We start from the raw sequence: 72,089 nt of genomic DNA on the forward strand, positions 1-72,089 counted from the left end.
ATGGAAAGCTGAGGAAGACGAAGTGCTTCTTTGATTCAGATTATTATTTTCTTCTTTGAATCATTTATATAGTTCATTCAACCCTGAACCTAAATGCCCTTTCACCTCCATTTTTCACACGGCTCATCTCATTCCTACTCATATTAAGCAATGAGTCACTTCATCTCATCTCAGATTAAACAAATAAGAAAATTAAAACATGCTGAGAGCATATAATTTTTCTTTCCAGCCGCCCAAAAAGTTCAAAAAAGAAAATACTATGTTGATGACTTTGATCAAATTAATTTTTAATACAATTGTGACTTTAATTAGATTAACCTCATATATTGTCCATCATGGAGTCTCATGTTGTCCTTAAATCTTAACATGTGGTGGCCTCTGTCTATTATTAGACCTGTGTAACCAAATACTTCACTAAAATGAAAAAGTTGTTAAATAATCATCTAAATTTTTAGTTGAAAATGAAAAAAAAATTATTCAAATTTATCTCTGATCGTGCCAAATAACTTGTGTTTTAATTAATTTTTGGTTAATATGCTGCAACCTTGCTATTTTCTTCTAACAAAAGGATCTGCCTTTCCAACTTTTTCTTAATTTCCTATGAATTTGAATAGATTTTTAAGTTTTCATCCTCATTTCGTTCTCTTCCATAAATTTCGGCAGGTCAGAGCTTCATGATTTTGAATCTCAGATGACTCCACCGGAATCAGTTAGCGGCGCAGAATGCTAAGTCGTCGGCAACAATCAAAACCAAAGAAGAAGCGGACGTGAAGAACCAAACAACAAAAGACAAGCAAATCTGTAGTGGAGATGGGCAAGCAAATAAGGAAGACGGATGAGCGGTGGTTGCGAGAGAACCTTCGAACATGGATGAAGAAGATGAAGGGGCTATTTGGGAATTTCTCACCTTGAAAAATTGTAAAATTGTTTTCCACCAAAAACGGGGCGAAGAAGGCTTCCCATGGATGAGGGAAATTTTCACCGCCGCCGGAAAATACTCTTCTAAAAAAATAGTGCACCAAACATACTCAGGAAAGGAAAATGAGCCATTTTCCATTTCCCAAGCCACATTTTCTGGCCACCAAATGGGCCCTAATTTCTTAAAGAACCACAGAAAATCTGAGATTCTGGATTCATAGCACTGTGCAATGTTCTAAAGCCTAGAATGATTAAGTTTAAGGAAAAGTCTTGTGTTGGAGTTGATCTATGTTTTACTACCTCTGGTCCTTAATATAAGAGTTTGTTTGATTTTTATGTTGGTCCTAAATATAAGATCCTAATATACTTTGTCTCTCATATTTATACAATCTTTTTCCAAGATGGTCCTTCTAACAATGGTAATTCTACACAACACACTTAATTAATAAGGATATTTTAGAAAAGGTAACATATTTATTACAAATAACTAACCTAATTTCTTTTCCTAATCTCCCCAAATTAGTTAACTAGCTCTTATAATCAGGATCAGAGTTAGTATTAAAGAATATGTCTGTTATTGGAAGCTTTGTAAGGACAGTGCAAATGATGTGGATGGGACCTCAAAACGGTGTCTAGGATTCATATATTCAATATATCTGTATTCCTTTGCTCTATATATTTCTTATTAGATTATTGAATTAAAAATAATAATTGACTTTTGATGATAAGAGTGTAATTCAAATTTAAAAAAATATTTATTATATTATTATTAAAAACTATTTCCAAAAACTTGAATCGGAATATGATTCATTCGAGGTTTGTCCGTTCTTAAGTTCCAAAGGATAAGGAGGAGCTCACGGCTTTCCGAGCAAGCTTCAGAAAGCAGATTCTAATTTTTTGATCCATTTAAAAAAAAACATAACTATATATAGCTGATTCTTAAACTGTATGATGAGAGCCTTTGTCGTTTGCCTTGGGGTTCCCAATCAAAAATAAATCCAAGTAATGCAATATAGTACAAAACTCGAGTCGTTTCACTTTGAGGAGCCTTTATTTGAAATCCTAAGCAACTAAGTATCAAAAATAAAGAATTGACTTGGAAAGGGATTTATTTTCTTTTTAATTAACTAATTGGCAAAATTTAAAAGGATGCAAAATGAGTAAATAATTTTTGGATTTTTAGTTTATAAAATGGATATGAATTAAATAAATAAAGAGAATTAACAAGTGACAGCAAATGGAAGAGCAATCCTCTAGCACAATGATTAAGGCTATCATTACTTCAATTAATTTGGGAGTTAGCTGAATTCAAAAGACTCTAAGGGCCACCCCCTAGACTCGGTTTAATTAGAATAATCAACACCAAGCCACCTTGCATATTAATTATTCACAATTAAACTGTTTCAGCACAATTAGCCAAAAAGAAAATCAAAGAAAAGCAATTAACATTTTTAGTCCAATAACCAAGCCACCTTGAATTACCACTAAATGTTCACAATAATTTCAAAACATAGTCTGACCCAGTAAAATGTAAAGAAATTAAAGCTAATCACAGCATAATGTTAAATGCTAATCAAAGATTCCAACAACTACAACCAATCTCAATACAAATATAAATCATCACAGCCCATTCAAACATTATAAAATTCATTCTAAGACCTAGAAATCACAATTATAATGAAAGAAGTAAAGATTAGAAGAGTTGAAACTCCCCTTTGAAGCTCTAAGTTCAAGCCATAAACATTGTTCTAGAGAATTGGAGGATTTAGCTACTCTTAACCATCACAACCACAGCTCCAACAAACCAATTCGGTTCAGCCATGAAGAACAATGAAGATGGAATCTGCCGGAGTGATTTCGCTGTGGAAGCTCACGCTGAATCCTCTCCTTCACGCCGCTGGTTCGCTGCCTCTGTTTTTTTTCCTTCCGTCCGTGCTTCCCTCCTCCAACTCGTTTTGTGTGCCTCGCGTGTGTGTGTGTTTCTATTTCAGCGCCGCCACCCGCTTCTCCGTCTCGTGTGCGTGAGTGATTATTATTATTAGGTTGGGGAGGGCAAAACGTTCCGTTTTGCGCTCCCCTTTTATTATTGCTATATATATATTATTTTTCTTTTCTTTTTCTTTTTTTTTTATTTTTAATTCTTCCAAAAACCTGCAAACAAAATTCAAAGTAAGGTAGCATTAATTGTCCTCAAAAATCAATTAGTCACAATTAAACCAAAATATGACAATTTTGCCCCTATAAAATAATAATTCAAAATAAAATAAATTAAATCAATTAAGGCAAAAAGAGACCAATTAAGCTGACAAAACTCATATAAAAGATATCAAAATATATAAAAATAATTGAGTTTGTCAACTCCCCCACACTTAGCCTTTTGCACTCCTGGGCAAAACATCATTAAAGAAGAATCCAATAGAGACACTCAATGCAAGCAACATAAAACTAACTAAGCATGAATGTGCAATTAACTCAAGCAACCTTTATTCTTAATTAATCAACAATTATAGAATACTTCAGTGCAAAGAAATTAACACAAGAAACATAGCAGGATAAAAGAAGAGAAACATAATAGAGCTCACATATGGTACAAGTGTTTCACTCATCTCTCAAATGGGAAAAATTTCACTCAATCCACCTAGATTAGCACCTACCATAAGCTTGTAGAAATTCTAATATCTCCACCACTAACATACCTTAGACTCATGATCAAGGGGACTTGAAGGGTTGTAATGTTGGAAACAAGGCCAAATGAATGAATGGACTAACAAGTGAAATGCATGAGTAATAAATATCAACTCAAAGTGAGCTTAAGTACAATCATAAAAAACACCAAAGTGCAGATTTTAACCTTTTGAGACAGAAATCCTTGCTCTTCAAACCACCATGGAATGCCTTATTTCAAATTTATTCTTTTGTTGCAACTTATTTTCTCTCTTTTTTTTTTTATAACTTTCTTTCTTTGGCTTTTTCTAAACATTTTCTTCTCTTTCTTGCCTTTTTCTATCTCTTTTTTTTTTTTTGCTTCTTTTTTTTTTTTGGCATCCAAACCCAAGAAGGCAAAGATATAGATATAATGATGTACTTTTCAAAATGAAAACCAAATGTAACTCATGCAAAACACTTGCTAAAAAAAATGAATGGAATGAAAGTGAAGGCTCAAAGGGGTGAACAAAGGTTAAATGAAGTGGTTTGTGTTTGGGTAAAGGTTTAGAAATGAATGCCCCTATCATCTTCACAAATCTAGGTATTAATGCAGCTTTGAAAAAGAATCTAGACAAGTTCTAGAGGTTAACCAAAACTAGGTGAAAATCACACAAGATGAGAAAAATATATGGCTCAACAATCCTTCCATCAAGGCTTTCTCCAAGATGTTTCCTCCTTAAGGATCAAGCTATGAAACAAGGTTAATAACACTGCACCAAAGGCATTCTACTATGCTAATCAACTAAGAACAGAAATCACTCAATCAAATGCAATCAAACTCAGCCGTGCAATATTCACAAGCATTGTGCAAAAAGATTTTAAAAGAGATGCCCAAGGATTACAAAAGTCAAGTCAGCAACAGAGAGAACATCAAATACCCCATACAGCAGTGCAAAACACTGAGGCGAATGAAAATAGGAGGACACACAAACTAGCAGCAAAATTCCCAAGCAAGAATCACTCTCAAATCATGCGATGCAATTCAGAAATCAACCAATAAGGCAAAGAAGAGAGCAATTATAGCAGCAATACTTAGGAAACAGGTGCAAATCCAAAGGCAAATTTTTTTTTTTTCAAGAGAAAGCTCAACAACTCAACAACAATCCCTCCCCCACACTTAAATTTTGCATTGTCCTCAATGCAAAATCCAAGGACAAGGTAATGACAAGAGAAAAAGAGGATCAATAAGGGAGTAAACAAAAACAAAGTTACTTTTCTACTAGACTAACTCCCCCACACTTATCCTCTTCAATAATTCAGTTAAGCACAGTTAATCGATGCAAAGTTAAGAGAGAATAAGTGAGGAAAGAGACAACCTTGTGCTTAAAGCGCCTTAGACTCTTAAAAGAGAAATTCTCATCAATAATGAGAAACATGAAGCTTAGCAAAAAGGATTGCTCTTGATGATTGCACTTTCTTGGTGGTGGCTCAGGGTCAATTGAAAGAGGTCCAAGAGCATATGGTGGAGTTTGGTGTTGAGGAGATCCCTTCCAATTATGTGCCTGCACAGAAAACAACTAGCAGCAGTACCAAATCTAACAATATAGACTTCGAGAGATTTCAAATAAAGTAAAGACATTTTATGATTTAGACTCTTCAAATAGCTACAGCATCCAAGAAAGTCAATGATACTCCCATCAGTAGGAGTCAAACAATCATTTAAAGTTTCGAAACACTTAGGTTCATGTGACGTGGAAACTGAAGAATCCAACTGACAGTTATTGGAGTACAGCACATCACTATCACATTCACAAGAGGTGGGAGGTAAAATGAAAGCAGAAGAAGATTCATGCAGAATACTACTATTGACACAGCTAACTAAATCAGGAGGCAAATCACAAGACAAAACTTGTTGAAAAGACTCATCTACATGCATAATTTTGTCAATCAAAATTTCAGAGTCTTTCTCAACAACACTAGAAGCTACTAACTCAAAGGAATTATCATGCAATTGGTTCTCAAGGCAATGATCATTCTCACATTTGTCATCAATAATTGCACTCAAACAAGATTTAGCAACCTTAATGTTCTCATACTTATCAATAACAGCACTTTCAACACTAGGAAGAGAAACATGGTTGGCATGTGAATCATCACACAAAACAGCATCTTCATCCAAATCACTACCACTAAGAGCAACAAGATGAGTATTAGCATGTTCAAAAACATGAGGGGATTCACAGACAATTTCTTCATCCACCTCAATATCACTCATATTATCAAAAGCTTCAACAGGAATAGTAGTTATAGCACAAGGGTCAATCTCCTCAAGAAGAGGAGCAATATTACCTGATGTAAGGCACAAGTCCTTGTGAGTTTGTGGATGTTCTTGCTTCATCTCAGTCTCTTGCATGAGTGAATTTGGATATTTTGATTCATCCTTCCCCATCCCAGATTCAATTTGCGCTATATCACTCAAGAATTTTCCCAATGCACTTTGACATTCTTCTAACTCTTCCTCTGATTCCTTAGAAATTCCAGATATTTCTACCTCTTCAAGTAATCCATGGTAGTATGAATTTAAGCGGTCGTAAGCTTCTCTTAAAAATTGTATCTGGTCCTTCTTAGGAATAGTAAGAAATGGGTCAGGTTCATTGAATTGATGTTCATGAGATTGGGGGAGAGAATGGTACTTGGATTGGGACGAGGGTTGGTGGTAGTATTCATATGGAAAAGGAGGTGGTTCTTGGTGGTGTGCATATGGTAGAGATATATGATTAAAGTATGGTTGGTGAGGTGGAGTGATGGGTTAGGTGATTGATGTGGAGGATGGTTCATCCAAGAGGGATCATGGGTATAGATGTGGTTAGGCATTTGAGACTCTAGCTGAGCTTGGAAGGAGTCCAACTGTTGTAACAACTCTTCAATCTCTTGAGAACATGTTGAATTAGAAGGTGCTTCATTCCATGTACTATTTCCTGCAAAAAAGTGAGAGTGCGAGGGTAGATCATGATTGCTATTAAACCAAGCCATGAGTCACACAATCAATTCCTAACAAGAGCCAATCTAAAGAAACTCAAAACAATCCTAAAAAGCTAGAAAAATCAGAAAAATAACACAAAAACACACAAACAGAAAAATATGGAAAAATTCCAGAAAAGAAAGAAAATTAGAAAAAGTAGGGAAAACGTTTGAATTTGGCCAAAATTTGCTAGGGCTAATAGCATAGCTATTAGTCTTGCTTAAAATGCCCAAAATCTTTAGAATACCAATTTTCAGAATTTTCTGGGCGAAAAATTTTTTAGTTCCAGCAAACTAAATTTTTTGAAAACTCAGATTTTTGCCAAATTTTGGATGTAGATCCAACATTATGATGCAAAGGCATGCAAGTGTCTATATCTATATGCAAAAAAAAAAAAATCAAGATATTTGGTTGTATTTTTAAAAATTTTGATGCAAATGAAAGCAATGCAATGAAAAACTACCTAAGGATGCTAAAACTAACTACATGCAAAAACTAAAAAGCTCAAGGACCAAGTCAACCAAAGATTGACACTTAGTTACTTGGGAATCAATTTTTTTTTGGCTCCCCGGCAACGGCGCCATTTGATGAGAGCCTTTGTCGTTTGCCTTGGGGTTCCCAATCAAAAATAAATCCAAGTAATGCAATATAGTACAAAACTCGGGTCGTTTCACTTTGAGGAGCCTTTATTTGAAATCCTAAGCAACTAAGTATCAAAAATAAAGAATTGACTTGGAAAGGGATTGATTTTCTTTTTAATTAACTAATTGGCAAAATTTAAAAGGATGCAAAATGAGTAAATAATTTTTGGATTTTTAGTTTATAAAATGGATATGAATGAAATAAATAAAGAGAATTAACAAGTGACAGCAAATGGAAGAGCAATCCTCTAGCACAATGATTAAGGCTATCATTACTTCAATTAATTTGGGAGTTAGCTAAATTCAAAAGACTCTAAGGGCCACCCCCTAGACTCGGTTTAATTAGAATAATCAACACCAAGCCACCTTGCATATTAATTATTCACAATTAAACTGTTTCAGCACAATTAGCCAAAAAGAAAATCAAAGAAAAGCAATTAACATTTTTAGTCCAATAACCAAGCCACCTTGAATTACCACTAAATGTTCACAATAATTTCAAAACATAGTCTGACCCAGTAAAATGTAAAGAAATTAAAGCTAATCACAGCATAATGTTAAATGCTAATCAAAGATTCCAACAACTACAACCAATCTCAATACAAATATAAATCATCACAGCCCATTCAAACATTATAAAATTCATTCTAAGACCTAGAAATCACAATTATAATGAAAGAAGTAAAGATTAGAAGAGTTGAGACTCCCCTTTGAAGCTCTAAGTTCAAGCCATAAACACTGTTCTAGAGAATTGGAGGATTTAGCTACTCTTAACCATCACAACCACAGCTCCAACAAACCAATTCGGTTCAGCCATGAAGAACAATGAAGATGGAATCTGCCGGAGTGATTTCGCTGTGGAAGCTCACGCTGAATCCTCTCCTTCACGCCGCTGGTTCGCTGCCTCTGTTTTTTTTCCTTCCGTCCGTGCTTCCCTCCTCCAACTCGTTTTGTGTGCCTCGCGTGTGTGTGTGTTTTCTATTTCAGCGCCGCCACCCGCTTCTCCGTCTCGTGTGCGTGAGTGATTATTATTATTAGGTTGGGGGAGGGCAAAACGTTCCGTTTTGCTCTCCCCTTTTATTATTGCTATATATATATATATTTATTTTTCTTTTCTTCTTCTTTTTTTTTTATTTTTAATTCTTCCAAAAATCTGCAAACAAAATTCAAAAGTAAGGTAGCATTAATTGTCCTCAAAAAAACAATTACTCACAATTAAACCAAAATATGACAATTTTGCCCCTATAAAATAATAATTCAAAATAAAATAAATTAAATCAATTAAGGCAAAGAGACCAATTAAGCTGACAAAACTCATATAAAAGATACCAAATATATAAAAATAATTGAGTTTGTCACTGTACATGAAGCCTTCTTATGTGCTCCATCCAAAGCTTCAGAGCAATTTTAGTTTACTTACTAGAACTGTAATTCAGAAGCGTCAGTCATAATCAGAATTGAAACATAAAATAGATCAACATATAAAACTAGTACATTAATCCAAATAGATGTTACTTGAAGTAATTGGTTGGATTCATTCTAATAGGATACTATCTCTGGTCCTTAATATTATATCGTACCAGAAGATATATTAATCCTCTGATATCTCAGCTGGCATGTATCTGCCTCCTTTGTATGAGTGAAGATGACAATATCTCCTAATTTTTTTGTGAGTATCTGCCTCCTTTGCATGAGTGAAGATGCTTATATCTACTAATTTTTGTGCAATTGGACAATCTTGTTTGTGAAGAAAGATCACTTTCTTGAATTGTGATTCAGGCGTATGCACCTAAGTGATCTTATATTTCTGGTCTGTTACAAAGTTTGTAAATTAGTTGGTCACCCGATTGTGTTATGACTATCTACTTTGCAATTCAAGCTGTGTTGTCAAACTTGATCACTTGGTTTTGGTCTCATAGAATCCACATTAGTGTTTGTAGCCTAACAGATTTGTGTTGGGCATTGAATGGTTCTTTGACAGAGAGACAACCCCAATACTCTACTAAAGTAATAATTTTTCTTTTAATTGAAAAGAGTTGAATTGTTATGAATTACGATCTATGATGTCTCCTTTAGTGTCCCTACAAGAAGTTTTCAGCCATTGTGTTGGATCTTATTCCATTGACATCAATATCCTCAGTCCTCATTGATACAGAGGATTCAGTGGAAGTTCCAAGCAGTTCTCATAAGAGAATGGCAAGTCGCTAAGCAGAAATAAAGGGCATCTACCTTCAGAAATTACCTAAGCCACATTCCAAAACCTTCATATATAGACTTTTTAGGCTACCAACTAATTAGGTTACTAACACTTACAACTAATTAATCACCTTACTAATTCTACTGCTAATATTCTGTCATGGCAATTCAAAAGCATCAGTCACAATCAGAATTACAACAAAAAGGGATTAATTGGCATATAAAACTAGAAAATTAAAACTAGATGTTATTACTTAAACCTCTCCTCTTGTGAGAGCGAATTCTCACCTCCCGTGAGAGCACAAACCGCCCCTTGGTGAGCAAATTCCATCGGCGTCACCGCCGGGGAGAGGGAACCTAGTGTGTGCGCGTTGGTGTGTGTGTGTGTGTTGGAGATTTTGCTAGATCTGAAGATGAGGGCAAGTTCTGAGGCTTTTTTGGTTAGGGATTGGAAGGAGGAAGATCAGTGGGCAGCACGACTAAGAGCCTCAACAAGAAGGGCGAAGACAAAAACAGAGCGGCCGAGCGCAAATTGGGAATCAATGGGAATAGCACCAGCGATGGTGAAATCTAAAAGCTATTTTGGTCAGAGGAGTATGGGTGAAGGAGAGTTCTATGTGTTGGAAGAAAATGAGTTGTTTCTTCAAAATAGATCTATGAGCCATGGATCAATGATTCTCAAATTAAAGCTAATCTCCCAGTGCCTTCTTGATGTAAGTCTGTTATGTGGGATTCTTTTGCCTTGGCCTTGTGAGGTAACAAGATCTGATACTCTTTCTTTGAATAGTTTCTTTGTGAACTCCTTTTGGCCATATGGTTTGATTGCTTGTTATGAAGTGTGTGTTGTGCTGGTTGGTCTGATTTATGCTTCTTGGTGCTTTTGGAATACGAGGAAAACCTTGGTTTCTGTTCAAAATGATTGTTGCTGCTAGTTTGTACTGTTGGTTTTATTTGAGATAGTGCTTGCCATAGTTTCTCAAAGGTGATAGGGCTTTAGTTTGTTTTCCTTTCAAGACAAGGATATCTCGGGATTTATTGGTAACTCATTTGTTTGCTTTGCTTCAATCTTTACCGAAGGGAAGGTCCAGAAGTTTAGTTTCTTAGTGGCAATCAAAATGGCTCCTCTAAAAATTAAGGATGATTTAAGATGGGTGCCGCCTGGATGTCATTGGTCTGTATTTGATTTTAAGAATTTAGTGTTAGTAGTTGCTGGGATTGATTGTTCTGTTTAAGAGAGGTTTGCTTCTGCTTTGGCTTTGGAGATTGGTCATTGGTTGACTGGAAATCTAGAGGATAAAAACCTTCTAGCTCTCCGTGTTGATTTTTGCTCAGCTTGGGTTTTATGCCCCCCAATCCCAATAATTTCTTCTTTTGTTTGTTCGTTTCTCCTCTAGAAGGATGGTTAACTTGTGCTCATCTTTGCTTGCCTGGTTTTGTGGTTGTTTTGGTGTGCAGCTTCAAGTGCATTAAGGGAGTGTGTTCTTGGATAGATTTTTCATCTTCTCCCCTTCTTTCTCACGGTTTATTCTAAGGTGCTGCTATAGGAGTGAACCAGATCTTTTGTTCTCAGCTGCTGCTATAGGAGTGATCCAGTTCACAGTGTTGTCTTTGGTGTTTCTCCCTTCCTGTTTCTGCTCTTTTTTAGTTTTTGGGTTTCTGTTGTTTTCTTTGCTTTTAAACTTTGAGTCGTTCTGTTTGTTTTAAATGATATTATACCTTTTCTGATAAAAGAAAGAGATGTTTATTACTTGAAGTTGGAATCATCACAATCGCCTTTTAAATGTCTGGCGAATATTTAATTTGCACCTCTAACAGAAGTACTTTTGATCCCCCCCCCCCCCAAAATATTTTCAGTGTAATGATATATGAAAAAGTAGTTCTAATATATAAATAATAATAGTTTATAGGTTTTAGTTGTTAATTTGTTCTTTCCAATATTAGATTTATATTAATTGATGCTGTCCTGTGAATAAATGCAGGAAATGTATAACGACACATCCTTATGCTATTTTTTAGGATAAGGATGATGCACGCCTGAAGTTGAACTTCCCTTAATTGTCGCTTTGGGGTTACTCCAAAAATTAACCGAATTAATGCAATATAGTGCACAACTCGGGTCGTTTCACTTTGAGGAGCCGAAAACGAAATTAAACCCTAGTAAATAAATGCAAGTAACCTAAACTATAAAAAGAGATTTTGATTTTGAAAAGCTGTTAATTAAATACTGCGAATCAAATTGAAATTAAAATACCTTTTTTTTTGGTTTTTTATATAAAAGTGATTAAAATGAATGGAGATTAAATAAATGAAAATGAGACACACAAATAACACTGATAAAAATCAATCCTCCAATTCAACAACGTAGGCAATCATCACTCTAAAAGATGTGGGAGTTAAAAACAATGAATTAAGAATTATAATTAAGCTTTTAATCCAACAACCGAGCCACCTCGAGTTGCCACAAAATATTTTCCTAAAATTCAAATTACTAACTGCAACCAGAATAGCAAAATGAAATTAAGGATATTAAAAACCAATGCTCAATTAAATTCTTAAATTCACAATAATAGACTTAAAGCTAGCAAGAGACAATATGATCCAAGATTCTAAGCCACCTTAGAAAATCACAATATATTAACTCCAAAATCAATACAAATGTCATAACCACAACATCACAATTGAAATCAAAGCTATAAACAGCCCAATGTCAAGTGCTAAACAATAATCCAGTCACAATAATCCCAAAATATAATCAGATTAAGCAATACAATTATCCCAACAATTAGAAAAACTATTCTAAGACCTAGGAATTGTTAAACAATTATTGAGTAGGAAATTAAAGCAACTAAAACTCCTCTTTGATGATCCAAGCTCCTGCCATTATTGTTGAATTAGAGAATTAGGAATTAGCCACGGTTTGCCATCAAATTCGCTGCAATCAGTATTTTGCTACAGGATCCCATGGAAGAACACTGTTCACGCTGAATGGTTCACGTCTCTGTTTCGCTGGTCTGCGTCTGCGTGTTCTCTGGTCCTTTCTCCAGCCGCGCCCAGCTCGCCTTCAGCGTCCGTGCATTCAGCTCCGTTCGGCGTGCTCTGCTCTTGCCTTCCGTGTATTCCCTCCAGCCGCCTCGCGTGTGTGTGTTTCTTTGTGCGCCGCTTGCTCTGTTTTTGTATCTTGTCTTCGGCGTCTTCTCTTGCTTTTCTGCCGCCCCCAGCGTGTGTGTGAGTGATTATTATTATTAGGTTGGGGGAGGGCAAAACGTTCCGTTTTGCTCTCCCCTTTTATTATTGTTATATATATATATATATATATATATATTTTATTTTTCTTTTCTTCTTTTTTTTTTTTTTAATTCTTCCAAAAACCTGCAAACAAAATTTAAAAGTAAGGTAGCATTAACTGTCCTAAAAAAAACAATTACTCACAATTAACCCAAAATATGACAATTTTGCCCCTATAAAATAATAATTCAAAATAAAATAAATTAAATCAATTAAGGCAAAAAGAGACTAATTAAGCTGACAAAACTCATATAAAAGATACCAAAATATATAAAAATAATTGAGTTTGTCAACGCCATGAACTATTTGCAATGGAGCTTTATTTTTTGAGGAAAATTTTAACGGTTGCATTCACATTTTCCCATCTTTTTTGATGATATGAGCTTAACAAGTTAGTTGTTATCTGATATGATGACAAAGCTGAAAGCAGAGTAGGCAGATGGTTTTTTTACACAAGCTAAACTAAAGTTCTGTTTGTTTCTGCTAGAAAGTTTGGAGCTGTTTTTGCATCTATATTGGTCTCAATATAATATTCACTGCATTGTACTGCATTCTCTTTGGATAATAGATATTTTCTATTAATTTAGAGCATTTAATTTCAAGCCCTTTGATGGGATAAGTTGAAAGTTGTCTTAAAAGGCTTAGATTATTGATTAAGATAGAAGTAAACCATCCCTGCATTGTTGCTGAAATTTTTGAACATCAAGAGCTCATTTTTATGTGTGACAATGTGTCATCTTTGTAGTTCAACACACTCATAAACACCATATTCTCATTGCCGGCCACAGTGGCTTTGATCGTGGTGGTGTTCCTTGACAAAACGCTCAAGGTTGAAAAGTCAAAGAAAGATAGAGGGATGACATGGTAGGCAAAGTTCAGAAAGTTTAAAGGAAATAGCAGAAATGAAGAGTTCTATACTTTGCCATTCAATCGCAATAGGTTTTTTCCACCTACTTGATATTCCACCTACTTGATATTCATGAGCATGAGAAACACAGATATATAAATCATTAAGTCATGGCAAATATGATGAGTAATATTGTTTCTTCACAGCCATCCCTCGATTTTTTTTAACTTGGTCCCACTTAGGATTATAAAGCAATTGGATTCATGCTCCGTAGATTCAATAAAGAGGACATTTATGTTTCTAGCTTTATTACCTTTTTAAAAGCTCTCAAAACTATTTCTAATTTGTAGTTACGTTCTTTTATGGAACTTTCTTGAATGTATCAATCCATGAATGCAAAGAATCCTAATTTCTTATATACATTTGCTAAAGTATACCTTATTAGATGAATGAGAAGGGGGAAAACAGAGACCTATCAGCAGGACTTTGGTTTATAGTAAGTGGACTATGAATGATATTTTTATTGTTAAATTAAACACTAGGAAGCTTTTTCACATTCTTGTTATAGTTATTACTTATCACGGTTCATTGTAGAGGCCAGATATAATTTAATTATTTTTTTTATAACATAATCCAATTCCATTTGATGATGGATTAATATTATTATCCCTTAATGACGTTTTCTCTTAAAATTGTTCTAATTTTTATACAAAATGTAGGCAACTCTTGAAAAATTTATAATTATTTACAGTTGTTAAATTGATGGATTGTATTATAAAGTTTCACTTAAAATGCTTTATAAACATGAACATTACTTTATCCATCGGAAAGATGAAGAAGTGTAGAGAGATTATGGGTGGGACCTTCAAAACTTATTTGTCTACAATTTAAAGGTATCTTATCCTTTTTTTCACTAGAAAAACCTTTGTTTTGATGATTTCTTTTACATATAAATCAATATAGAATTGTGATTGTATTTTTTTAAACAATAACAACTATATTGCGATATTGAAATAAAGGATAACATAAGAAATCATTGATTGATACAATATTTGAAATAAAATAAGCTGTGCACACAAGGGCCACACCGTTATTGTATTTTGCGTACAATCTTGAGTATAGTTGCATAGTTCCAACAGACTCAAATAAAACACAACTTCAAAGGGGTATGTCTAAAATTTTAAGTTTTTTTTTTTAATCTTTTTGTGTAATTTTCAATACATTGATACAAATCCAATATATTTTCACACACAACATAGTAAGACACAAATGCAGATAAAGAAACCATTGGAAGATCCAAAGCTCATCATCAGCCGTTCATTGTCTAACTTTCCAATTTGATCTCCAAGACTGACAAAAAAACAATTAATTAGCAGCTTAATCAAAATGGAACATATAGACAAAATAAAAATTAATAACCTTGTTTATTCTTCACAGTCTTCGAGACTGTCCTTAGATAATGTGTATTAAATTAGAGCTAACTATTTATAATAATGAGAAATAATGTGCTAAAAATGCGTAAATGGTGGAAATTAATTATTTTTGAGTTCTATATAATTATTCGACTTCTAATATTACCATAACATGTGACTTATTTAATATGAGTACATTATTATGATTTTGATATGACGACCATTATATAGACACGGAAAATTTTTTGGGAGTGATTGCAATTTCTTATTAAAAAATTAGAGGGATGTGCGTGTGGGTATTAAGATAGAATTTTTTTCCTTCTAATAAAAGACCGTTTTTTTTTTTTCATATAACGATAGAAGTTGTAAAGCACAAAATTATTTCATTGATTAAATATGATAATAGTTTGAAAGAAAGAGTGTAGCTACGAACCTGATGACGAGGGCTTGTCTTCTAATGGGATTTTTGAGATTTTTGATATGTTTGGACAATCTTCTATTCTTATAGTAGCAGAAAGGTGGCTAAATTCATAACCTTCATAAATCTCTCTCAACTTTGGCAAATTCCAGAGACTCAAATAATTCAGTTTAGGAAACAGCCTTTGATGATGAGCAGCTACTTCACCTTCATAAGCTTCAACAACCCTCTCCAGTTGAGAGCAATTCCTTATAGTTATTTTCTCCAATGAAGGACAATGAGATGCCAGAGAATATGAGAACACCCTTCTCACTTTGTGGCAATCAATTATACGAATGCTCTCAAGTTTGGGGAAGCAAACAGTGGAAGTAGTAGATAGATTCTTAAGTGACTCTTCACAAAATCTTCCCTCCCATTCATTGCATCGTATTACATCAAGATACCTCAACTCTGGAAGGCTTGTAACAATAGCAAGAATGAACATATTTCTTAGTCTTGGGCATCCCCACAGTTTAATGCTTTCAAGTCTATGGAGGCTCAAAATTTGTATGGGATCTTTCCAAATATATTCTAATTCCGGTAGGTAAGCTAACCACATGAAACATAATTCTGACTTTACCACACTCACTGTGTCATTTTCATGTTCCTGTGAAGTAAACATATTCAACGATTAGATGAAAGTTCAACATATGGACTATATATGCACATGAACCGCATAAATTTAATGGCAATGTAACATTAAAAATTAAACCCTCACGTGAGAGAAAATGTCTCTCAATTTTAGCGCTGACCACAAGGTTAAGTACTTTAGTTTGAGAAGTAGTGAGAGAAAATACTAACGTGTTGTGAACTTTTTTGTTTGTCATGGAAGGACTCAAATTCCCCTCTGAAAATCTCTCTCAATCTGGGCAACTTAATCAAAGTTAATTCCTTTAGTTTGAGAAGTGATAGCAGATCGTCATATGATGCTTCTTCAACAAGCCTCTCAAGTTCAGAGCAATTTCGGATCGATATAGTCTCAAGTGAAGGACAGGAAAGAGATGCCACAGAACAGGATAGCAGCCATCTCACTTTGTTGGAATATGATATCTCAATCTTTTTAAGTTTGGGGAAAAGAATCAAAGGTTGCTGTGAGATTAAAACATGCTAGTTAGTTTCACAAAAAAGCTGAATGGAAAACATACAACTTTTGATAGCAATAAAAGATGCACACTGAGAAGTACCTTTTTAATGTCCACAGAAAATTTAACAAATATTGTATATATGTACATAACTTGTAGATATTATATCAGCTCCAACTTATTCTAAACAAAATACAATTCCATATAATTATTTGCTTGACGAAATAAAAAATAAAAATCAGAAAGTGTTGTTTGGAAAAATAAAATTAATTATTTGACAAAAAAATTAAAATGAACTAAAGAGATTAAAATTTTTATCAAATTCATATGTGGAAAGATAAATAAATAAAATGCAGCTTGTAAATAATGTTTTGTAGTACTGGAAAAAGAAAAAGAAAAGGAAAAACTCGAGCAGTTTAATTTTTAGCAGTATAGTGTAAATGCTAAATAGAAATTCTATGAAAAAGAGGTAGGTGAACGAAATAAAAACTTTATCAAAATGTTTGAAATCTTTAGCAAGACCTTCTATCAACACTAATTTTCTGAATTGATCATTTCATGGCAAAATAAAAATAACGTACTTTTAATCAATCAATCTTTATAATAACATGGGAAAATATGTGACTAGCAAATGTCGTATGATTATATTAATTCTCTATTATAACAACTATATGACATTGAATTAATAATATATATCTTGTTTTTTAGCAAGAAGTACACATATTATATATTTCTTGACCAACAAGAATTATTTGAACAAAAATTGAAATGTTAACCTAATTTTCAACAAAAAAAGGTATTTTTTTTCACATCAAAAAGAAAAGAAAGCATAGCGAAAAAATTTGAAAGGGAAGAATATTTCTCTTAAAGCATGTTTAGTTTTTAGATAATGCATCAACACTAATTTATTTTAGAATAAAAATAACTTTGAATAAGCACTTCCCACAATAAATACCTAATGGCAAAAGCAATATGAAAAAGTCATTTCCTTGATCAAAATGCAGAATAAGAAATGTAAAATGTTACTGCATCTGACAAATAAAAGTTGTTATTTAAAAAAATAATAATAAGAAAAAGGAAAAACTTATAAAGGCAATAATATCTTATTATCATGAAAATAAGGAAAACTCAGAAAATAGTTTCATCGTGTAGCCTAAATATATAGCTAAGAAAATTTAATAATAAAAAGAGGTTTATACAGGTATAATAAATTTCAGTCAAAAATAAAATAATTATGGTAGAATTTATCTTTAATGATCATATAAATATATATTATACGATAGCAAACAAAAAAATTTCAAATAAAAGGGAAATGTAAATTAAACATGGCTACTTTAGCAAATGCATCAACATACATAAATTATTGTTATTTCTAACATGCAATTATTCAAGAGAGCTGTTGCGGATGAGACTTACCTGTTGATAGTCTTGCATATCATGAAGTAATGGATCCCCATGTGCAACTTCTTCATCAATGAGCCTCTCAAATTCAAAGCAATTGTGTATGCGTATAGTCTCCAGTGAAGGACAAGGAGATGCTAGAGAATAAGATAACAACCATCTCATTTTGTTGCAATCAGATATGTCAATCTTCTTGACTTTGGGGAAGCAAATATTAGAAGAAGAGAGGTTTTTGAGTGGTTCTTCACAAAATATTCCCTCGCATTCCCCGCAATAATATACTTCAAGTGTTCTCAACTCTGGAAGGCTTGCAACAATAGCGAGAGTGAAGATACTTTTTAATTTTGGACAGTACCGCAATGAAACATTTTCAAGTCTATGGAGGCTCATAATTTGGGTGGGGCCCTTCCAAATATATTCCAAATATGATAGACCAACTAATTTTAATTCACTCAACTCTGAATTCAGCTTTAGAGGTTCTTGTACTTTAATAGATTCTTTGTCATCTTCTACTCTTCCTTTCACTTGAATTTCAAATATAACTTTCTTTCTTCCACTCCTTTCAATTTGTAGACTTTTCAACCTTAGAAAAAGGCTCAAGGATTGCTGATTTTGCAACTGATTGAAGTTTTTCACAGTAACGCCCACATAAGCACTGTCCGTTTCCTTTCCCTATAAATGTCTTAAAATTAAAATTATGAAATGGACTGATTGTAACAACTTGCTTTTTACTCTAATTAGATTGGAGAATGAACCCATTAAATTTCTTATATTATATATATAAATTGTTGCCAACTATTGCTGGCAAATAATCCTTTTTAACAAGTAGGCAAATATAGATAGTAACAAGCACGACTTTTTTATTACCAAAATTTGAAATGAAAGTATAAAAATTTTAATAGCAATAAAAGAGGCACGGTAAGAAAGATCTTTTTAAATGCCACAAGAAAATTTAAGAAAAACATTTATCTTAAAATGTGGTACCCTAAATAATCATTTTATAGACAAAAATATAAAACAAAAAATTTAAAGTGCTGTTGGGAAGAATGAGATTGATTTTTTGATAATAAATTAAAATGAACAAAAGATATTAAAGTTTTTATCAAATTCGCGTGTGGAAAGAAATAACAAAGACAATTTGTAAATAATTTTTTTATACTCCAAAAAGAAAAAGAAAAATATAAGTAGTAGTACTACAAAGATAGTAGTAGTACAAAGATACACAATTGGAGTGCACTGCAAACTATATTTTATACTGAGGACCAGCAGTAGTGCAAAGATATAGAATTTCATGATACAAACATTGTTACATAGTTAAAAGTCTTTAAATAAAGAAAGAAACGACACTAATTTATAATATATTAGCTTCTTTAATTACTTTCCACAATTAATATGTACATGGTGAGAGAAATTGTGATTTACAAAACTATTTTATGTTAACAAACAACACTTGGCCCTCATTTTGAAATTGATTTCACGTATTTTTTAAACGGTGATAACATAATCTCAACATGTATCCAAGAAACGAATATTCTATATATTTTTTGCTGCATGATTACATTCAACCTCCATTATGACATTTAATTAATGATATGTATATATATCTCTATAACCAGACATATTATATATTTCTTGACCAACACGAATAATTATTTGACCAAAAATTGAAATATAAACACACAATTTAAAAGTGTTTTTTCACATCCACGAAAAAACATGGCAGGAAAATCCAAACGAAGAAAGAAAGAACATTTAAAATATGGATAGTGCATTAATGCTAATTTATTAATATCTGATGCCAAAAAAATTAATATAAAAAATAAAAAGCTTGAAAAGCAATAGTATTTTGTTATCCTGAAAATAAATAAAAGCCCAAAAAGTAGTTTTATCGTGTAGCCTAGATGCAGAGCTCGGAAAACTTGATAATAAAAAGAGGCTCATATAGGTACAATGAACTCAGGTCAAAAATAAAATGACTATTATCTCTTACTAAGAATATTTTTTAAAACATAAATATATATTATACGATTGTAAACATGGCTATCTTTAAATTAAAAAGAAAGTAGAGGTAGAATAAACAAAAAGAAAAGTAACACGACTATTGTTGGTTAATGAGAATGTATGTCTTTTATACTTATATCTATATATATATATATATATATATATATTGTTCGATCATGAGCACAGATTTTTCAAATTAAACGAAAAAAAGTAATATGTTCAATTTGTTCTTGGAAAAAAAAAAGGCAGAGTGAGCAAATGAAAAAATCACCTACAATGTGTGAAATTATTAGCAGTTGCATGATTTTAGTTTTTTTTTAAGCACAGAAGTTAAAATAAAAAGGCATTGATTTCACATAAATTGAGAAAAGGACATCAAATTTATATGTATCAAAAGAGAAAAGCAAAGAAAAATCAGTTTGAAAATTAAATGAAAAGATACAAAGTGATTCAAGAGGAATTTTGCGAATAATACTTACATATGGATAATATTGCTTATCACGAAGTAGTAGATCTCCATGTGTAGCTTCTGCATCAATGAGCCTCTCAAATTCAGAGCAATTACTTATAATTATTTCCTTCAGTAAAGGACAATAAGAAGCTAGGGAACAAGACAATAGCCATTTCACTTTGTCACAATGATCAATATGAAGTTTTCTCTCAACTTTGGCAGGCTCGTAATGGTGGCATGCGAGAAGATACAAATTCTCAACTCAGGACAACTCCATATCCACAGCTCTTGTAACATAGGAAGAGAGCATCTAAGAGATGAATCTTGGAACACTTGTTCAAGACTACTCATTTCAAACAATCTTAAGGTGATCAAGTGTGAGAACACTTGTTGTGTTTGAAGAATGTTCATATCAGGGTTCTCAATGATGAATCTTTTCTTTTGACAGCATGATACCCCTAAGTGCTTTATCTGAAAATTTATATCTTCATAATCCCACTCACAATTATCTAGCCAAAGGTGGTTTGCTCTAAGAATGAGATCTTTCATTGATGAATTCAAAGTAGAGACTCTAAAGCCTTGTATAGATAAAGCTCTTAATTCTTCACCACAACTATCCAAAGATTCTGGAAAAGGGTCATTTCCATATGCACCAATTATACTACATGTGGAGTCATAGAGAACATACCTCTTCAACCCTGAAAGGAAGACATTTTTTGGAACACCGTATTTATTATCCCAAAAGTATAATTCTTCAAGCTGCTCACACCTTCCAATTACTTCTAAAGGGCTCTTCTTAATTTGACATCTAAATATATCCAAAAGTCTCAGCATTTTCATGTATGCAATTCCAGTAGGTAATTCATCAAATAGAGAACTGTGTAAGTCAAGAATCTCCAATCTTTTAAATTCACACAAAAAAGAGATGTCACCCAATTTTTTCCCTCTAAAACACAAGGTGTGAAGATTTGTTAATGATACAATTGATTGCGGGATAGTGATTGAGCGAAAAGTTGATCCCCGCCTGCTCCATTTAAAGCCATCTGTTATGAGTGCCAAGACTTTGAGTGATTCTATTGCTCCGATACTTGCAATAAACCCATGAGGTTGAAGTAGCAGAATCTCAAGTTTTGGACAATGCAATTGTTTATAGAGCTCGAAATCCATATTCAAATTCCATAATGACACTGCCTTTGTATCTTTCAAACTTTGGTAGCTATCAATGAACATGCTTGAAATTGCTTGGTCATCCACCAAAATTGCTTGGCGTTGCTTCTTTGCAATCCACAAAGCTACATCTCGAACTAAATCATGCATTTTCACATATGCTTCCTTTTCTATACTCATCAACAGACAAGAATCCAACAAGATGTCTAGAGCATCTAAAATCTCTCCCCTTACATCCTTCATTGTGACAATAGACTCCTCTAGCTCAAGTGTCCTCTTACCAAATCGAATTAAATCCTCTCTATGAATTTCATGATCTTCAGGGAACATAGAGCATAATAAGAAGAGTGACTTGGCTATTGAACTTGACAAACCATCATAACTCAATTCTAGACATGCATTAACATTGGTCAAACCTTCTTCAACATTTAACGGCTGACTGCGTTGTAGTCTCCTTAGTGTTGACTCCCATGCTCTAATAGGTTTTTTCTTTAAGGACCTTCCAACTGTTACTATTGCAATCGGTAGCTCCTTGCACTCGTTAACAATTTTCCTTCCTATGTCATCAAACATATTAGAGGAATCACTGCATAGATTTGCATGCTTCTTGAATAATTCCCATGCTTCCTCCCTAGTTATCAAAGGCAGTTCAATAGTCTCACAACCCATAGAGCCACATACATTGCGAAGGCGAGTTGTTAACAAGATCTGACAACCTTCCACAAGTGGAATGCCAATATCTTCAAACTTTAGATATTCCCACACATCATCCAAGATTATAAGAATCTTCTTATTTTTCAATCCATTTGACAGCCTTTGTGCTCTGGCCAATGGAGTTTCCTCTGAAAATTTCAAATCTATTTGCTCTGCTATATCTTGCTGGACTTTTGTAACATTTAGAGGTTTTGAAACAATGACCATGATGACCTTTTCAAAAATCTTCAACTTGTCCACCTCCTTCCCCACTTCTTTTGCCAAAGTGGTTTTACCCGAACCGCCCATACCACAGAGTCCGATCACCTTGTTCTTTCCATCTTTAATTGCCTCTAAAAGATGCTTATAAGTAGATTCCCTTGACTTGAAATCCACAAAGTCGTTGGAAGAGAAGTAAGTGATGCCAGGAAGTTGGATTAGATGAGAAAAATGGTCTTTCTCAAAGTAGGACTCCTTTTTTAGCTCCATCATCCTCTTTGCGTTATTATCCATTTGTTTTACTAAGGAATACTTGAGAGACACATTGAAACAACTCTTTCCTTCCTCTTCAACCTTTTGTTGCAACTCTTACACATTCTCTAGAATTTTCTCCACGTCATTCAACCAGTTCTTCACAGGTAGCGTTATTTCCTCACTATTTCGAGCAGCTTGTTCTATACGCTCCTTCACTTCTTCCAGTCTTCTTTTCAGCACATGTTCAGCTTCCTTAAGCTCTCCAATGAATTTCTTGAAGCAAAATAAATAGCGAGCACGATCTAGAATTGGACCTGCCAAGCATTCTGCAACCTTTCCACCGATACCAATGACAATGTCTTCCATCTAATGCAATCATCATTTATGTTATGAGTAATCATCCCTAATACAAGTCCATTGTATACGTAAAACATATATACAATCAAGCAATCATAACCAGAGAATATATATATATATTGAGACAATGTATATCTAATAAAATTAGTCTTATATCACCATCCATCTCATGAAAAACCGATAAATATTTTATGACAAAGCAAGATATATAGCATAATTTATTAACATATATGTTTCTCCCTTCATATGATGCAGCACTAAAAAGAACAACAATATGAACAATTAATTAGTGTTGAATGCAATCCATCTGCTAATAATAAAATATTCACTCCCCTAGTTTTTTTTCAAATATTGATATAAATACATAAATAAAGGCCCACAAGAGACCCTTGAAGGGATAAAGACATAAAATAGACATGTAAAGTAAAAAGATGATAACGAAACTAAGAGTCTTTGGATAAAAAAATTAAAGTTACAAAAAGTAAAAATAAATTATTCTTTACTTGAGTTCTTTACCAATGTACCAATTCATTTGGTGATTACGAAGTTATTCCCTTATTATTATACTCATTGCGAATAATAATAAAAATAAAAATACAAGCAAATAAGGAGTTTGGCGGGACGAGTTAGTCTGATATAATCATTATTACTTACCTCAAGTATCGTAATGAAATTAGACAAATAATGCAGAAATGTGCACAGAGTGATTCTCAAATGAAATTAATTAAGAGATACCCAGCTGCAGAAAAATAGCAAAAAACAATTCACCCAATTAGTACAAACTTATTATATATATATATATATATATATATATAAATTTTCAAAGATTGTCCAATATATCAGCGCGCAACTTGCAAAAAGACATACCAAATTAAAAATTATCTTTTTTTAATTAATTTTAGCCTAAGATAATCATGATGCAAATTGATACATACATATTTAACTTAAAACTGAAAATTGAATGATTCAAGATTTGGGTGATTTAAATTAAAATAGTTCATTTAGATCAAAACCATGTTCAATAACATCAATTCAGAATAATATCGAAAGCACCTACAAATTAAGTGTTTAACGCACTAGTATTCTTTAATTTGAGAATATTATTACTCTTTTATAGTCTGAAAGTTTAGATAATTAGGTTAGATTTTAATGAATAACATAACTTTAAAATAATCTGATTTCTTTCACTAGTATATATTTCCCAAAATAGACATTTCATCAGATTCAGTAGTAAATTTCAATTAATATAGATACAATGTAATACACAAAAATTGACATCTAACAGATTTCATTTTTAATTTTCTAATGAAATTTTGATTAAAACCAAATAAAACGGAGTGTCTTCAAATCAAAATTTACCATTGACATTGATTTTAGGAATTCAAGGAAAGCACTAAACGACCGAGTATTAACAACAGCGACTTGCAGAGAAATGTCAATATCACAATATAATATATATATATGTGTGTGTGGGTGAAAGGTCATTTCTGCCCAAAAAGTACGGTTGCAGCCTTGCGAGTACACATATTTTTACTCAATTTTTAATCTGCCACTTGTGCATCTTTCTCTCCTAATTAATTACTCTAATTTTGTTCTGTTAATACCGTTAGTTTCTATATAGGGGCTAACGGTACTAACAAAGCAAAATTACAAAGATTAATAGTGTTAACAAAGTAAAACTTAAGTGTTTTAATTAAGAGAAAAAAACACAGATGCTAAATTAAAAATTAAGAGAAACTATAGGTACCTATAAAATGGTTTTTTCTGAAAATATTTGCGAGAAGCTTCGGGCATCCAAACGTTTTTTTTTTTTTTTTTTTTATCTCAGTGTCACATTGGAAGTGTTAAAAAATAACATAGTCACTCCTAACTGTTAAGGGGATGTTAACATACTAAGTTTTTTTTTTCAATAGTTAGAACAGTGTTGCTCTTTTTAAAATACTTTTAGAGTGATGTTAAACTAAAAATTTTTTTCCAATACGCATAATTCCTTGGTGGATATATACTACAAGGGCAAAAATCACCATTAGCCCTCTCTCTCTCTCTATATATATATATACATATATATATATATATATATATAACAACTGTAAGCTTATCGTAGAACAGAGAAAACACAGATATTTAACATTACATAATTGAACTTGTTTCCAATAAATAAAAATAAATTGATTTAAAAATTAAAAAATACAAGTATTAAGAGCAAAAGTTAGTTAGAAGGTGAATCACATATTAAGAAAACATTCTAATCTGATTGAAAGTAAGAAAACATTCTAATCTGATTGAAAGTAAGTATCACAAGTTAGTACCAAATATTTTTGTGTGGAATTCAAACGCAAGAACGAAGAAAAATCATATTTTTAACTTTTTTTTTTACCTATATTTCCCAAAACATCATAAGACGTCATATAAAATTTGGTCCAGTATTATTACAATGTTCAAATTATTTATTTTTCATTATCATCTCGATAGCCAAAAACAAATTTTTTACCATAGACTCCAAGAACAAAGAAAAAAGATATCATTTTTTGCCCAAAAAAAGGATCACATTTACACACTGTTTTAATTATGTTCTCTTGTTAAAAGAAGTATAATTTATGGTCATGTAAAATAAATAACTTATATACTGTTATTTACCTGAAATATGAATTGAGATAGTTTTGATGTTTTTTAAGGCAGAAAAAGAATTAATGGAAAGCGAAGCAGAAGGAGGATGATTAGAACTGCTTCTGAAAAAAGAAGAAAAGAAACAAGAGTGTGAAACTATGAGGCTTTAAATAAATAACAAAGATTAAAATAAAAAAGAAAAGAAATTATTCTTTACTTAGATTTATATGTAGTATAACTTTACACTTTGAAAAAAAAAAAGAAAAAAGAAGGAAACTTTTATGATTTCTAGTTTGAAATCTGCTCACACATTTCCTTATTCCTTGACCGCGATTGTAAGTGAAAATAACATAAGATAAATTAAAGTTAAAATACCTCATTTTTTTTAAACTAGAAAATATTCATGAATGTCTTATTTTAAATTTATTGTTCATCATATTTCAAAATTACATTTTTTTTGTAATAATTGTTATTTATGTAACTGAAAGATAAACTCTCAATAATATGATATGAAAGGAAAAACTGCAATGCATATCTCATATTATAAATATAAAATCAAGTAAAAAGTATTCATTTTTCTGTTTTTTGCCAACTAATACAAAATCTAAATAATAACATCAAAATCAATAATGTGTTACTTCTAATATGCTCATGCTAATTAAAGGAATTAGAGTTAAACGAGGTGTTTCATAAAAGAAAAAAATTGTTAAGGGAGATAAAAAAAAAAAAGAAATGATAATCTGATAAATTACCTGGAAAAGGATTATCTTTTGAGCCAAAAACCAATGCAGAAGGATAATAACTGAAACTATTTAATTATGAGAGTACAAGAAAAACAGGAATTCTCAAGTTAATTATAGTATACTGGAAGAAATTATAGACAACAATGTAAATTAATCAATACCTTTAAAAATAATATAACAAAATGGAGAAATTTTTTCTTAAAGAGGATTTAACGTATTTCCTTCTCGGACAATACTTCAAATTTCTTTATATCCATTATGTTAAATTCTTTAATCATACAAGATTATTCATCCTATTTTTAAAATAGTATCATTTAATTATAAGTCCACATGAAACAAAAAAAAACATAATACGCTACTATGTATAATCGAAGAACTTCACGTAATGGATATAATAAAGTTAACCTAAAGTTTCCTTCTCAAATTGTATAACTTAGCTCCAAATTAAAGTATATAACTAACTGTTATTTAAATAATATTATAGAAGTCATTTAAGTGGAAAAATCCTTGGGTATTTTTTGTACCTGGATTTTAATTGTATAATCATAAGCTTAGCAAACAAGTGAAATAAAATAAAATAAAATATTTACTTAGTTAATTACCTCAAACTCTGCAATCAAATTAGACAGGAAAAGAAACTAAATGATCCTGGAATCAAATTTTGCCATGTCCACCTTCAAGAAAAAGAAACAAACAATGATTCATTTTAATTAAGCCTATGATATTATATCCATTTTAAATTTTAAAGAGTTTGAATTGTAAATTTATTGTGAAATTCAAAAGAAAGAGACAAAAAATTGTAATTTTTTTTTTATATAATTCTGTTTCCCCAAACTTCATATGAAAAGCTGGGAAAATCACTCATAGGTACCAAGTGTGAAAATTAAATACAGATAGATCCCAAAAATATCATATTTACAAATTAACCTTGTATATTTGAAAGTCAATTGTGTCATTTACACATCAAATTTAACAATTTATTTTCATGTCAAACTACCCATATTTACAAGTCAATTTGGGTCGTTTACAATAATGTCAAACTTTTAAAAAAGTTGAATTCCTTCTGACTTTCATATTTTGCGGCTTGTTTGATTCTATTAATATATTTTTATATTGTCAGTACAATTCTGTAGAATAATTTTTGAAAACAAAAAATTAAAGAAAAAAATCTGTTTGAATCATTATTTTAAAAAGTTATAATGGTAATGTGAAAGGTAACTTGAATAGTTTGCTTTATTAGCGTGAATTTTTTTTATGCCGGAATAAATTATTAGCGTAATTGTTATTCCAATGTTCTTTGACTACTCTTTAATTTTTTTGCTCTGAAAACAAAGAAATCAGAACAGCTTATTAATATTTTGTTACTTTGTGCTCTAAAGAGAACATTGACCACCCTTCTTTAATTTTTTAGAGCAAAAAGTAACAAAATATTATTAAGCTGTTCTGATTTCTTTGTTTTCAGAACAAATTTTAGCAGTGAAAACACATTTTCAAACATGGTTTTTTAATTTTCTTTTGTTTTCTAAAACAAAAACTGGTTTAAAAAAAAATTAAAAATCACCGTATGTCAAATAAAGCAAGAAGATCAAATGTTCTCTTATAAAAGGAAATGTAATTTATCAACAGTACATAAAATATACAACTTATTTTCTGTTATTTAATTTACCTTCAATATGAGTTGATGATCATCAGCACAAAGAAGATGATTTAATCTTCTTCTGAAAATACATTAAAAGAAACAAAAGTGCAAACGAAGAGGCATTAAATAAATAAACAAAATTTAAGTCCACTGAAAACAAATTATTCTTTAAGAATCAATAAAACAAACGCATCTCTAAGATGGCTAATATTTAATTACCTGTAAAATATATAGATGACCTTGATGATATTTCAGGAATTCGAACAGTGACTAAATTAATGTTTTTGCAAATTTGATGGAGGTAACAAAATAGCACAAAGCAAGGATGAACAAACAAGAGATGAATGTGAATGAGTATATGAAGAAAGCTCAAACTTGTTGGTAGATAATAAAGGCATGATAAGAATCTGTTCTTTACTTGAGCTCTTGAATGATGGATGTACTAATTCCGAAGTTAAAGTAAGCTATATGTTCATTTCTTAATGTTAATTTCAAAGTTATTCCATGCATTTTCATTGCTTTAGCTTTGCTATATCGCATATGTTGCTTTCATTTGGGTCTACTTTAGGCGTTGTTTCCTCCTTCTTCTTTTCTTCCCCCCACTAAATGCAAGTATTTTCTTATTCTATTTGAGGCACTGTTAGGTATTAACTATAGGCATCTCTTCTAATGAGAATTTGAGCCTAGTTTGCTATGTTTTGAGGAACTAGTTCCTTCTGCTAGTCTCTCATCTTTTTTTTTCTTTTTCCTGACCCATTATCTCTTATCTCTTTTTTCACTCATTCTTTCTCCCACTCATGATCACGTTATGCATAATTAAGGGCGTTTTAGAAAAATAAGTTACATTTATTGTCTTCAACTAATTTTGACCATCTTTTTGAATTATGTAATTTAGTTATTTAAAACTTGTATTTTGAAGTGGAGGGAGTGAATGCATAAGAAAGTACTTCCTCCAATCCTAAATATATAAGACCTATTTTGTAATATAAATTATACTATAAAATGGATCTTATATTTAGATAGAAGAAATACTATTCATGGATTTTAATCACTACTACAAAATGAAAAATACTTGACAGTTATTTTGGATCATATTTGACAGTTAAAAACTGTCAATTATACTGGCGTCATATATTTCAACAACAAATATTTGACGGTTTTAAAGAAAGAACCGTCAATTATTATTCAACGTTTTTCAGAAAAAGCGTAAACTAAGTTCTGAATACTTGACGGTTATTAAAGAAAAACCGTCAATTATTTTGGGAGTATACTTGACGGTTCCAAAAGTAACCGTCAAGTATTATGAAACATACTTGACGGTTATTTTTGAAAAACCGTCAAGTATTCTTTAATACTTGACGGTTCCAAAAGTAACCGTCAAGTATGTTAGAATACTTGACGGTTTTAACTAATAACCGTCAAGTATTATTGGTTTTTTTTTATATATTCATTCTCCTTTGCCAGCAGCCCCCTGCAATTTTGAAACCGATAACAAAGGCTCATTCAACAGAATCATACAGGCCAGCATTCAAACTAATTCAGCCATATACATATATCTTAATGAACCAAAAATAATTTACATTATCATATATATACATGAACCAATGAAAACCAACTATGATATATTAAAATTCTGGCAAGTACAAAAGGTGAACCAATTCGAAAATTAGCCAATTGCCAAAGTTGTGCAATGCCTAAAACTAACCAACAGCCAAAAATGAACCAAAACCAAAATTATATTGAAACCAAAGCTAGCTGTACGTACATACACTGTCTTAATGTACACTTCCCTATCTATGTTGTGCCCACTGACGGAATAAGGCCATCGCCAACTCCTCAACGATTTCTTCCATCTGAGCAGATGAATACACTGTGCAATATGTGTCGGCAAAGTACTGTATGCAACCACAAATTATGACTTAAGTTAGAAATATAAAGCTATAGTAAGTACAATAATTCTTAAATATATAAATTGAACCTTAACAAATGCATATTACCTACGTGGGAATTGTGTCAACATTGTGTAGAATTATCTCCTTCATAAATTTCATCACGCAATATCCATAATGGGAGCTCTTGTTGGGCTGCTGTGGGCACTGTAAAGAATGGAAAAGGAAATAATATTAGTCAATCATATAAATAAACCATATTTAGTAGAATAGTAAATAATGGTAGTGAATACCTTCACTTTCTTCCACGGGAAGGTATCGTCAAATTGGCCGTTTTTTACCGGGGGGCAGGGTAAGGCCTGGTTTGTGTGGTATAGCCACAAAGCCCTGAGAATACAATAAAATTGAATATTAATGATTGTCAAAAATTTGATTGAAGCAAGAAATTAAATTAAATTTAAATAATAGAGATAAATATTACTTGTTGAACAATGAAACCATAAATGGTCGATTGGTTGGATCCCCATGAAGAGAATCAAGATACCAAATCCTCGGCTTTGTGGGATTGACCACAATCAGCATCCAGTGTCCCCTAAGTATAAGAAAGACAATTAGAACTATTACAAATTATTTTGAAAATGAAAGAATTTAGGAAAGTTTACCCTTGACAGTAAGGCGCCAAAAACAAAGTCTGAACCCCCCGTGTTGCCCTAGAAATGAAGATATCCAACAAGTCTCTGGATAAGTCTTTCTTCATATCAGGTTTGTGGCCAGTAAAAGTGTGGGGGCTGATAATCTTGAACTTGTCATCAAGGCCACCAGGGGCTATGAAGTTCTTGAAAAGATATCTAAATCAACAAACGAAGATATCAATAGGATAAATGTTCAAGTACTTAAGTATTTAGTTAAGGTTTTAACAAATACCTGATATAAAAGTTACAGGCATTTGTGCTGGCCATTCCATGTGTCAGAATCTCTTTCAATACTTCATTTGTGACATAATCTGACGAGGGTCGACTATATACCTCTGGCTCAAACTCTAGGGGAATCATGAAATCCTCGCCATGTTCTAATCTGGCCCCAATCGCATATTCCTCAAGACATATTCGGAATCTTGATGATACCACTTGAACGGGCTCAGAGGGCTGCTTCTGTGGTGATGATAATGAGTGATCACCCAATAGGCTCTTCTTTCCCTTAGACTGACAAATAGACTGTTAGTAATTAAAATAGAGTTTATTTTAAATCAGCTGAATTTGTAGACCTATACATATATACCTTTGAAGGATGTCCTAATGTAAGAAGACGGCCAGGCCAAGCGACAAAGCTACCCACTGCTTGAGCCACTGTCTCTGCATCTGGGGTGGGTATCGGGAGGGCATAATTTGCATCAATAGCAGTGTTCAACTTCACCCTCACATGATCAGCAGGGAGAGGCACATTATGAATCATACTCTCCCCCGATAAATTGAACATGCGGCCCGTTGCAACAGTGTGATGTTTAGGGCTATCCGCCATACACTGAACGTCCGCTTCACCCTGATTTAACATGAGAGACAAGTTAGCTAGATATATAAATTATTGAATGTAATTATATAAACACAAGTATTATACCTCAGGTAGCAAGGGGAATGTGCAGCTATCTTTGCCACTTGGGCTGAGATTCGGAGCCGGCTGTGGTGCTTGATTCTTGATCAACTGCTCGATTAGGAGCGCTTGTGCTTTAACTTGCTCCTTTAACCAGCGTGTTTCTTCCTTCAGCTCCATGAACTCAGCAGAGGAAGGCGTGCATGATGAAGAGGGCTTTTGTCGGTACCCGAAGTAATCTCTCTTGGTGACTCCATAACCGACGCCCCTAAGAAGACCAGGATGGTCAGGAGTCCCCAATGCCCTCCTCAATATATCCTGGTCATCTGCAGAATATGCCCCCTGCGAAACTTCCTGGACAAACTCTCCTGTGCAACAAACATTGATATAGTTATTCATACTTAAAGATATTTGACAATAACGTGAGGATTATTTAATTTAGAATAATACTCACCATCCTGTCCACGACCTCCTTAACGCGAGGATTATCAATTTGGCCATCTTTATTTTGCCTGGCCAGTGCCCACAGCATCTGACGGGATACAGTGACATCTGATCCCTCCTTTGAGTCACCTCTTGCTCGAGGCCCGCATAACCCAAGCGCCCCTTTCGGTAGGGATACTCATTCTTCTTTACCCTTTCCTTATTTTGGGAACTTAATTCCTGCAAAAACAAAGTAGATTCACAATTAAACAATATATAGATTAAACAAAATGGACTATTTAATATCAAAAAGAGCGAGGATTATTACTTGAAATTGCCTATCACGACGTGACGTCACAAAAGCAGCCCAATCCTCTAGTTTGACCAAGTCCCGTATCAAGCTAGGAACCTGGGACTTGTCGGCTGTGGAAGGATCCTTCAAGTACTTGTGTGTCACAAAATATCGAAAAGAGCGCAGTGCCCTCCCAGCCTTCCCCTCCACAAACTTCTTCCTGCTCTTATCTATATCAAATGCAGACTGCAAAACATATAAAACAACACATTAGTGTCACGCAGCTTGTAAGAAAATGAAATTTGAGTTGTTATAATATATTACCGATACATCTGTCCAAATAGTGTCTCGCACTGAACGATCAACCCTCCTCCAGTGCTGCGCTGTAATGGGCACGGTGCTTCGTGCCACTGCCCCAATATAGCTGATAAATTTATTTAACCGTACATCTTGTCCTTTCTTATTCCACTGTACGGCAAATTTCTTTCCTTCTGTTCGAGCTTTCACGACCTCTTGCATGACACAAAGGCCCCTCTGTATGCGTGCTGCCTCCTCTTGCAACTGTCTCTCCTGCTCAGAGGCATCTCTCGGCTGAGATGGGTTATCAGTGCTAGATCCGCTATCGTCTGCCATCTGCAATGAAATTCAAGTAAACAAAATGAATCAGAATCCATTAAATGAAAATAAAGTCATTAATGACAAATTGACTTGAACAAAATTAAAATAAATAAAAGAATCAAAGAAAATAATAAGAGAATTTACATGCATGTTTAAGAAGATCTTTTTCTTTTTCTACTCTTATGTTTTTGCATGTTCTTCTTGGTTTGAATTGTTTTGATCTTCTTACGAAACACTTTCCCCCTCTTTGAAATCCATATTCCGTCGTTGTGATCATGCCTGACATACATGGATTGATCTTCATTTAAATGAGAATCAAGTGAGGCCCCTTGAAATGGATCTTCAACTGCATTGTCTTCATACCCCGTCTCTTCAATATTCATTTTATTAGTCAACAAAACAATAGACCATCCTTTGGCAGCCGGGTCAGGGACATAAAACACTTGCGTAGCCTGAGAAGCCAAAATGAATGGCTCTTCCTTGTATCCTTCTTTATTCAAATTCAATTGTATGAACCCTAAGTCATCAATCCTCAATGCATTATTATTATCCACCCATTTGCAACCAAATACCGGAACTCTGAATTCAATGTAATCCAACTCCCAAATATCCTCAATCACTCCAAAGTATGACATACGTGCATAGATAGGATTTTTATCTTTGGCACTCGATATATGCATGGTACTAGCTACAAGAGTTACGCCACTATTTTGCTGTTTACTCCGATCATCTTGCTGTTTAGTATAGAAAGTGAACCCATTCATAAGGTAGCTTGTGAAAGAAATCACATGTTTGCTCGGTCCATCTGCCAACAACTTTAATTTCTTCAAAACAGAATTAGGATCATTATTATACTTGCCATGCACCTGCTCTCTCAACCATGCTGTAAATTGTTTATTGTGTGTTTTGGTGTACCAACTTTCAAGTTTATTGGGATTATCCCTCTTTAGCTCATCAATATGCTCATGCACATAGTCCTCAATCTCTTCGGAGTTGTGCAATACATATAGATGTGCCTGCTCCCACTGTTGGTTTGAAATAGTTACAACTTTCTTTCCCATAATCCCTTCTCCATCTGTCCTTCCCTCATGACGAGACATTGGAACCCCAATATCACTTGCATTTTTTAAGTAATGGGTACAAAATTCAGTAGCCTCTTCACAAATATATCGTTCTACAATACAACCCTCTGGCCGACTTCGATTTTTCACATACCCTTTCAATATTTTCATGTAACGCTCAACTGGGTACATCCATCTTAAATACACTGGGCCACACAGTTGGACCTCTCTAACTAAGTGGATGGTTAAATGGACCATGATGTCAAAAAAGGCCGGAGGAAAATACATTTCAAGTTCACATAACGTAACTATGATTCGGGTTTGCAATCTTGGCAATTTACTAGGATTAATCACTTTGCTGCAAAGAGACTTAAAGAAGAAACATAACTTTGTGATCGTAACTCGTACCTTATCAGGTAAAATAGCCCGTATTGCCACTGGAATAAAGTTTTCCATTAAGACATGACAGTCATGAGATTTTAAACCTTTTAACTTCATATCCTTCATTGACACAAGGTTACTAATGTTAGAAGAGTAACCTTCCGGCACTTTTACTGAAGCAAGAAACTCACAAAAACTACTTTTCTCTTTTCTAGAAAGGGTGTGAGCTGCCGGACGAAGAAATGTACGAGTTCCCTTATCCTCTGGTGCCAATTCCTCCCTTATCCCCATTTCAACCATGTCTAGCCTGGCATTTATGCCATCTTTAGTCTTCCCGGGAATATGGAGTAATGTGCCAAACAGACTTTCACATATTTTTCTCAATATGCATAGCATCAAGAAAATGTCTCACATTCAGGGTTATCCAATACGGCAGTATAAAGAAAATAGACCTCTTCTTCCACCCACTTGTCCCAACATGCTTCGCAAAAGGTTTTCCAAATTCACAATCTATATCTTTCACCTTTTGAAATACATCCTCCCCAATCAACGGTGTTGGTGCCTTACCTTCTTCTGAATTCCCATTGAAATATTTTTTGAATCGCCGGTAAGGATGATCACGATGCAACCATCTACGATGTCCCATATATGAATTTTTCATTCCATGCTTCAACCTTATGGAATCTGTGCTCTCTTCACAAATGGGACAACCAAGTTGTCCTTTAATGCTATACCCTGAGAGATTACCATACGCAGGAAAGTCGTTAATTGTGCCAAATAACATAGCTCTCAACTTGAATGTTTCTTCCTTATATGCATCATATACATCAACTCCATTCTCCCACAATACTTTCAAGTCTTCAATTAATGGAGCTAGATATATATCTATGTCATTTCCCGGTTGCTTTGGCCCAGAGATTATCATAGACATCATTGAATACTTGCGTTTCATGCATAGCCATGGAGGAAGGTTATATATAAACAAAATCACTGGCCATGTGCTATGGGTGCTGCTTTGCATCCCATAAGGGTTCATTCCGTCGGTGGCTAATGCAAGGCGTAGATTTCTATCTTCTTCCCGAATTCAGGATACTCAATATCAAACTTCTTCCATTCTGGAGAATCAGCAGGATGGCGAAGCATGCCATCTTTAACCCTTTCATCTGCATGCCACCTTAAATTTCTCGCATCTTCTACATTACTATACAAGCGTCTGAATCTTGGCACTATGGGAAAATACCATAATGCCTTCTTCGGGCTCTTCCCATTCTCTTGGTAGCGTGATGCATTACACTTAGGACACTCAGTTAGTGACTTATACTCCTTCCTAAACAAAATGCAATCATTGGGGCAAGCATGTATCTTCTCATAGCTGAGGCCGACAGAGCGCAACACTTGCTTTGCATCATACGTTTTACTTGGAAGCTCATTTTCTTTCGTAGCATTTGTTTAACAAGCAACAGCAGTTCTGTGAAGCTTGTGTCGCTCCACCCATTTCTTGCTTTCAAATTATACAGTTTCAACACTGCAGACAATTTTGTGAAATCAGTACAACCTTCATATAGAGGTGTCTCAGCATCACACTTCAATCTATCAAACATTTCAGGACAATCGTCAAGTTCCCGTTCAATCGCATCTGTCATCTCCTCAAGACGATCAGCTTCACATGTACTCATGTCAAGATTAGATGATCCACAGCTTTCACTATGCCCTCGACTACTATTACTCACATCTCTTGTCTCTCGTGCTTTGTCCAACACTTGTAACTTTGATCAATTCCATTGATAATTAAGTGGCTCTCACAATCGGATGGCGAAACCCACTTCAAAAGGCAACACTTAAGACAGGGGCAAATAATCCTGTTGCGATCATCGGCGTGCTCAATCGCAAACTTAATAAAATCTTCTACCCCATCCCAATATTCTTTTGATAGACGATTGGCGGACATCCATTCCTTGCCCATGGTCCCCGACTAAGATGAATCATTTAGAGGAAAATGTGATCAGTGACTCAAAGATATTATGAGAATTAAACAAAAATAGAAAGTCAACACATGAGCCACTATTGATCACATTTATCCCTCTTTAATTCTACTTGCTAACAACTAGTAGTTGTTAGAAACTAGTAATTCAACAAAAATTCACTTTCACTTCAGTTTGAAAAATATTCTACTACTACTAATGTGCTATTCCATTTGAAAAAAATTCGGCAGCATAACGGCTTATAACTTAGCATTCCCAGGCTTTATGGCAGAAAACCAAACCAGCACATAGTCAATTTCAATTACAAAAACAAAAATTGAAACATTAGCATTGCATTCCCCAGACTTTATGGCGAAAACAAAAAACTAAAACACCCTAAACCCAAAAACTGATCAAAATGCGAAACACCCATTTAGAATCAAGAACAGAAAAAAAACCCATTCAGCCAAATAGAAAACCCATTTTCCGTGTGTGCATGGTGAACGGTCCTAGCATTATCCTATCATTCCCTTTCCACTACAATCATTTCTCAAAGGAAGAACTAAAGGAAATAAGGGGAGCGAGTGAAGGATTACCAACCTAAGCCAAATGACAATCTGGAGAATGCACGACAACGACGAAGCAGGAGGATGCCGCAACGATAATGGAGGACACAGAGAGGGACAATGATGGAGGATGAGCAAAAAAAGCAAAAGGGAACGGTAGAAAAAGAGGTGGGTACGGCGGCTTGGAGAGTCCGAAGCGAAAGGGGGCGCTAGAAATTTTGAACTGAAAAGACTAAAGAGCGAAAGGAACAGGTTTTAAAACACAATATTTGACGGTTTCTATTAATAACCGTCAAGTATTCTCAAAGAATATTTGATGGTTTTAAAGAAAAACCGTCAAGTATTATTAAACTTGACGGTTTCTCATTAAACCGTTAAGTTTACCTGAAATATACTTGACGGTTATTTTATAACCGTCAAGTATTTTTTGGAATACTTGACGGTTTCAAAGAAACCGTCAATTATTTTTCTATTAAAATTGACGGTTTCATTAGAAACCGTCAAGTTTTCTTCCTGGGGATTATATTTGACGGTTTTTGTGATAACCGTCAAATATTTAGCGTCAAGTATTCCCCAATTTGTAGTAGTGAATACCAATTATAGTTTATGGTATAAATTGTATTATAAACCAGCTCTTATATTAAAAATATGAAGTAGGATAATACATACATTAAGTTGCTTATATCTGTATTGTATCAAGTTCTCCAATTACATATGACCATGCATTCTATTTTTGAAATATTAGCATTTAATAACATTTAATTATAAATTCATATGTAATAAAAAATAACATATGATCATATATTATTGGAAAATGTCACATAATAAATATAAACAATTTGACCTAAGTTTTTTCTTAGAAGGTAATACTGTATATAATATGTGAAAACCTTTTTTTTTTTTGAGGGTATATTGGGAGCCTATAAAAAAAGATTTTAGTAGTATGTAATAAATCTTAAATCCCAAATCTCATTTAATTTTCTAGAATATCATTATTACCTATTTTAGATAGTTTGACAACCCTAAAATGACCCCTCCATCACCTAACCTCTATTATATTACTTGTCGATCAGTCTAAAAAGATCTCGATCAGTCTGTCACATGAAAACTCGAACTCGTTCAATATAGCATCATAAGTGCGAATCTCAATAAGGCCCGTCATATGTATTTAAGAAATTAAAATGTCAAATAATTGTCTAACCAAAAATTCAAATGTCATTTATCCTTGATTAAAATCTTAAAACAAAATTTTTTAATTGGTTTTTTTTAAGTTTATTCAAATATACAAGTGTGTTGAAAATAAACTAAGAAACCCACACAGCTATTACATTCAATGTATATCTTGTATACAATCTTCACCATAAAAATTTAAACGACTAGCACATAACATAACTCAGCTGAAATCCACACAGAAAGGAAACAAAACAACAATTTCTTAAAGAGCCACAGATAATCTGGCAGTTGGCAATATTTTAAAGCATAGAATCATCAAGTGTAGAAAAAGGCTTGCAGGAAAAGGTGATGCCGGGGAGGGGGCCTTCCTCGACAAATTGTAGAATTCAAATCTGGATTTTCTTATAATCCCATTATCTCATTTTTTGATCAGAATCATATTTTTATTATTGGATAAAAAATAATGGTCCAGATTTGATATTTTATAGAATTATTATTATAATATTGCATTAAAAAAAGAGAGAGAAGCGAACATCCAATTTTTTAAGGGAAAATGACATTGAGGTCCCACACAACACAAAATACTACAAAAAAGTCCCAGGAAATTTGGTAATGATCCTGAACTCCCAAAGGGACTTGAGTGCAATTTGGTGAATTGTAAAAAGATGCCTCTGTCCCTGGTGAGATGCACCCACACTAACTGAAAGCTGTCCTATTTTTCAGCCTGAAAATCGGCACTCCATACGTGGGAAGCAAGAAGGAAAAAAACCCAAACTTCATTCTGCTTCTTCTCCTATTCCCATCTGAAAATCTCATCCACTCCATTAATGTCAATCATTGGCAAAATCGCTTGTGTTTTTGGTTTGGTATGTGTTTAGTCATTCAAGTTGGGGTTTTATTATAGGTGGGTAGGGCGATTATGAGTGTTCTGTTTCTAGGTATATTGTGGGTGGGTTGAAGGTGGGCTTACTCTATTTGGGCATGGTTTAGGGGGAATTGATGAGAAAGATGAAGGTTGGTATGGTTAGAAACCCTCACTGCCAAATAGGAAAATATGTTGTCAATATGGGCTGCGACAGTTGTCAATATAGCTCATTGACTTGTTAATAGTAACATAATTGTACAGATTTACATTAATTGATTTTTTAAATTTTTTACATAAAGGCCATGATCTTCTGTACCCTTGACTCATTGGTAGAGGTCACAAAAAGAGGAAGAAGAGGCAACAAAGAAGGGTGAGTAGTTACATGAGGCAAAAGAAAAAAAAATGGAAAAAAAAAAGCCCCTTTGATCCTACACAAATGGTAGCAAAAGAATTTTTTTCGTAAATAGAAGTGACATAAATTTTTTTTTTTTGTAGATGTCACAATACACACAAATAATTAGTTTGATACTGGATATATGCAACTATATGTTTTTTTTAATAGGTTATAAAATCGATGTAATTACATGTATTGAAGTTGTAAATGAAAGTTAGCTGTGTATTACATTCTGATGCATAATTAGTTGTCATTATCCGCACCTTTTATTGTCAATATATGCTTCGTCACTTGTCACTCACTGCACCATCAGTTGTCAATTAATGTGCTAATATAAATTTAAAAAAAATATGATTTTCGTTACATAACGTTATACAACGTTATACAATATCTCTAATTCCTCAAAACTAATCCATTTTTTATAATGTGATATAGCATAGTTATTAAAAGTCAATCATCACTGATATGAAGTCATAAAATCACTTGTCATGAACAACATATTCACTTGTTAAGGGTTTCAGTGTAACTTGGCATGTTAGATTTTGCTGTCATTTCAGTTGTCATTACCCGTACCATGCATTGTCATTAAACCTGTTATGACTTGTCAATAAAATACTATGACTTGCCAATTAATTTGCTGATATAACTTGTCGACAATATGAATTCAAGTTACATAACCTGTTTTAATATCATATGATATTTTCAATTACTCTGTCATATTATATTTTGATTATATTGTCATATATAACCATTATTAATGAAGCGTCAATGGTGATACTATGACTTGTCAATAGTAGCACTGTGATGTTAATAGTGGCACAGTGACTTATCAATGGTGACACACTGACTTTTCAATAGTAGCATTGTGACTTGTTATTTGTTGAATAACTTTCTAAAAGGGTTGGGCACCACGGTGGATATGATTAAGCACCGCGGTGCCTTACATAGAATAGCAGCTCCTTGGGATAGATGGGGGCGCCGTGACAGATATGGTCAGACACCACGGTGAATTATCAGTTGTCAATGGTAGCACACTAACTTCATAATGGTGGCACTACAACTTGTCAATGGTAACACTGTGACTTGTTAATGAAGGCACTATCTCTTATCAATTGAACATAAATTTGAGTAACACCTTCTTCTTAATAGTTATATTTTAATGCAAATATTACTTAACATTATAAATAAATGACACCTTCAGTGTAAAAATTTTGAATATCAATTGTTAATATCCACACATTCATTTGTTATGAAATTGTTATATCACTTGTCATTAACTCCTGTTATATTACTTGTTATTTTGGATAACTTAGGTTGTTAATTTCTTCGCTAGGCGCTATTGAGCTATACACAACTGAGAATTTCAAAAGAAATGAGTTACTTTCTTTTCTAACAATTGATGATATAATTTCCTTCAATTCTTCATAACTTGTACCCTCCTTTATATTTGTTGTTCTTACATTACCTCCCACATATCTCATATCATCTTCTCCATTATTTTTAAAATTTCCCCCTATGTGAACAAAACAAAATAGATGCTTTTCAGATGTACTCGCCATCAGTAATTTAAACCTGTATCAAGAATCACACAACTGTCATTAACAAGTCAAGGAGCTACATTAACAACTGTCATGACATACATTGACAACTATCGTGGCTTGATTGACAATACAATATCCCATTTCGTGCTAAGAGTTTCTACCCATACTAACTTTCATCTTTTTCTTCCTTTGCCACTAAACTAACATCAAAACAGAGCAAAACCATTAACAAGTAAATATGTTGTTCATGACAAGTGATTTTATGACTTCATATCAGTGATGATTGACTTTTAATAAGTATTCTATATCACATTATGAAAAATGGATTAGTTTTGAGGAAGTAGTGATATTGTATGATGTTGTATAACATTATGTAACGAAAATCATATTTTTTTTAAAATTTATATCAGCACATTAATTGATAACTGATGGTGCAGTAAGTGACAAGGACGAAGCATATATTGACAATGAAGGGTGCGGATAATGACAACTAACTATTACAACTTCATATACATGTAATTACACTGATTTTATAACCCATTAAAAAACATATAGTTGCATGTATCCAATATCAAACTAATTATTTGTGTGTGTTGTGACATCTACAAAAAAAGTTTTATGTCACTTCTATTTACAAAAAAAAAAAAAATTCTTTGCCATCATTTGTCTTGGATTAAAGTGGCTTTTTTTCCTTTTTCTTTTCTTTTGCCTCATGTGTAACTACTCACTCTTCTTTCTTGCCTCTTCTTCCTCTTTTTGTAATCTCTACCAATGAGTCAAGAGTACAGAAGGTCATGGCCTTTGTACAAAAAATTTAAAAAATCAGTTAATGTAAATCTGTACAATGCTATTACTATTGACAAGTCAATGAGCTATATTAACAACTGTCACGACCCATATTGACAACATATTTTTCTATTTCGCAGTAAGGGTTTCTAACCACACTAACCTTCATCTTTCTCATCAATTCCCCCTGAACCATGCCCAAACAGAGCAAGCCTGTCACATCCCAAATTTTGAGCCTAGAAGTACCAGAATTAGTCTGAAATAGGTAGACTACCAGACCCTTTTTGGCAGAGGTCCCAGAGATTTTCTGAAAGGACAGAGAGATTCCTAAGGACTAAATCGCAAAAGAAAAGTTTTCTGGGACTGAGAAAAGAGGAAGTTAGAGACCCATAAGAAGTCTCGAGGTCCAAGAATAAAAAATAGAGATGAATGTAGGCCAATTGTTATGTTGGAGGCCTTAATGAGGTGAATTATGAGGTTAAGCCAAACAAGGGGTAAAATTGTAATTTTGTAAAGTTTTGGGCTAGTAAGGGTAAAAATGGAAATTATGCCCGAAAATCTCAGAAAAATTCCAGAAAATCAGAAATGATAGGTTAAGGCCCGAACACTTCAGAAAAATTCTAAAAAAATAAGAATAAGGTTCAGAGGCCTGTATGAGGCTAAAAATAATGAAAATGCCCCTGGAAGGAAATTGTTGAATTCCCAGGGTTTTGACTGATTTTGAATATTATTAAAAATGAATTATGTAAAGTATACAGAGGCCTCAGATAATTGGAAAGAAATGGGGGAAGATACTTGAGGAATTATCACAAGTTTTAAAAATAATTCCGTCCCCAGAAAGCGAAGAGATTGGCTATAATAGAATTTAAATCGTATTTACATACTATCCGGGAAAAGTCAAAGTCAAATATCTAAAGGTTGACTTTAGACTTAAGAAAAATTAGAGGAATTCCCCATTATAGATAAATAGTATTGGTATCCAGAGATAGATCCTCGGAGTTTGGACCAGTAGAAAGAATTCGGTCAAGATCACTCCAAAATAAATATTATTAATTATTTTAATTATTTTAATGGAAGAACAAGGAAAGACCATCACTCTATCTTTGGACATGTTATATAATGCCATGTGAATTTATTTGAAGTGAGAAAATAGTGCCAGAATATGTCCCAGTGGTTTCGAGTAAGTCAGAGCCTGAAAATACGGGATCCATATCTACCAAAATTTTGACTTTTGGTTCCGGCGAACAAATAATCATTGAGTCTCCTCTTTTTGGACAACACATACAAAGAGACCTGCCAACATAAAATATAATTAGTGAACTTATGAGAGATTTTTCTACTGAGTTTCTTTCTCTTCTATCTCCCACCTATCTATTCTATTTTCTTTAATTATTCACTAGAACAATTATGATCTGGAAGTAAATCCGGGGCAAGTGTTCGGATTTATTATGACATAGCAGTGAGGCGTTGTAAACATATTCTATAGTACTATATTTCATTACACAGATCAGGAGTAATCGAAAAAGCCAGGTCTAATAGTATGGTATCTCCTTCTCTTGGAATCCTAAAGATGAGGCTACGGTGCAGAATGGTAAGATAGGTGGAGGAATGCTTAAGGGTGGTATTTTACACGAATTTTATATTAATTTCCTCCTTATTTTACTGCCTTAATGATGAAGGAATATGGAGGAGACAAGTGTACGGTTAGTTGGGAAAAGAAGGTATTACGTGCACGGCTGGACGTAAGACACATGTACGGTCGGATGCAAGACACGTGTACAGTTAGATTAAAAGCATGTGGATTGATGATGTAAGCATGATGTCATCAAGATGAAGTAAGCACGATGTCATAGGATACTTGTCACCATAAGATTAAAAGAGAAAATGAACGGTCCAGATCAAGCCATATATTTTTAAGATCAACAGCTCAGATTCAGTCTTAGTTTCTATAAATACCCCTCCCCTCCCTCTCATTTCATCCAAGTTCATGGAAACCTTAGGGAAGCTCTGGCAAAATGATTTCTAGAGAGAGAAAGAAGAGGGAGAAAGAAAGGCTAAGTGGTCTCATGCAAGATCAGGCTCTAAAACAAGGTATGTTCATGGTTTTTGATGTAGTTTTCACTACTCTTATTGTTGTTGAGCTTGGTTATGGATTTTAATGATTTTTGGGAGCTTGAAACCTTTAGGGGAGGTGCTGCACGAAATTATTAAGTGTGAGGAGAGATGAAATTGATGTTAGATTAATGTTCAACGGCTTGAAAGGAACACAAATCAAGTAGTTTTATGCTGAAATTGGTTGAATTTTATGATTGTGTAACTTGAGAAAATGTTTCGGCCAGACCTGGTTCTTGTGCCTAGAATGTGATTTTGATGATTTTGATGCTTCCAATATGTTTAAAATGAAAAATTGTGTAGGGATAAGAAGTGTCACACCTCTCTTTATAATCCATTATATGTCAATTGGAACCAATATAAGTCATTTCGTAACGTTTTTGGATGAAAAATTTTGAATTTCAGGATTTCACTGGTCATCTTGTCCGTACACTATTCATCCAAAAATAGGCCAACTTTGAAAATTCATCACTAAATCTAGAAAAATCGAAACAAAGTGGTTCCAATTTTCACACGAAGCTTGCTAAGAGTTCTATGAAGGAAAAATAATCACTAGGTCAATTCCGTCCAGAATAATTCCAGGAAATTCGTCAAATTATACTGTTCATTTGGTAAAATTTTGAATTTCCAGTATTTTTGCCTAACTTTGGAAGGGCATAACTCTCAGCACACAACTCTGAATTTGATGAATTACCACTTGCTTTAAACCAAATGAGATCTATTTGACTGTAAAATTTCACGCCCAGATTTTTACAATTGCTCATTATTTTATGTGCCACAAGTTTGGCACTTTTTAGGGACTTTCTATCCCCTAATTGCCACTTTCTTGATTTATTTTCCCTTTTACCTTTTTCCACTTTCCTTCCATAATATACCATGCATAATTCCAACATTAGGGTATGAGAATAAAGTATAATACACACCATAACATCGTCCATAACTAGATACAACCATTACATAAAGTTCAATGATATCTTACACAACATAATATAACAACAACAATTACATATTGCTCCACTATTCCAGTACCAATTCCTTGCCTTGATCCATGCTTGGTTCACTTCCTAATTAGTGCATAAAATGACATAGGAGGAATGAGATTTCAAAGAAATTTCAGTAGCATATGAATTATAATTGTCATGTAAATCAATGGAAGTTTAATTGTGAAATGTCATGCAATCCAAACCATTTCCAACTCATAGGAATTCATACCAAATATCATGCAAGGAGAGGAACATCATATTATCGACATTGACATATCACAAAGCATTTGGCCAAAGCATAACCAATGTCAATCAAACAACCAACATCGCCACAAAGTTCTTCCAATCCAAGCAACAATAATCACAATAAACAAGCAAGATAAACAATCAAATTATAATTCAAAGCTGTCTTTGCAAAGCTTGTCCAATTAATTTCTCCAAGGAGCAATGGTTCTCCTTAATTCCTCCTCTCAATACCTATTAAACCAAGCATAAATATAGGCCATATTAATTACAAGACAATTTAGTTTCAATACTTTAACATTACTTAACAATTTCCCCCCTTTTGTCTTTGATTTTTAACAAATTGATTCCTCCTTTAGAATCAACCATCTCATGACTCAATCTTACATAATTTTTCATGAGGAATCCAATGGTGCAATCAGATTTTTAAAATTCAAACTCCTTCCCCATGAACTCCTCTTGGTCGAATAGGGGTCTTTAGTTTTTCAAAAATTCTATTTTTGATTCCAATGATTTTAAATACTTTCCAACATTATATCCCTACACAAAAACATGTTTTAAAGCCATTGGAATCATCAAATCAAGCAAAATCAAATTGCTTCTACATGAACAGTGCTGAACGAAATTCCTTCCCTTAAACCCTAACTTTGTTTTCATCCAAAAATCAATCCATACACCATTCAATCTTCCTTATTCCACTTGATTATTAAGGTTTCTATCCTTTCCTAGGCATCACACATCCAAACTTAATTTTGGCAGAATTTTCAGCATTTTTCTAGCATTTTTCCAAGCAAAAATCCTTGTTTAATCCATGTAAAACTTAGAGATATTGATGCTTGGACATACCTTAGTGTTTTCTTGAAGTAAGTTGGATGATCTCTTGCCTAAAACACCTCAAAATTTCGTGAAACAGTGGCTGGATGAATAGTGACAAAATTTCCCCTTATTTTTCCCAATTTTCTAACCTTTTTCTTGTATTTTCAAGGGGTATTTATAGAAAAAATCCATCTGCCCTCTTGCTCCTGATTTGGACAAAATTGGACACCTAAGGAGGTGTATGTGGCAGCCATCAAGTGTCCAAAATATTCAGATCACTCCATGTGACATTTCTCTAGATTTTTCCACAAAAATATCTCTTGATTTCACATTTTATTTAGTAAAAATAGTGGAATCTGGAAAGTGCACGAAATTGGACCTTTAATGGATTCATTGTGGGCCCCACAAATGATTTGTGCTAGCCCAAAAATATGGCCCACAAACCAAATTACTATCTCAAACCGATTTGAAACTTTATCAGTTACTATTCACTAGTAACATTCCATAATTTTTCCAGACCTCCAAAAATCTATTTCTCTCCATGATAATTCACCTTTTAATATAGGAGCATGATCTGAAAATTTTAGAATTTTTCACCACCTCTAGGTATTTATTTTGAATTTTCTTCAATTAGGCCTTTATCGGTGAATCTAAGAGAAAATAAATTTCCTAAAATTTATTCCTGAGCCTCCAATGTCTAAAACCAATTTTATAAATTCAAACACATATTTAGATGAATTTTTTATCAATCTCCCAACTTTATTGAGGCCTCTAACTCAGTAAAATAATTATTTTCCTTCATTTCCCCTATAATTTTTCGAAAAACCTTTGTTTACAGAAAATTCCGTAATAATTCATTTTCACCGAAATTTCACCTTTTGGGCCTCAACCAAGTTTCCAAAACCTCTACCCTATAATTTTTCCATTTTTTGGGGATTTTTTAGGAATTGTTCTCAAATTTTCCTGTTTTACCCTTCTTAGACCGATAATTATGAAAATACCAACTCGGACCTTTTCGGGGTTTCATATCAAAAGTGTTTTCATCTTCCCGTATAGTTTCTACATTAACCCTTATCCCAATTTTTGATCCTTTATTGCCAAATGAAAATTTTTGGGATGTGACAAGATGAAAGAATGAAGTTGGAAGCATTGGAATCAAAACTTGAAATTAAGTAGCAGATTCGGTTTTGGCCTAGAACCACGGGAAGGAGTTGGATTTTGATGAATCTAAGCTCATATTTGGATTTCTTGGGTAAAATTGTGTAAGATTGGCCTAAGAGAAAAGTTTTTACAAAGCTAAAACACTAAATTATAAATTAAGGAAAAAGGGATTAAGTTTAAGGACATAAGTCTTCCATATTGTGTAATTCTTCATCCTAATGAGTAATGTGACCCTTGCTGTTGCGATTAGGACCTTGAGACATCTAATAGAAAGTTTGGATATGGTTGAGTAAGAAACCTTAATGGTTGGAAGCAAAAGGGAGTAAGAATAAAGCTTAAGGATACAAGGTAGCAAATTTTACCCTACTCTTATGTGCTTGGTATTTGCTTGCATGTATGACATGTTTTGTGTTTATATGGTTTTATGAACTCACGCATTGTGATTGTGAATATGTTTGAAATGTGTCATAGGCCTATATGTTTTATGATTAATGCGTGATGATTTCCAAACATGTCACTGTGTTATAGAAATGTTAAGTTACAAGCGTGTTATAAATGCCAAGCTTGCCATGTATGTTTGGGTGGTTATTGTTTGTTACTGAGATTCTCTTGAATCTCACCCTCCCTTAACCAACTATAGTAGGTCAAATGATAAAGAGGACGCATGCATGAAGAAGGGCAAGAAGATGGAAGCAAAGAAAGTGGAGAATTTACATGCGATTCAATGCAATGATTGATATCGCTAATTATGTAATTAATTATGGATATGTCAAGCATGAAATGTGATGTAATGTTTGATGTATAATGTAATGGCATGCAACTCAAAGTATACGAATGAATGGGAATTCATAAGACTAGTTGTTGCATGTTCGAACGAAGAGAGAATTAAAGTAATAATTGTTTAATCGATAAAACATAGGTCCTGGAATAGTTAGTTTCAAGCTCCAGTTTGACCTATTAAGTGTATTAGTTAAGCCATGAAACTTGGCAAACATATTATACACATTCCAAGCTTTAAAATGATAGGTAGATTACTTCAATTAGATGTGTATACTAAGAGATACGAATTTTCAAAGTTGGACCAAAAATCTGAAATTTAATTAGTGAATAGTAATCCGAGAACTTATTGCAAATTTTCAATCTACGGGCAAGGTTCGTGAATCGCTTGAACCAAAACGCTTCCAAATGCATACTATGAGGGGTTAAAGGTAGGATGTTTCAAAGCCCATCTTCAACCCACCCACAATATACCAAAACAGAACACCCATAATCACCCTACCCACCTATAATAAAACCCCAATTTGAATGACCAAGCACACACCAAACCAAAAACACAAGCGATTTTTGCCGATGATTGACATTAACGAAGTGGATGAGATTTTCATATGGAAATGGGAGAAGAAGCAGAATGAAGTTTGGGTTTTTTCTCTCTTGCTTCCTGCATATGGAGCGTTGATTTTTAGACTGAAAAACAAGACAGCTTTCAGTTAGTGTGGGTGCATCTCACCAGGGGCAGAGACATCTTTTTACAATCTACCAAATTGCACACAAGTCCTTTTGGAACTTTAGAATCATTACCAAATTTCCTGGGACCTTTTTGTAGTATTTTGTGTTGCATGGAACCTCAATGTCATTTTTCCATTTTTTAAAGGGACATGTGAACACCGCTAGATGTGGGTTTAAACCAAATGATTGATAAAAATGAACATCTCATTTGGAATTTACAAGAATGGAGAAACTTGGCACTATCCATTTTAAATTTAATACCTTCCCACCAAAATTATCAATACTGATAAATGGCTAATTTGACATTTAATTTAGTCCTAAATATGATATTCTAATCTATTTTATTTTTTATATTTATTTATTTTTTTAAAATAGTCTCTATAATAGTTGCACATATTGAAAGTTTCATCAAATAGCAGTTTTAGTTAAATACGCATGATTAGTAAGAGTGTTTTAGATAAGACAAAAGATATTTATTATAAATAACAAATTTAATATATTTTCTTAATTTTTTCAAATTAGTCAATTATATTTTATAATAAGAACTAGAAGTAGGATAATTATAACTTTAAAACTAAAAATTAAGCTAAGTAGCTTTTCTCTTCATTTATTAGAGACTTATTATTTATAAACCATTAGTAGCATACTACCTCGGGTCCTTAATATGAGACTTAGTTGACTAATTTTAAAAAATTAAAGAAGTTACTAAATTATTTTAAAATATTTGTATTATTTATTTTTTAAAATTAATTTGCCTCATTTATATAATCTAATTATATATATAAGCACTTTAGAGAGATCATATAACACATACTATAATTAAGTAATTTTGTAATGACCCAAAATTTGAAAATTCTTAAGACCTACAATACTAATTAATTGATCAAGTAAATCTATTAAAAAAAAGAGAAAACAAAAAAAAATGAGTATAATTTTTTTTTTATGACAATGGGTATAATTGAAAGTAAGTCCATCTTCAACTGTATTTTTCGATGGTTTATTGATTGTAGCATTGGGAATTGTGAGAGGCACCGAGAAAATTACCCATGATCTCATAAATTTTTTGAAATTGGTAGAAGAAGACGATCCCGATAAATAATGGAAAGTTTCACCCTTAGGATAGGTAACATGGTCATAGCTTTAATGCTATGTTTGGAGGGAGAGAAAATGAGGGAAGAAGAAAAACTAGGAAGGAAAATGGAAGGAGAAGTGATTTTTCCTCTATTTGGATGAGGGAAGAAAAGTAGGAGGGAAGAAAAGTTAGGGAGAAAATGAGGTGGGTTTCACAACCCATTTTCCTCCCCACTTTTCTCTCCATATATGGAGAGAAAATGAGAAGAAAACATATTTTTCCTCTCTACCCTTACATATGTTTTTTTAGAAAAATAATACCTATTTATTTTTTTCCATCTTTTCACTTTATTTATTATTATCAAGTCTTTCTTTTATGTCTGATTGATTGAAAAACAAAATAACTAAAATTGTAAAAATCCTTCTAAAATGAACTGAAAGGAAAAACAAATACAGTGTTGTTTTGGTTTTTTTTTAACATTACATTACACAAAATGTTTTTTTTACAAAATTATTTGATATTAAAATATAATAACATGATAATATATCGTTATCAAATAATTTGATTTTAAATTATATGATTATGTTAATGTAAAGATGATTTTTCATTATGATATTTAATTTGATTTTAATCAACATATATTTTGCTATAACAGAAAAGGTATTTTAGTCATTCATATATTTACTCATTTTCTTTTCTTTCTGTTTTCTCTTGTCCATCCAAACATGAGAGGTAATAATATTTTCTCTCTAATTTTCTCTTTCATTTGAATTAAGACACACTAAGCTTGCATCCCCTGACATTGAAAGAATAAAGAACAATTAGTTCAAGAGTGGTGGTTCGGTGTGGTGGACAATAGCTGCAAATCTTCTTGAGAGGATCTTCAAAAAATGGAGGTTGTTGCTTAAATTTACAAGCTTCATCTGATCATTTGGCAAAGGAGCCAAAGGAGGAAAAAATGAAGGTTGTTGCGCCCATACTGGAACCAAGGAATCCCCAACTTGCCTTGAATGAGCTTCTTCCCAGTAACCTCCTCCTATTATAGAAGCTTGATCCTCTCTCACTCCTTTCCGAAGGTGAGAGGACTCGCCTCAAGTTTTCTTCCAGACCTAAACATTCTTCACCCCTTTGCACTTTTCCCCCACATTCTTCACCTGCACGTGAGAAACCCTATTTCGCGAAGAAGATGACCTTTTTTTTTCCAATTAAAATCACATATCTAGTCAGCTTCCCCAGTCAGCATGCCATGTAAGCAAATAGTGACATGATGGTATACTTAACACCATTAATTTCATGTCCAAGTCCTTATCAAATTACAGGGATCAACATTATAAACAGAATAAAACTTCAAAGACTAAAATCTATAGTTTAAAATTATAGAGACCAAAACCGAAACAAAAGCAGACTATGAGGACCAAACACTATATTGACCCTTTAGTTAATTAATTCTTTTATTATGTATTGTGGTGTAGTGATCAAGAAAAGTCAGTGACAGTGGAGGTTGTTGAGCATGCATTTACTTCAAATCTTGGATTTGTTTAAAAAAAAGGAATTTTATTTTTTTCCAAGTAAATTACAAAAATGCCCTTAAAAAATCTAAAGATTTAAGTTTAAATCAGAATTTATTTTTCTGCCGCTCCCGATCAATTCATTACGTTCGGTTTAAAAAAAACAAAAGAAAAGAAAGGACCATTGTAGTTATTTAATTTTTAAAAACCCTAAAATAATCTGAAATCTCACTCCACCTCTATGAGAGTAAATTGAAATTAATTCCTGTGGTAAAAAGACGAAAATGACCCTGCTTAGAGGGGAAAGAAAGGAAAACAATATTAAAAAAAATAAAGGCTGAGAGAAAGGACAGTTATCGTTACTTTGCTCTGTCCAAATTCGTCTTCTCTTTTCCTAGCATCCAGTGTTATCAAAGGGTAGTCATCGGCATTCTTGCTAGTCACTGACGCTCTCTCAAGCCAAATTCGTAACCTCTTGATACTGCTCTCCTCTCCTCTCCTCCTTTGCCTCGTCTCCTTCGCCTTTCCTTTCCTATGCGCCATAGATCTCTGCCACCGCCACTGTTTCTGATGGAAATTCTTCCACGAGTCCTGCGACAATGATCGACTGGGATGATGCGAGGAAGGCAGCAGTGGATGTGGTGGTGATGAGGAGAAGGGCCTGTTGCATAAGTACTTACAGGAACAGCTTCGTCTAGTTTTGGGTCTATGTATGAGTGTGGGGATGATGAAGATGAAGAAGCACAAGAAGAAGTTCCAAGGGCCTAAGATGTTAAGAATTTGTCTAGTAGTATGACTCCTCTATTGAGCTGATCAAAACCCTTCTCTTTACTTTTTTTCATTTTTGGTTGAATAGAAAATTTTCCTCTTACGAGTTTGTGTAGACAGATATCTAACTTGATGAGACAGTTTTATTGTAATTGCTATCAGACATTCATACTTGTTAAATATGAAAGAATTTTAAGTAGATATTGGATTATAATTTATACCCAAGGTAAGTGAGACGCACCTGCTGATATATTCTGCTTCATGTTTTGTATCGGCCAAAGAGATTTTTAGGTCAGAATCTATGGAATGAAAATGATAGTAATTTGATATTTCCCACATGAAAGAGAAGGATGGAATTAAATTCACCATGTTCTATTATATAACAGGAGGGATTGAATTATATGTTTATGAGTTTATGTAAGTGGACTAACTAAATTCATAAGTTGATGTTGGAGATATCATTCGCAAGTGAAATACACTAATTTGCAATATGAATATGTAGATTAACAAGAAAAACATGTCAATTTGCAAGTAGACTAATTTAATTCACAAGTTGATCTGAGAGATATCATTCACAATTTAAATATGCCAATTTGCAACATGAATATGTAGATTAACAAGAGAAACATGTTAATTTACAAGTAGACTAGTTTAATTCACAAGTTGACCTGGGAGATATTATTCGCAAGTGAAATACGCAATTTGCAATAAGGATACATAGATTAACGAGAGAAATACATCAATGTATCATTCACAAGTAAAATACGCCAATTTGCAACAACGATGAGTAGATTAACAAGAGAAGCACGTCAATTTGTAAGTAAAATAATTTAATTCATAAGTTAAATATGATAATTTATAAGTTTGAGAGATGTTATTTATAAGTGAAATTCGTTAATTTGCAACAAGGATATGTAGATCAATAAGAGAAATATGTCCATTTGCAAGTGGACTAAAATTTTAGTTTGCAAAAATTATCCCCTATAAATGGGCATGTTTCTGTTGTTGATATATGCATGTATTGTTATCGCAAATACGCAAATTTCAACTATGAATGGTAGCTCCCAGACTTGCAAGTTGTCATGTTCAATGTTTTCAATTAAATTAGCTTACTTGCAAATGGATATTTTTTTTTTGTTAATTTATGTATTTGCTTGCAAATTTCCGTATTCTATTTGTGAACTAAATGCCATGGATTAATTTGGAATTAAAATCCTTGTTTTTGATGTTTTTATATGAAAATGATTTTAAAGCAAATGATGGTAAATGAATTGAAATAAAACACACAAGTAAATAATGATAATAATCAATCTTCCAACTTAACAACGCAGGCAATCATCACTTCAACAGATACAAAAGTTAAAATAATGAATTAAATTATAATTAAGTTTTTAACCTGACAACCAAGCCCTCTCGAATTGCCACAAAAATTTTTTCAAAATCCCAACTTACTAACTGCAACCAGAATAGTAAAATGGAATTAAAAATGCTAACAACCAATACTTAATTAGAACTCTTAAATCTAAAACAATAGAATTAAAGCTAGCAAGCGACATTACGATCCAAGATTCCAAGCTACCTCAGAAAATCACAATATATTAACTCCAAAATTAATGCAAATGTCATAACCACAACATTATAATTGAAATTAAAGCTATGTATAGCCCAATGTCAAATGCTAAACAATAATTTAGCCACAATAATTTCTAAAGATAATCAAATTAAACAATATAAATTTCCCAATAATAAAAAAAAACTATCCTAAGACCTAGGAATTGCTAAACAACTATTGGATAGGAAATTAAAGCAGCTAAAACTCCTCTATGATGATCCAAGCTCTTGTCGTTGCTGCTGAATTTGAGAATTATAAAGCTCTAGCCACAGTTTGCCAAGAGAAATGCTGCCTCCAGCAGGTTCACACACTCAACCATGAAGAACAGTGAAGAAGCCGAGGGGAGAATTAGAATTAGAGAAGTTCCGAAGATGGTGACAATGGTGGACTTGAACGGACGAGGGAGAGAACGATGATGATGCTGGATGGAACTGGACCGATGGAAGATTCTACCTCAAGTCGGCACACACACTCCTCTGGTCTCTGTCTGGTCCTGTCGAGCCCCTTTGATTCCAGACCGAGGAGAAGAAGACGATGGTGATGATGAAATTGAGGGGAGATCGAAAAGATGATGATTCGAATAAATGGAAGTGAAGAAAGGGAGAGTTGGAGGTGTGATCGCCGTTAAGCCCTGGTCCTTCGTTCTGTCTCTCTCACGCCTCCTCCCCTTCGTTCTCTCTTCTACCATCACTGGTCCTCCTTTCGTGTGCCTCCACTCTGATCGAATGAAGATAATGATGAATCTGAATGTTTTAGGGTAGACGTTTTGCTCCCCTTTTTTATTATTATTATTATTTATTTATTTTCTTCTTCTTCTTTTTTTCTTTTCTTCATTATATTTTCTTTATCCTCCCAAAAACCTGCAATCAAAAATTCGAAAATAAGGTGTATTAATTGTCCTTAAAAATCAATTAATCACAATTAGATGAAAATATGACAATTTTGCCCCTAGAACATGATAATTCAAAATAAAATATATTAAATCAATTAATAATTAAATAATGCCAAAATGACTAATTAAGTTGACAAAAACCAATAAAAAGGATATTAAAATATATAAAAATAATTGAGTTTGTCAGATTCATGCAGTGCAACAATGGACATTAAAAATAATAAGTACACTAAACAGCATATCAAAATTCATAGTATGTAACTTCAATTGTTACAAAAACTCCAAACTTGTAAATACACTAATTGTTACGGTAAATTTTTTAACTTTACTTGTCATGAGAAAAGACATAAAAGTGTTACAACCAAGTTGTAAATGCACTAATTTTTCTTGTAAATTGCCTGACCTCAATTGTCATACCATTACATATCAAATTGCTATAATCAACTTATAGATACATTAATTCTTCTTATAATTGCCTAACCTCAATTGTTATACCACTAAACATCAAATTGCTACAATCAACTTGTAAATGTACTAATTCTTTTTGTGAATTTTCTAAATTCAGTTGTTACACCCCTAAAACTATAAGAATTAAATAATTAATTTTTTTCCTTTGGTAAAATAATGATGCTCTCCTCATCTCCATCTCTCCTTCCATTCTCATTTATTGTATCAGAAATATTATATTGTTTCTCTCTTTTGTAAATTAGAAGCTGGATAAAAATCTAGATGATCAAAACCAACCAGCACAAAATCTATTTATTCTCTGTTGTTTAATTAAAAAGAAAAATGAAAGAACGACATTTGTTATAATATATTCTCACTATAATCGCATCCCATTCAAAAAGAATTGAACCCCGCCCATTGAACCACCTTGTTTTCTAAAACAACACCATTATGTGACGTCAGGAAGGAGAAGAAAGACAAGAAAGCCGCCATTAGAAGTTTCAAAGCAAAAGAAATAACTGAACTGGAGGAGCTTTAAACGATTTGGAACGACACTGGAACTCCTATAATCAATCTAAGTCCACAACATGGTCTAGATGTTGCCCAGACTCATCTATATCTGTTAAAGCCATTCAACTGCTTCAAAATTCTCCAAGACATCTCATCTCTCTGCTTCAAGACAGCTCCGCGGATTAACACAGTGTGATTAATTAATTAATCAACACAGTGATCAATTAATCACTATTAGGGAAGCTTTTTTCTTTTTGCAGCTATTGTATTGTGAACCCTTTTTTAATCTTTTTATACACATTCTAAACTCTTCATTTATGAAGCAATCAGCGTCACTGCCAGCCTCTTGTTCTCCTTTTGATTTTCATTGTGCTTAATTGCAATTACAGCAAATATGGCCAATTGGAGAAATAGAACATTCAGGATAGATCAGGAGCCTTGCCTTTGGGTTGTGGTTTTTCTTCTCCCTCTCCTTCTTCCTCCTTTGTTGATGACCTTGCAAGTTTCCTCCTTTCTTGATCAGTCTCTTGTTCTCCTTCTTCTTCTGGTAGCAGCAACTACCATGGACCACTAGAATGACGTGGACGCAACTCATGTGACAAATTTTTGGGAGCATGCTTCGGAGTTTTCACAAAGTGAGAAGGGGAAGAGTTTGGAACGAATTTTTTACCCTTCTCTCTTCAAATTTCAGGGGGCAGTTATTAGGGCAATAATGTCTTTTTCATTCTCAAATTTATTCGTTTGGCTCCTTTAATCCTGTAGTAAAATTTCAGAATTACAAGGAGGCTTTTGGAAATTAATTGACTATAATGGTCCTTAATTGAAAATTTTCCGGAAAAAAAGGGGAGAGAGCTCCTGGAATGTGAATCTCAAATCCATCTTGTGATTCCATCGCTCCTACCACTATCCTCCCACTATCCTCCCCTGTCTGTGCGTTCATCGGCAACTTGTGTGCTGTGGGTGTGCCGGCAATGTTGATCTCTGCATTTCTTCCTTCAAGCTTTGCCATTCTATCTTGTTTTTTGCTCTGATTGGTGCCTTGGTAGCTTGGACAAGATTGAGCTCTCTTCCTATCTTCCTTCATAGTCACTGCTAGCAAGGATTTATGTAAGCTAAAATCTTTTATTTATTTATTTATTTTGTTTGACTAACAGTGTATTTGAGAGGAGTTTCACTATTCTTCTCCCCTGCTTTCGTTGTTGTTGTAGCAACGAGTGGATCGGACATCATTTGCCTCTTTTCCATTTAATCTTATGCACTGGTTGTGTGGGTCTATATTGGTTTTGTTATCCCCCCCCCCCCCAATCTAGATTGGCGTTGCTATGATGTTGCAATGAAATTTGATAAATTTTGGGTTTGATGGATTAGATGATGTTTATTTGAATATGAATGCTGAAACATTTATACTTGTGTTTATATATTAGAAATGATTCATAGCTGCCGACTTGTAGTCAAGTTGAATACCTATAAGGTGTTTGACGAATTGTGTGAACGAAGAATGAGGGAGATTTTGTTTGGTTTAGAATGAGAAAATGAAGTTTGTTTGGATATGTTTGTATTAATATTTTGATGATTGCAAAAGAGGAACTATGGAATCTAATTACTTGTTATGTCATTAATTTTGAGAAATTAACTTATGTAACTTTGTGTTGTGTTAAGGGTGTTTGTAGTTGCTTGGCTAGTAATAGAACATGATAGTGAAGGTGTTGTAACTAGTTATTTGGATGCTTTAAGAGCTATATCATTGTTGATTTTTATAGCGTGATATTTTTTGTGTGAGTTGAGCTAGGATGTGCTCGAAATAGCTGCGCAATCTTATAGAAGAATTTAATTAAACTCAGATTAATGGATATTTGTAAATTGATTTACGGAATGGCGTAAAAAAGGAGCTGGATTATTGTACAGCTTATTGAGTTGAATTAGAAAATGCTTTTGAAAGGTTGATATAATATCCATATATGAAACTCTACAGAAGTTTAAATAAAATCCCTTGAATGTTGGCATTGAGTGCAATATTTATATACATAAGTTCATATTTATTTCAATTTATTGAGACTTACTGAAGAAGAAGAATTAAGTCAAAATTTCATTGAATAAATTCTTATGAAAAAAATTTTTGGTTGGAATATTAATATTTTGTTTTTGTGACACCAGGGGATTGAGGAGTTGCAGAATTGTATAAATGAAAGTAAATAGTAATATAGTATGATTAAGATAAGTAGCTGGCTAGTGAATAGCACTCCATGATAATTTTTATAAATGTTATGTTTTTCAATGTTTTATTTGTTTATATTATCAATGTTCTTGTTTTAAATATTATTTGATTGAAAATAGGTTTGTTGGAACTATAACATTTGTTTATTGATATTTGAATCCTGGACAAAATAGTGATTTTGAAGAATGATTTATATATTTTTGAAAATGTCCCTGTCTAAACTTATATTGTTTGAGAAGAATCCTTCTTCAATGACTAATGGAATTTGAGATAAAGCTTTGAAAATGTCATTTGAAAACTTTCATGTGGGGTGATTTGTTATAAAATATTTTTTCTTTGTGAGACTTCATTATGGGATAAAGACATCTTTCATTTAATAGTATATTGATCCCATGGGTGCTTGAAAATATTTTCTTTTTGCAAGGACTAAATATAGAATGCTGTTTGCTAACAGCAGTACTATTAGCTCTTGGTGTACCATAGTTAATATTGAGCTCGCTTATTATTCATGGCTTTAGCCACGCCTGTTATTTTGTGGGCATTGTTCTCACGCTTGTATCCATGGTTCCAGCTGCACTTTTTGTGTGGCTCTGGCTGCAATTGTATTCACAGCTTTGGCTGCACTTGTATTTGTGGCTTCGGCTGCGCTAGTGATGGTGTGCCGTGGTTAAAATCAAGCTCGCTTGACATTTGTGGGTATTGTTCCCACATTTGAATTCGTGGCTTCAATCTCACTGGTTGGTTACTTACCCTCGTGGATTGTATGTCCATGCTTATTAGTCGTTCTGATGAACTTCTCAACTAAAAAGAGTTTCTTACGCTACTTCATGGTTTGAATTTATAAATAAGGCTTTTTTTATGCCGAGTTTAATTTGCATATCAAAAGCTTTTTATATATTTTATGTTCTCATGGCTTATTAAGAATTTAAAAGAAATGGTAAATTATTTATTTCACATGATCATATTGCATAATTTATTCTTTTAGCACTTTCTTTACTTTGTTTTTATTAATGGAAACTATTTTGTCTTCAGACAACATCATTGGCTCTGTACGTCTAATTGAACAGCAAAGACACTCATTATTAATCAAAACTTATAAATACGTTATCTTTTAGTGATGTAGAAGTTTACATTAAAGTATTTATTTTCATAGTTTAGGTGCTCCATGTAGTCTATAGGCAAAATCCCAGCTTCTTTTTGATACAATGGGATATATGTATATGTATATTGTGGTTATGGAACGAAGCTCTATTTTGCTACTCAACTGTTGGGTTGTTGTAGAATTTTCAAAAAAAAAAAAAAAAAGGACCTACAAGGAAAGTTCTTCCAAAATCTCTACAAAAAGACTTACGGAGCGAAGAGAAAGCGAAAAAGCGCCGCCGAAGCAGCGTGAGCAGGCCTCTATTGCTACGCAACAATGGAGTAGGATAGCATTTTGCGCCAAGGATTCCTCTCTTACTATATTCACATGATATATTCATTCACAGAACACTTTATATCAGTTCACAGTCTCCATAACTTATATTCCTCAATCCAATCAGGTTCTGTTCTTGATCGATCTTACACTGATCCGAGGTTACCGGCTGCTACGACCTATGCACTAGAAATAATGGATGAACCCTTAAGATTTTTGTATTTTCATGTCAAGCATTTGTTTGTATGTCTTAAAGACTTTAGTAATGTGAGTTCTCATTTTCCATGCCGGTCACCCGTTAATTTTCAAGGCGTGACAAATTTAGTAACTTCATTAATTTTTTCATATTAATTAACTGGTCTTATATCAAGAACCAGATGTAGTACTTTTCTTTTCTTACAAATGTCAATACATGACTTTACTAAAATCTGGACGGGAATTTAGAAACTTATTTATTCTCAGAAGATATGTATATTAAAGGATTAGAAGCGCAGTTAATTGTAGTCATGGTTAGGATAGGCATATCTGGCCGAGCTAACATTCCTAGATGAGGCATCCCAATCCCCAGTCCCTTGTGGGGCACCTTTTTTTATTTTAGAAAAATTTGATGTGCAAGTACTATTTCTTTAATATTTAATTAAGTCTTTCCAGTTTTTTTTCCCCCTCTGAGGCCCTTATTATCATCTCTGTTATAAATGTTAGTCCCTATATTTATAATTTAATTCTAATATATATATACACACACACATAAGCAACCTGTAGTGCTTTTTGTTTTGCCAACTCCTGTATAGCTATAGATAATCCTAAGTATAAGAGTTGATTAACGATATTAAATATAAAATCCCAATATACTTTATCTCCCAAATTTATAATGTAATTTCAAAAAATCCCTATTGATTATAAGATAGTTTCACCCAAATGTAGTTTTAATGTACATGATTGAATAAGAGTAATTTAAAGAAGTCAATACACATTTGTTATAAATAACTAACTTAACTAATTTCTTTCACCTTTCCAAATTAGTTATCTTAATTTTATATTAAAGAGCGAAGGCAGTATATATATACATGTAGAGCTTATTTGGCTTAGGTAATATAAATTTAAGAAATATAAATTAATTATTAAAATTCAAACCACCCCTTTTATTTTTTTAATAAGAAAAGTAAATTAGTTGTGGCTATTGTTTGATCATCAAGACACCAAGTGCTACAACTCTTTTTTGACCTTGGAAGTGCTACGACTCTTTCAAACTTGGAGAAAAAAAAACATAATAAATTAAAATATAGTTGTAGTCTAGTACTCTAGTAAACAGCTTCTTTCTAAAATTTAAAAAATAAACACAAGTTGTCGCACTTTATTAGCAAAATGCTACAGCTTATTCATATTTTAAAAAATAGAAATTGATGAAGAGTTATGGACTTTTAACTAAATTTCCCTTTCCTTAACAGAAATTTGGTAAAAAAATCTCTATTTAAAAATTTAATTGACTAAAATGATCTAAATTTGATAGGGTACAGCTATGTTATGTGAGTACAACTTTTTTCTATTGTGTACAACATATCTTCTGTTATGTATAGATGACTTTCATATTCATGATTGTTGCACATCATTGATGATATGTTATACACAATGGAAAAAAAAATTATACTGATGGATCATAGTTGCACTCACCTAAATTTAAGTTCTTTTAGCTAATTAAATTTTTAAACAGAAACTTTTAACCAAATTTTTCATTTTTATTTTAATAATAGATAAATTTTATTTCATCATTTTATTTTCAAAACATCCCTTTATTTTGTATTTTGTGACACTTTGCATCCTATCCATATAAACTCTAATTAATAGAGGGACTAATGACTATAATTAAATTAACGGCAAGAACCCAATTAATAAAACTAAAAAAATTTAATTAAAAATCAGATAAAAAATATAAGGGTTAAGGGTCAAAAATACTAATGAAAAGATATCAAAAGTTCACTCAACACCATCAACTTTCTTTGTATTCAAATATACTAATCCAAATTTAAAAAGAGCTCAATAATGTTAGTACCGTTAAAATTAACTAATTTTCTTGGTTATGGGACCCACAGCTTTTTTTAATGAAAGTACCAAAATACTCCCAACTAAAAAAAGTTAAGGGTCAAAAATACCCGTGAACTTATACCAAAAGTTCACCAAACATTATATAATTTTTAATAAAAGTACCAAAATACCATCAATCTCAAAAAGCTATTACATTAAAGTGTGTTACAGATTATTAATGTTTCTTACAATTTTTTTCTTGATTAGCCAATTTTTTCTTTTTTTAATAAAAACTAGCGAATTGTTATGGCTATTATATTAATTGTTATGGGTGAAAATATTTTAATAACATAAATATTATATGTCGTAATTAAATAATTTTGTAAATTATCGTCTTTTGAATTTTAACATCGTTATTACTTATCCCAAAGTATTTTAATTTTAGAGAATTGTTGAATACAGTCAATAAAATAAATATTTACATTTTAATCTTTTGATTAGTATTCATTTGATATTTTTATATTTTAAATTCAATTTAAAAAAATTATAACTAAATCTCAAAAAATTATATGAGGATGCTTCAAAACTTGATTAAAACGAAGAATCTAAATTCATCTTGTATAAGGACAAACTTTTTTTAAGGAAGGAAGATAAACCGAGAAGACCACCAAGAGGTTAGAGGGAGATGGTAGTTTTTTGTTTTTAAATTAGCTAGGGGTATTTTGGTAGTTTCATTAAAAAATTGTGGGTCTCACTACCAAAAATGGTTTTAAATTCTCTCAAAGAATTGAGCATAATCGTAAAAGAAATTTTAGGTTGATTATTAAGTTTGATAACATAAACTAGAGGAAAAATACACAACTCTATATGCCATTAATACAAATAACTTATTTTCAAAAGATAATAATAATGTCTACTAAAAAAATGGAGATATAAATAACTTATCGTTGAAGTTTAAACTTTTCTACACAAGCTATTTTAATTATAAAAATTTATCATAATTAATAATATCAAACACACTCCAATGCAAAAGCTCTTCGAGATTGAGGTATTTTGATTAAACTTAGATTAGTATATTTGAACCCAAAAAAAGTTCATGGTGTTTGGTGAACTTTTAGTATATTTTCATAGTTATTTTTAAACCCTTAATCCAAATTATAATGATTCAGAAATTTAATTTTTCTGAATATTTTATCCTTTATAAATTAGTAAGGAAAATTCTCTTTCTTTCAAACATGACCAAATAGGAATTTTTTTTTTTTAAATTTGATAAGATGACCATATTTCTCGTATGAATTACAAAACTCATTGTAAAAATGACACTTTTTTTTTTATTTTATGAAAAATATGTTGTCAATAGTAATAAAAAAACTTGTTAATTTTTTTGATACACTTGAAAAGGAGAAAAGGCTAAACAAGACTAGGAGACGCAATGATCGTCTGCACCGCAATCGAGCTTAAAACTTGGAGACCCATTGCACCATTAAGAGCAAACTTTGCAAGGGAGTCAGCCATTCGGGTATCCTCACGGCTAACAACCTGGAGTTCTAGTTTCCGATTCCATTCGATCATGTTCTGGAGTTCCTGGATGACTTCTCCTTCAGTGTGTAAGCTGCTGTCACCTCCAGCGATAAGTTGAACGGCCTCTGTAGAGTCACTAAGTAATATAATCTCACGCTCCCCTAGGTCCCAGGCTCGTTTAAGACCCACCAAACAGCCCCATAACTCTGCCGTGAGGTGGTCCTTGTGATCTAGCTTGTGAAGAAATCCCTCCACCAGCTCGTTGTTATGCCGTCTTAGAATATCAGCACAGGCAACTGTACCTTGGGTCACCGAGAAGGCCCCATCGACTTCCACAATCAGCTTGTCACCCATATCTGCATTCACCTGCTGTGACAGATGGCGCTAAGTAGTATTCATGTTTATTCCCCGCAACTTAGTTGCCGTGAGTTTCATGCAAGTCAGCATCGCTTGCGCTTGGGTTGGGAGAATGGAAAACTCGGTCAGCTTGTTCAAATGAATTAGTTCATTTCTAGCCCTCTAAATCAGCCAACACAAAATAGAAAACATACACTTCCATTCACCCTCTATTTGGCTGACGTTCCTTGAAAGATTCAACCGGAGCCAGTCCTGGGTTTCAACAGAGAAGAACCTGTGATAATATTCTGGTTTAACAAGGGGTTCCCAGAGGTGTTTACTATCTGGACAATCACGTAGTGCATGAAGTTCATCTTCCACCTCGTGTTTGCATTTATCACAGAGACCGTTATGATGAAGTCCCCGTTTTAGTTTGCGTTTGTTGGTAATAAGGCGCTCGTGGTGGAGAAACCAAGTAAAAGTTTTATAGCATTGAGGAATTTTCATCTTCCAAATAGTCTTCCAGCTTATATGGGTGGGAAGGCTCGGGGGATTTAGAACAGCGTAAGCTGATTTAGTAGAGAACGTACCACTCTTGTGCCATTTCCATCGAGCTACCTTACTGCCCTCCTTGTCATCCTTTTCTTCAATGCCCTCCTTCACATGGTTCCAATTGCTCTTGATTCCTCTCCATGTATTTGAGCCAGTTTTTTGAGCATTGATATGAGGAATAAGGTCGTTTCCACAGCCATACTTGTGACGGATCACTTTAACCTAAAGGGCATCGCGTTTGGTAACTAGGCCCCAACCGAGCTTCATCATGAATGCTCTATTTTGCTGTTTAATGTGCTTCATACCAAGGCCTCCTGTTAGTTTGTCCATGCAGATACCATCCCAAGGGATGAGGTGCATTCTTCGCTTGTCATCTGAGGAGCCCCATAAGAAATCTCGGGCTTGCTTCTCAATTTTCTTACAAGTGCTATCTGGGATGTAGGCCGTTTGCATAGCGTAGGAAGGCATAGCATTTATTACAGAATTGACAAGAGTACCACATCTAGCAAATGATAGATTATTAATCTTCCAACCACTGAGACGGCCTTTGATTTTATCAATAATAAATTGGTAGGTGCTATTTGAGACACGTTCATGGTGGAGGGGAGCCCCAAGATATTTTCCAAGATTAGCAATATGCATAAATCCAAGTTCCTCACTAGGCTGGTGAGCTCTAGTGTGGTTGACATTTTTGGAGAAAAAGACTCGAGTTTTTCCTTGGTTCACTTTTTGTCCTGAAGCTTTGCAAAAATTTTGTAGGCACTCCTTAATAACCGATACTTGTTCTAGACTAGCCTCTGCAAAAATCAACAAATCATCAGCAAAAAACAAATGGGATATAGGAGGGCCATACTTACCTAGTTTAATGGCTCGCCATCTCCCAGAGTTCAATTCAGCTTGTATAATGTGAGTGAGTTTCTCCATGCAGAGCACAAACAAATAGGGAGAGAGTGGATCTCCTTGACGAAGTCCTCGAGAGGGATTAAAGTTATTTGCTTTGTCGACTTCCCAAAGAATTTGCATCGAAGGAGAGGATATACAAGAATAAATGACATTTTTAATCGAATTGGGCATTTTAATTTCATCAAGACAAGCTAAGACGAAATTCCAATTAATTCGATCATAGGCTTTCTCCAAATCAATTTTTATTGCCATAAAGCCTCTTTTTCCAAACATATTATTCATTGAATGAATCACCTCCTGCACCACTATAATATTATCTGAGCTTGTACGCCCCGGAACAAAATTGCACTGGTTAGGAGAAATAATTTGAGGAAGAAAATTCTTCATCCTATTAACCACCACTTTAGTAATAATTTTATAGATCATATTGCACAGACTAATCGGTCTAAAATCCTGGATAGTCTCTGGATGGTCTTTTTTAGGAATAAGCAAAATAAAAGTATGGTTAATATTTTTAATAGATGAAGGATTAGCAAAGGCTTCTCTAACCAGCTTAATAATAGATTTACCTACCAATCCCCATTGACTTTGAAAAAAAAAAGCATTTAAACCATCAGGGCCAGGGGATTTCAGAGCACCCATGCTAAAAAGGGCAGCTTTTACCTCTTCTCCATTGATCCCTTTCGCAAGTTCTGCAAGATGCATAGTCTCAAGCTCAAGGTAAGAAACTCTATTCTCATTCAACCTGTCATTATATCCATCATCTTGAAACAAGTTAATAAAGAAATCAGTAGCAACCTTTTTTATTACCTCAATATTGTCTGTCCATTCTCCACTATCTTGCCTGAGAGCTTCAATCTTATTGCGTCGTTGCCGCCCATTAGCTCTTGCATGAAAGTATTTGGAGTTTTTATCACCAAGATTATACTAATCACATTTAGCTTTCTGAGCCCATAGAAGTTCCGCTTGAATGATCACCTTTTCTAGTTCTAGCCAAAGCTTTTTCTGAAGTTGTTCCAAAGAGGAAGATATACTGGTATTAGATATAGATGGTGAGATGCCCTCAAGTCTACCCATAAGTATACTCTTCTTTTTTCCAATATGGCCAAAGACATTTTTGCTCCAATCAATGATTTCTTTAGTGAAGCTGTCGACATTTTCATTCCAGTTACTATTAGCATTCCAATTTTCCTTCACTAACCTGCTAAAGTCATCAGAACCCAAGGTGCATTAAAACAAAAAGGTCAAGAAATAAAGTTCTTAGGGAACATACCATACCGAAGCTGGAGCAAGATAGGGTGATGGTCTGACTTAAACCATGGGAGATTTTTGACAATAGCATCAATAAAAGTGCTCCTTGCTCTTGAGTTTGATATAACTCGGTCAATTCTGCTTTCACACTTGTCCCTTTTCTAAGTGAAAAAAGGTCCCGAGCAACCCATATCTGATAATTGTAGCTGGCTAAGCCAATTGCAAAAATCTCTATCCACCGGGGTTACTTTGGCAGCATTGGATTTGCGCTCATGGTAGAATAGGGTCGCGTTGAAGTCTCCTCCAATAAACCACGGCCACTGATTACCTGGGTCAAGTTGAGTGAGTTTACCCCACAAAGAGCGACGGATGGTGCTATTCGGGCTCGCATAAACTGAAGTAACATAAATTTTGGTGTCATTCTTTTCAGCCACCACGTGTATATATTGATCATTCATTTCAAGAACTTTGATAGAGAAGTTTTCATTAGTCCAAGACACCCATACGCCACCTCTGAATCCTGACACATCAACAATTTCGCAATGTTCAAACCCAAGCTTTTTACATGTTTGTTTTGCTTTGTCGCCACCAGATTTGGTCTCAAAAAGTGCACAAAAATCAACTCTATATTTTTTTTAATTTCTCTAATGAGTCCTGGAAAAGCCTTGGACCTCGTTCCCCTACAATTCCAAAAGATACAGTTCATGGTATTGAAGGTATAGGGGAGTTCATGCTACCCCTTATTGCTCTCATGAGAAGTTGTCATATCACCATTCAGGTTATCTGGCTTTTCAGAGGCGTGTGTGCTCGTAGCCATGATCATCTCCCTGTCAGAGTAACCCCCATTAGGTGAAGTTGAGATGGATGTTAAAGCAATATCCATAGGATTTGAGGTTTCCTAAGTAGTCATCGTGTTATTTGATCTCCCTTCCAGTTCCTTGGCTTTATCAAAATCAGACCCGTTTTCATTAACATTCAAGAGTGCCACAAAAGGGTTTTGAGCTTGCCAAAAGTTTGATGCCACGTTCGAGGGTGGAGCCGCAATGGGATTTTTGGTTTTCAGTTTAGGTTGACTTTTCCCTTTATCTGCCTTGATGTTTTTGTTTTTAGAATTATTAAACTAATCCATCGGGACCCACTTTATATTGGTTGAGAATTCCTTCCCAAAATTTTTTGGGTTTCCATTAATTGCATGTGAGGATCTCTCACCTTCTTTCCTATTCTGTGACTCCATATTTTTTGCTCCCTAAATGACGCGATCCTGAACCTAATTGGTAGCTTTCTTCATGATTTGCTCTTGGTGATTAATACCAGATCCTCCTTTTGCATTGTTTCCTAATTTTTTTACCTTTTGACCGTTGCACTAGGTTCTAGACCCTAAGGCCCTCCGTCGACGGTGCTGGGTGCTTGCCAAAAAAGTCTTCTGCTACCTTATCCTCATTTGGACGCTTCGGTATTCCACTTTCTGACACGTTGTGGCAAGGTGCCTGATGAGCAAGTGGGTCATTTGGTTCCAAGTTCAAGTCCACATTGACTTTAGCAATGTTTCCTGATCCATCAATGTTGGCTTGTTTGGGGGCAACGGTTTCTTTGGATATTGGAATTTGAGCATTATCTAGACAGTTATCTCTATGGTGACCGTACTTACAGTAGTGGAAGCATATTAGGTGTAATCCTTCATACTCTAAGATCCGTCTCTTCCCGAACACGTTGATGGCCAATTTTAGTTTTTTCCTGAGATCCAACTCAACGCAGATTCTAGCAAATCGTCCTCTCTCACTAGCATAAGTGATCTTATCAACCTTCAGAGTCCTACCGATCAATCTTCCAATTAACCTCAGGCTTTCATTATTGAAAAACTCGAGGGGGAGCAGGGGTATCCACATCCAAACTGCAATTTTTTTTTCTGAAGTTCAGCTTCCCAGGGATCAAAGTTGGGTCTCCAGTGTTGCACGATGAGATAGTGATCTACTATCATCCAAGGACCCTCTTGATGAATCTGGTTCATATCATATTCATCATCAAATGAAACAACAAAAAAGTCATTATCTAAGTCCCTTATGGTGTATGCATGTTTTGTCTTCCACAGGCGTTCGAGGTTTTGTTTCATTAGCCACAGTGGAATACATTTGCCGAGGAGTTTGACAATGAGCGACTTCCTCCATGGAGCGCACCAACGTTCATATTCCTCTCGGGGTACTCTGAGGATCGGGCAGTCCTCATCTTCCATCTGATCCTGGTCTTGTTCGGCCACCCCATTGATGAAATAGCGTTTTAAACTTGCGAGGTATTCATTCCAGGCATCATCAAATACCCGGCTTCCCTTCTTGTCACTTGAAACAGCATGTTGCGTTCCAAGCAATTTATCCCTGAATGATTCAGCTTCTTCCTTTGCAAATTCTCTGCTATTGTCACTTGCTTGTTCACCACTCACCTTCTTGTACTTTTTTTTTCGCCGTTTGGTTGGGTCGCCATCCTCTTGGATGCCACCACCACCACCAGTTTCAGAGAGAGTTTCAGTCTCCATTCGCTATTCCGATTAACATTTTTTTCTAATAAAAACTTGTTAATAATATTAAATAACTTATTAATTGCGTTACAAGAGTTTAAAAGTTTTTCATTTATTATGCATTAACTAATCTATCAAAGTGTAAAAGACTCTGAGATCATGTAGCTAATAGTATTATGAGAGTTGTTCATATTGTTATATGATCTATTAACCACATTATTAAAGTTATAAAAATTGCCTCTTCGTTAATTCATAAAGGCAATATGATCATTTTATCAAATTATAAAATTCTCATTTGATCATGTGTGACTAAAAAAAAATTTTCTATTCAATCTAGATATTAAAAAAATATAAAAAATGCAATTAATTTCTTCGGGCATAACTGGAAAGAGGGATAAAATAGTAAATTACAAAAGAGTTAGGGTTCAGCGCTCAATCGAGATAGGTCTCGCTCTTATATAAACAGGATCTTTTTCTTTCGTGGGATTCGGAGCATTTCTACGAGGCTTTCATTTTCACTGGAGATCTACGCCTTATTCATTGGTGTTCGGCTTCTCTTCGCTACCTTCCCATCCGCTGCCTCTCTGATACCCCATATGCGACGATGTTTTTCAGCTGCACCAGTGAGACGCAATGAAATAGAGGGCCAGAGGAGGCGTACTGGGATAAAAAATGGCAACGGTTAACGCCTCCAACACAATATTCAGATTTTTATAAAATTACTAAACAAATCAAATCAATATAATTTTGACGTCCACATCATATATTAGCTGAGCCAGCAACATATTCTCATCGGCTCCTCGCTTGTGTTACTGTTCATGAGAACAATAGCAGCTAAAACATCAAATGAGTGAGGCAAGTTTTGAATATTTCTCCTCCTCAAGTTTTGAATATAATCTGTCGTATTGTTGTTTCGCTTTTGATATTGCCTTTAGACCTGAATTTGTTGTTCTTATTTTAGCTCATTCAAAGTTATAGTTATATTTGTGCTGTCAAATTTTCAAAATGAGGGGAAGGAAAAAAATTCTGGCGAGCTTTTAGTCCACTAATTTTCTATCCTTTATTGAACCGGTCTGGTAAAACACAAAAAACGTTGAAGATGTTGAGCTAGCGAGAGATTTTTGGCATACCTTCTTAATACTAGAATCCCAAAGAGTGCAATAGCTTACTTCTGAGCTTGAATCTACCTACCTTCCTACTGCTCCTGTTCCAGAAGATGAAGGGAAAATGAAGAAAATGGAGATCCCCTGAGTGATGGCCAGTTGAAAGTGGGAGTTCACAAACATATTAAGAGTAAGTGAATGCAGTAAGGGACACACAGTTGCGTATTTTAATTGAATGTAAGAGAATAATATCCTTATGGTGAAAAATTAAGATTGTTTCTAGTGAAGGTAAAGCAGCAATCTAGTAGCTTGAAACCACTCCATAACTCAAGCGGGCAAATCTATACTCTGTGCTAGACAAACCAAAAACTAAAAGAATTAGTTATGACTTTACTCTTGAATAAAACTGCAAGAACAAAGCTCGAATGGAGAACACATAGCAAATATGCAAACAAGGTAATTAGAAGCTAACCAAGACAACTCTTGTCTTCTAGATATATATATATATAGATCCATAATTCCAGTGGACGGACCCAGCAGGAGCTCAGAGTTGTTGGCCAAATGATAGGTTGTTGTCGCGAGACAATCAGCACATTCCAGTCTGAATATTCCTTGGTCTCTAGCAATTGGAATACTTGATGCTTGAATATTCCCTTCTCTGCTTTGTCCATCAGCAAGTATAAACAGGTATGACTCTTTTGAATCTGATTTCGCCACAAACATATTAGTCCAAGGCCATCTTTTGACTTTCCTGCCACCGGCATTAGGTTGCATATTTCCTTTGAGCCATTCCTACAAATCAGAACAAATAAATGGGGTTCAGTAAATTTCATTGCTATCTCACAATCTCTCAATACATGAATGAGTATTTCCTCCCAACTACACTCAAAAGATACACAATATCAGTATTTATCCCTCATTTTGTTGAGTCAGTTCATAGGAAGCCTCTCATGGTATGCTCTTGCCAAAGAAAATTTTAATCTTTTCGGGCCGGTGCTACCTCGACAGTGTTATAAGCTGATTTCACACTAAAACTTCCATAAGAATATGTCCTCTTCCTGGTTACAGGGCAGCTTCACCGTTCTAATTCTGTCAATCACCCACAGAGGTGGGAATTTTCTCCATTCTCGTAAATTCCAAATGGAGATGTTCATTTTGAGCAATCATCCGAATTAAAGGCACATCTAGTGGTGTTCACAAGTCCACCCAAAATCTAGTAATAGTACCCCAACACAAAAATCTTCCCAAACAGCAACAATACCTTGCCACCAGAATCAATTATGACTTTAAAACTGACAATTAAATTAAGTAGCATTTCTCTTCATCTAGAAACTTATAAAGTATAAACCATTGACAATATATTTATTTCTTCACTTACAAATGTCAATGCACAAATCAAATCCAGATACTAAATAGGATTTCAATTCAGTAAATATCAGTAACTTGTTTGTCCACTAAATATATATTAAAGGATAACAAGCAAGTTAATTCCAGTTGTTGCTGACCTTGATGGTTCGGAGGGGTGGGCATGACTGCCTGAGCTAGCATTCCTAACCGAGACATCCCATTTTCTGCACTTAATCTCCGCCACTCTTAGAATCAATGACACAGAGCATGCCACACCTCTTGTCTCTTGGCATTCAGAAGCCATCCATCATCACTGGATCAGAGAGATCTCCATCTGAATGGCCGGACAACATCGAAGATTGAGCGCAACAACGGTGTCGTTTGTTTCCAAACGCCAGGTCGTGGGATGGCAGTATCTACCTTGTAGCTGGATGAGGATGGACCTTTGAGCATCAGTAGAACAGACATAGTCCATAGCCTCCGCCAAGACCATGATTGCTTTACCATTGGCAGAGCAAAGAGGGCACAGAGGGGAGATGGCGAAAATGTTCTAGCTTTTCATTAACCAATTTTAGAGTTGGCATGAGAGTAGTGGATAGGAGAGGAGTAGAGATTTAAGAGTCCAATTTTTTATTCAAAAAAATAGAGGAGTATGATTATAATGTTTTAATAAATAAAATACGTAAAATAAAAGAGTAAAAAAAATTACAAGTAAAATAGTAAAAAAAATAGGAAAAATTAATCTCTTGGTTCCTTAACTTTTAACTTGATTATGACATAATCCCTTAAGTATGACTTGGTAGGAGTCAGTCTCTCAACTTCTAACTCAGTTGAAACTCAATCCCTAATTTTTTCCTATTTAATAAATTAATCTATGTCATATATAACTCACCTTGAGTCATATATGCTGATATGGCTTCTAAATAAGCTCTGCAGTGATCAGTTGCGACCCTCCTCTGTTCCCTACTCATTTTCTTTCTTCTTCTCAGAATCATTCATAAGGCGAATGTATTATTTACAGTATATATGTAATGAAAAATTACACACCCGCCCAAACCAATCAAAATTAAAGTGTGGGTGGGGGACTTGTATTTGAATTTATGAATGGAGAGGCTATATAGACAGAAGATGCAGTGGGTTTAACATGACAGAGAGAAAGATTTACAATAAGATATTATTATTCTTCACAAAATCCCAGTATCCCACCAAGAAGCGATAGAATAAAGATGAAAATCAGGGGAAAAGAGAAGATGAAGCTCATGGAAATATGGAACCGAAGGAACATACTAAACTGTATAAATGCAATTCCATCTTTTGATTGGTGACGACCGAAAGAAGAAAAGAAAAATCTGTTCCTTCAATTCAAGCACAACTCCCCCCGCTTTGATTTTGATTGATGTGCGTGGGTGTGCGTGTAATTTTACATTGCATATATACTGTAAATTACACCTTGGCCTTGCGAATGATTCGCAGAAGAAGGAAAACGAGTACAAAACAGGGGAGGGCTGCGACTGATGAATGTAGAGCTTATTTGGAAGCCATGTCAGCACGTACGGGGTAATAGGGTGATGACTCAAGATGACGTGTATATGACATGGATTAATTTATTAAATAGAAAAAAAAATAACGTACTGAGTTTCAACTGAGTTAAAAGTTGAGGGACTAAGTCATGCCGAGTCATACTTAAAGAACTAAGTCATAATCAAGTTA

General features: G+C 33.7%; 6 protein-coding genes across 6 annotated transcripts; 1 reads left to right on the plus strand and 5 right to left on the minus strand.

Moving 5' to 3' along the window:
• Positions 1-9,753: 9,753 nt before the first annotated feature.
• LOC114755603 (uncharacterized) lies at positions 9,754-13,576 on the plus strand. The gene is made up of 2 exons (XM_028944484.1): positions 9,754-10,178; positions 13,454-13,576. The coding sequence occupies exons 1-2, from the start codon at positions 9,837-9,839 to the stop codon at positions 13,574-13,576; spliced, it is 465 nt and encodes a 154-aa protein (XP_028800317.1). The 5' UTR covers positions 9,754-9,836.
• A 1,816-nt stretch (positions 13,577-15,392) lies between these two features.
• On the minus strand, positions 15,393-22,732 carry LOC114755604 (disease resistance protein At4g27190-like). Its single transcript, XM_028944486.1, has 3 exons — positions 20,863-22,732; positions 17,923-18,044; positions 15,393-16,031 (listed from the first exon to the last, which is right to left on the minus strand). The coding sequence occupies exons 1-3, from the start codon at positions 22,730-22,732 to the stop codon at positions 15,393-15,395; spliced, it is 2,631 nt and encodes an 876-aa protein (XP_028800319.1).
• Positions 22,733-29,829: 7,097 nt separating this feature from the next.
• LOC114755605 (uncharacterized) lies at positions 29,830-31,380 on the minus strand. Its single transcript, XM_028944487.1, has 6 exons — positions 31,207-31,380; positions 30,853-31,130; positions 30,591-30,776; positions 30,222-30,315; positions 30,094-30,135; positions 29,830-29,934 (listed from the first exon to the last, which is right to left on the minus strand). The coding sequence occupies exons 1-6, from the start codon at positions 31,378-31,380 to the stop codon at positions 29,830-29,832; spliced, it is 879 nt and encodes a 292-aa protein (XP_028800320.1).
• Positions 31,381-62,267: 30,887 nt separating this feature from the next.
• LOC114755606 (uncharacterized) lies at positions 62,268-62,732 on the minus strand. Its single transcript, XM_028944488.1, has one exon. It carries the CDS (start codon positions 62,730-62,732, stop codon positions 62,268-62,270), a length of 465 nt encoding a protein of 154 aa, XP_028800321.1.
• A 2,364-nt stretch (positions 62,733-65,096) lies between these two features.
• LOC114755607 (uncharacterized) lies at positions 65,097-66,303 on the minus strand. Its single transcript, XM_028944489.1, has 4 exons — positions 66,192-66,303; positions 65,669-65,940; positions 65,448-65,581; positions 65,097-65,370 (listed from the first exon to the last, which is right to left on the minus strand). Exons 1-4 carry the CDS (start codon positions 66,301-66,303, stop codon positions 65,097-65,099), a joined length of 792 nt encoding a protein of 263 aa, XP_028800322.1.
• Positions 66,304-66,790: 487 nt separating this feature from the next.
• LOC114755608 (uncharacterized) lies at positions 66,791-67,947 on the minus strand. The gene is made up of 2 exons (XM_028944490.1): positions 67,313-67,947; positions 66,791-67,232 (listed from the first exon to the last, which is right to left on the minus strand). The coding sequence occupies exons 1-2, from the start codon at positions 67,945-67,947 to the stop codon at positions 66,791-66,793; spliced, it is 1,077 nt and encodes a 358-aa protein (XP_028800323.1).
• Positions 67,948-72,089: the final 4,142 nt, after the last annotated feature.

This window comes from Neltuma alba, unplaced genomic scaffold, assembly GCF_004799145.2.
Source record: "Neltuma alba isolate B1F8T4 unplaced genomic scaffold, ASM479914v2 tig00010294_pilon, whole genome shotgun sequence".
NCBI classification, from domain to species: domain Eukaryota; kingdom Viridiplantae; phylum Streptophyta; class Magnoliopsida; order Fabales; family Fabaceae; genus Neltuma; species Neltuma alba.

Excerpts from the sequence above, each read along its gene's own strand:
- LOC114755603 (XM_028944484.1), top strand. The coding sequence starts at position 9,837 with ATGAGGGCAAGTTCTGAGGCTTTTTTGGTTAGGGATTGGAAGGAGGAA. Across the intron at positions 10,179-13,453 it reads TTTTGCCTTGGCCTTGTGAG|TTCAACACACTCATAAACAC; the intron begins GTAACAAGATCT and ends TCATCTTTGTAG.
- LOC114755604 (XM_028944486.1), bottom strand. The coding sequence starts at position 22,732 with ATGGATAATAACGCAAAGAGGATGATGGAGCTAAAAAAGGAGTCCTAC. Across the intron at positions 18,045-20,862 it reads CCACCTTTGGCTAGATAATT|CATCTCCTTGTCCTTCACTG; the intron begins GTGAGTGGGATT and ends CTTATTCTCTAG. Across the intron at positions 16,032-17,922 it reads ATATGCAAGACTATCAACAG|GAACATGAAAATGACACAGT; the intron begins GTAAGTCTCATC and ends TTTACTTCACAG.
- LOC114755605 (XM_028944487.1), bottom strand. The coding sequence starts at position 31,380 with ATGATTCATAATGTGCCTCTCCCTGCTGATCATGTGAGGGTGAAGTTG. Across the intron at positions 31,131-31,206 it reads CATTAGGACATCCTTCAAAG|TCTAAGGGAAAGAAGAGCCT; the intron begins GTATATATGTAT and ends TCTATTTGTCAG. Across the intron at positions 30,777-30,852 it reads GCCTGTAACTTTTATATCAG|ATATCTTTTCAAGAACTTCA; the intron begins GTATTTGTTAAA and ends TTGTTGATTTAG.
- LOC114755606 (XM_028944488.1), bottom strand. The coding sequence starts at position 62,732 with ATGGGTGACAAGCTGATTGTGGAAGTCGATGGGGCCTTCTCGGTGACC.
- LOC114755607 (XM_028944489.1), bottom strand. The coding sequence starts at position 66,303 with ATGGATATTGCTTTAACATCCATCTCAACTTCACCTAATGGGGGTTAC. Across the intron at positions 65,582-65,668 it reads GCAAATCCAATGCTGCCAAA|AAAAGGGACAAGTGTGAAAG; the intron begins GTAACCCCGGTG and ends TTTTTCACTTAG. Across the intron at positions 65,371-65,447 it reads CCTATCTTGCTCCAGCTTCG|GTTAGTGAAGGAAAATTGGA; the intron begins GTATGGTATGTT and ends TGACTTTAGCAG.
- LOC114755608 (XM_028944490.1), bottom strand. The coding sequence starts at position 67,947 with ATGGAGACTGAAACTCTCTCTGAAACTGGTGGTGGTGGTGGCATCCAA. Across the intron at positions 67,233-67,312 it reads CTTCAGAAAAAAAAATTGCA|GACTCTGAAGGTTGATAAGA; the intron begins GTTTGGATGTGG and ends ATTGATCGGTAG.